The 60,883-nt window shown below is 35.5% G+C and overlaps 1 protein-coding gene across 2 annotated transcripts; it reads left to right on the forward strand.

The window, feature by feature from the left end:
* The first annotated feature begins 335 nt into the window (after positions 1-335).
* Positions 336-38,467, forward strand: bdwf (bedwarfed). Of its 2 annotated transcripts, none has more exons than XM_068769897.1 (3): positions 336-656; positions 34,644-34,804; positions 37,687-38,467. In XM_068769897.1, exons 1-3 carry the CDS (start codon positions 443-445, stop codon positions 38,269-38,271), a joined length of 960 nt encoding a protein of 319 aa, XP_068625998.1. In that variant the 5' UTR covers positions 336-442; the 3' UTR covers positions 38,272-38,467. The 2 variants fall into 2 exon arrangements, with proteins under 2 accessions (XP_068625998.1, XP_068625997.1); XM_068769896.1 differs by lacking the exon at positions 336-656 and adding an exon at positions 4,678-5,105.
* Positions 38,468-60,883: the final 22,416 nt, after the last annotated feature.

A 60,883-nucleotide genomic window follows, 5' to 3' on the forward strand; every position in this document is an offset into this window, starting at 1 on the left:
TATTACTTTTACATATAAATGTATTATTTCATCATGTCGTTTATGTCAATGTAGCGTTTTATATAATATTGCTTTAAACAGTGCATTGATAATTAAATTTTAAATTAAACATGGAAAATCGAGAAAATTTAGGAGTATATTTTTATTTTATACCTTTATTATTACTAATTACTATGTAGGTTAATGTCATAGAATTTATAACGCTATAGAAATTTGAAAATTATTATTAAATTATAACATTAATACACTCAAAAGACTCGTATCCACAGCCGTAAAACGCTTACAGTGACTGCTATAATTAAGCTACATATCGTTCTTTCAGTGTTAAAGCTAACTCGCTTTGAGAGGTTATATCGCGCTATTTCCGCGAAATATAGCTTATTGTTGTCATTATTTGGCCGACGGGGATTTGGCGCTTAAATCCAAATAATTACCGGTGTCGATGTCTAGGTCTTCGAGTGCGAGGATATGGAGTTATTTCGAGAAATGCAACGATGGCAGCAAGGCGGCCATTTGTCATTATTGCAACAAATCGCTGTCTTATAAGACTACAATCACAAACCTGAAGGTTCACCTGAAGCAGAAGCACCCGCTGGTGTACAACGACCTGCTGAAAGCACCGGAGTCTCCGACGGAGCTGGCAGAGCTTCTTAACAGTAAGTCCATATAATACTTTTCATAATGAGCTCTGTTCTTTAAATATATTTGTATAGTTAAAGTACATTTGGCGGGAAATTTCGAGTATATTGTAAATATCATAAATATATTACGACTGACATTTTACCGATGGACAATTGGTCGACCAAGACAATACCTAAAAGACATTCCAATGACACTATTTAAATAATGTATTACTTTTTATAATATTACTGACATCTGAATTAAAATATTTGACTGAATAATGTTAAATTTAGTTCAGTAAAATGAAATTTAACCTTACATTCGTTGACTTTATCATAATGTTATTTCAATGATTAATCTGACCGTTTAATGGCTTCGTATTACGTTCTGACACGTTCAGGAACACTTCGTAATTATTCTAACGGATTTAATTTCTTTTGCAGACATCCGAAATATTAAAAATTATATTAAACTCACGTTTTTATATTCTGTTATGTATATAATTAAATGTACGCTTTTACAATAGTATCGATTTGAAATTAAATAAATTTGAAATTGCCATAGAACATTCGAGTGTTCGAAAAACAAAATATTCTTTATTTAAATACGTAGTTACAAGCGCTTTCAAAAATCGTTATCATAAAATGTTGGCATTGTTGTCCCTGCAGCAAGCTGCCACGGGCTCGGAAGGCAGTTCTGCTGCAGCCGGCTGCAACTCAACAGTTGCTCTTAACAAATATAATTTTATAAAGAGCGCGCGACAATAATTAGCTTTCTGAATGAGCATCAACATTTAATTCCACGCATTAACATCAGTATAGTATTCTTAGATACTATATAATATTGATTTAAACCTCTTCAGTGGCAGATCTGAATTTTTTTTTAGATTTTTTTTTTATATACGTATACTAATAAATAATTTATTTAATTTTGGAACGCGATAACTAGGAGTACACAGCTTATTTGTATCACTTGTAACACATTGTTTTTTTTTATTTGATGTTTTTTGTGAGCAAACAGAACATTTTTATTGGAATTTTAATGGGAATACCAGGTTTAAACTAGTAAAGAATCCTGAGCTCCCATGCAAACGCCGCACAGTTTTTTTAAAATTACAAATATTGAAACCATATCTGCGTTTTGTCCACTAGCGACATCAACGTGGTATGTTGAACATTTGATTGATTCGCTATTAGCCATGAGAAGATGAATTCGCTGCTAGCCATTTTGGCTTTGTTCAGCTTCATCGGTATCGAGCCCCTGGAAACAGAACATACGCTAGCTAAAAACTTTATTCTGGCATATTGTATTCCAGATACAACTAAGAAGTTCTCACGAAGAGGTAGTATACCCGTGTTGGTGTATAGTGTTGTATCTGTGGTGTAGTGTTTGCGGGAGCGAGGATTACTCTGCGGTCAGGAGATGCAGACCGACCGTGACCCTCACTTGCAGGTGCCGGTCTTGTGGTTACGTGTGTGCGGTGAGTTGCACACGACGAAGCTCGATGTGCGGTATGAGTCCTAGCGTTGAGATGACAAGAGGAATTTATTTAAATTCCGCTTTAAGAGCAGCGAGGGGCGCCGAACGTCAATGCGTCAATGTCTAGAGCAGAAAGTTCTCCGATGGACTGGAGTCTGCGTCTAATATCGATACCTTTCGGAGGTCTATAATGGCGACGTATTGCGCGAGGGCTTTGAGCTCCTCAACGTCAAAAGGATACTCTGGAACCGTCGAAGATATGAGGAAGTGGTAGATATGCTTAGCCCTATCTAAGTAAGAAAAGACAAACTCTGTATTTGGCACTAATCGTACACCGATTATATTACATTACTCCTGAGGATGTCCCGTAGCGGGGTGAAACACGTGTTGAGTGATTTAACGGTGGTAGTTGTGTAATTCGCATTGTTTGCCACATGCGAATTTATCAGCGGGCTGGCGGGCGGTGTACTTTATTGCACTACTACTGCTGCATGGAAGCTGCGGAAGTAGCTATATATTGGTCCTTTTCTTACTTAGTGACTTCCGCAAAATAATGCCTGAACCCATTAGATATTAGCCCAAGCTGATGTAGCGGGAGACGGGGGATGGAGGAGAGATTTCGAAGCGGGCTTTGAATCTTTCGTAACAGAAGTGGAAGGGGCTGGTATGGCACCATCTTTGTTGGCATAAGGGCAGAGGGCTATGCGTATAGCGACTTTTGAGCACCTTAAAGCAATCCCTGTAGTTAGCAGGATGTCTGAACTAGTTGAAGTAGGTGCAGCCTTGGAACCGCTGCCACGGGTGATGGTGACTCTACCGCTCGGAGAGTTCCTTTGCCCCGAGACCAGGACCTTTATACTGATTCTTAAAACTATGTAAACAATATTCAACCAATAAGAGCCGTCGGCCAATCACAAGCCGAGAAATATACGTGCTCTCATTCGTCCGTCGTAAATATAGAACGCTGTAACGTGGGATTCCCCTGTTTGATGCGCCGCTGATGATGACGTTTTGTAGATCCTTTAAATTAAAAAAGTTTCGTGAGTTAACAATAAAGTACCGCATAATTTACGCCACTGTTAATGATTTCAAAGAAGATAACACACCTTGGGAATTATGTTTTGGGACAACATTACCTTAGGAGTGAAATATACCCCATTATTGATCCATATGAAACTCCATTATGGAATGCTAGTTTTTTAAGAAATTTACTTGGCTATTTATATACCTGTATGAATAATATGTTTAGCGTCGGTTACTTTCGTGTTTGCAGGCTGTCAATATATGATGGTTCAAGTGGCAGGTGCAATCTGTTCGCCAGCAGGTTCATCTGGTCTTCGCCGGTATAGTGCTCCACCTACTTTCCGTGATCTTACTGTGTCGTTGGTCATGCTCATCCACTGCATGAATGATGTTCAACGTCCGCTGTCATTTCAGGCCTTGGGTCTTGTGCAGATCCTCATAGCCCTCTCCATTGGTCTCTGGGTGGCTTCAAGCCTTCTTACAAAGCTCACCATACTAATCACGTGTCGGACAGTTCACCACCTATAGTAAACACTGGTCAAATATTTCAGGCATTGTGGTATTTTGGACGAGAAGATGTTTGGGAACTTTCCGAATGTTGTTTACCAGAGTTGGATTCGGAGAGTCGTCTCTCTGGAACATACCAAGCTTGAAGGTGGTCAAGTCTATAACTTCGAGCGTAACATCTCCGATAACTTGAGCAGGCAATACATACTACTACTACTACTCCGCTAGCTCAGTGACCCAAAGTGGGTCTTGGCCTCCGAAGCGAGAGACTTCCACTTTCCTCTATCTTGCGCCATCGTCTGCCATTGGTTGACATTCAATTCGCGCAAGTCTGCCTTAGCGCGATCGATCCAACGATACTTGGGTTTACCCACTGGTCTTCGACCCCTCGGTTTTTCCAGGTACGCTACCTTCACGCTCCGATCCGATCCCATTCGCTCCAAGTGACCAAGCCAGCGGATTCGTTGAGCTTTATATTCGCCAATGATATTTGGCTGTGCAATACATGAAAATTATAAATCAACTTTGTCTTGGCAGTTTATTTATATTTATTACTGAAAAAATAAAATCGTAATTTTGTATTTTTAACTGGACACTATCAGCAATAACGCGGAGTAAAAGTTGCGGTGCATTAATCACAGATGGCGCTTTTATATATTGTCATTGTGATTTTTAATTACATTATAAATGTGAAAACGTAAGTTCCTAGATATATTTTATTAATAAACGACGTGTAATATAAATATAAAAAAATCGATTTTAAATTTTTAGTGTCAGAAAAAATAACTTTTGAGTAAGAAATAGGATATCATTTCCGTTACATTTATTAAATAATTGTTAGCATGGTTGCAAAAATATAAACGTGATATATAAATAGAGACATATTAAACTATAAGATATTAGCTGTCGTTTTCCCGCGATAGCGGACGCTATATTGTGTTGTTTAAAACAATCGTGACGTCATAGACGCCCGCCATCTTGTTTATAGCCGAATGGCATCGAAGCTGTTAAATAACGCTAGTTAACGTTATCGCGCCGTTTTATAATGAATAGCTTTAAAGTGTGGGAACATTTCCGTAAATATATTACAAATGATGGCGGGAAAATGGCTCAGTGCATTCGATGTGACAAGATTCTTAATTATTCATCAACTGTTCATAACCTAAATTCGCACCTCGCACGCCGGCACGGCGCGGAAGTGAAGGTTCCGTCGCCTACGAACCAAAAAACTAGACGGAAGCCGCGGGACAACAACTCCATAGTTTGGGCGTTTTTCACTCGACTATTGGACCGAGATAAAGTTGCCATTTGCAACGTCTGCGAAAAACCATGCTCCTATAAGACAACAATAACAAACTTGAAAAGTCATTTTCGTCGTGTACATCCTAACGAATATAACAAAATAATATCTACCCACCAAAATCATGACCAGGAATCGGATGACGAGGAAATATATTTGGAATTGGAAAATGAAGGTAAGTGATATTGTATATTTTATATATATATAGTTTGAAGTGCATCAAAAAGTTCACGAGTGACGAGGTCCTGATATATCTATACGGGAATCGAAAGAGCTGTTATCGTTTCGTTCTTTACAGGAGGCCTATACCTATTCAAGTCATTTAGAAAACAAAAACATCTATCGGTTTTTTATATAATAACCACAGAATAAATATTCAAGTACAATTCGCTTGTTTTTTTTTTAAATAGTGTATAGGGTACTTCAATATGTTATTCCTAAGTACATTAAATATATTCAACTATATACATCTCACTCGCACATGTTTACCCTGAGATATTAACAATACAGAAGTGGGTTCCATATTTAAACATCGCCTCAAGTTTTAATTAAAAAGCATGTGAATATTTAATATAACAACTGCTAACGGATATATATAGTCAAAATAGCTGAAAATATTTTATCTATGGTATTGTAAATTGTCTTTATTTTTTTTAATTATTAAATAAATTAAGTAATAATAACATACGAGGATTTTTTAAAAGTCGAATATCGTTTTTAAATAACGAACGTTAAAAAATATTCAAAATTAGAAACGTTGATGTATGCTTATAATAATAATCAAAATAGCGCGTTACGTAACGGTAAAATAATTGATATAATAATAATAATTTTAACCGTTATGTAGCTATAGCGGGTTTATGCTATATTTTTATTATACAATTAATTATGCTATTATTTTTTTTCGTAACGTTTTTAATGATCTCTTAGGCCTGTTCTACACAAACGTTTTTATTGTCGTAAAAATCGATGGCTGAGTTCACTGTACGAACATAGATAACACTTTTTTTTTAAACATAGTATGCAAAGATAATGTTTTTGTGTATGGATTCATAGAACCTTTGTAAAAAAAAATTTCGACTGGCACTTGCCGTCGTCTCAATTTCAAAGTTGTATAAGTTTGACAACAGGTCTTATAGTTTTGAATATATGGAGTTAGTGTATAAGTCACGTCAAGAGATGGCGCTGTGCATCCAAACAACATGATATTTAAGAATATATTCGAGGTCCCGCAATGTTTACGCAAAGGAGGTCAAAACGACATTGAATTGATTAAAATAGCCTGTGTTTTTCCTTCTTGCATAAGATTGGCATGGTTTATACTTAAACATTTATACCTAATAAATGTTTATGAGATTTTTGTTTGATGTTATTTTATAAATTAAAATTCATTTATTTATATTTTTATACACGTACATATTTAGACATGTGAATAGGACATTTTTGAAACGGACTTGCAATAGATTGGTGGGATTTTTTAAAATTTGGTTAGGTTAGGTTAAAATCTCAACCATAACCCAGGTCCACTAGAACATTGTTATGCTATCCCCGTCATGTAAGAAGCGAGTAAAAGTACATCGGGTTCGCAATGCAAACTCCGGAAGACCAGCAACGTGGTGGTGCTGCAGTACAGCGAGGATGCTGGAGGAGGCGCAGCTTCCTCGGGTGTCTTGGCATAGTACTAAAGGGCAGCTACGAGTTCCGAGATCCAGATGTCGAGGAGAACAGAACATTCAAGAGTGTTATAATGAGTAGGAATCTCACGTAGTCCTGTCCAGAGGTCGGAGAGCGGACGCACGGAAATGTTGGTCAACGAAAGTGAAATTAATTAGCGCCTTTTATGGTCAAAGAGCGGATGTTTACCCAAATTTGAAGGGCTACCTTTATATGGAAACAGCTTTTGTGTTAATGAAATGTAAATTTGATGGGTTGGCTTAATACAGAAAGAGCTATTATGTTTATAAAAATGTGTATTTGAAGGGATGGCTTAATACGGAGAGAGCTATTATGTTTATAAAAATGGGTATTTGAAGGGTTGGCTTAACATGGAAAGAGTATGGTGTCGATAAAAATCTAAATTTGAAGGGTTAACTTAATACGGAAAGAGCTATTGAGATAAAAAATTCCGAGATGCGAAAGAGTGAGTGAGATAGATATCAGTTTCATCAGACTAAAAAAATTGTTTATAATGCTAAATTTATTCATTACAACTAATTGAAGCACACTCCGTAATACCAACATAATAAATAATTTTAGTTAAAAATTAATTCGAATTTTAAATTGAAAATAGTTCGTTTTTCTTTACATAGATGGCGTTGTAGTATTCATATTATACAGTGGCAGCATTGGTAAATTTTCTCATTAACATTTTTTTTTAAAACACTATTACATCAAAGAACGTGGTTTGGGTCAGTGTGTCATTTGGCGATTAATTGATTTTGAAATCGGAACGATATCGTTGTTCTACAGTTTTATATTATTATCAGATTTACTACCAGTGTCTTGAATATATATAAAGTAATAAAAAAAAACACGTTATACAGATACATTAACGTGTTAATTCGCGGGATGCCGGCGCCGTACTGGCTAATAAAAGTTGGTAGGTGTGCATTTCGCGCCGGCGCGAGATCGGCATCGAAGGATGTCACGTGTTTTTGGTTTTACATAAAAATGTTTTGATTAGTTACTGCATCGAGGATGTATTCCTTAGAGGATAAGGAACTTTGAGTTTTTTCTTCATACCCCCGTTATTGGTGACCTTTGCTTCCACTCCTATATGGTTTGGGTTGTGGTCTTTAATAATTTTTCAGTCTTTTGATCTTCACGCTCAGCTGCCATCCTTCATGTGGTCTATCATTCTATTCCTTCATACCATAACTCGATCTGACTTTCTCCGGAACTTTGAGGTTAGGGACAGAGTTTCTCAAACTTTTTTGTGACAAACAACTTTTTTGTAACAAAAACGGAGACTGTCTGTTACGTAGAAGTTTTCTTGAAGCATGACGGCACATAGCAGATATTTTGATCACGTCAAACGAAATTACACCTAATTTTTATTTAAGAGTGCTTTTTTTGTTAAATTATGCATCGAAATCATTTCAAATATTTAAATGGGCCGGAGCGAAAGGGTTAAACATGTTTCGAGTACGTTTCCTCCCTTTCCCCCATTTTAAATTGTCCACCTGTGGGACGTGGGCCTCACGTTGGGAAGCACTAGTTTATGCGGTAAAACCACCAAGGGTCTATTGGAGACTCGACGGAGATTTATGTTGGCGTGACAAAAATAATAGGGGAGTCACAATATCCAAGTGATCCACGAAAATTTATCAGCTTTCGAGAATAGTCATAATTTATTCCTATTTATCCAAGATAAGGCAAAGTGCGTCAACAGCACTTCGCCATCCCGAGCGGTCTTGACCCTCGCGCTTTACTTCGCTCCACGTCATTCCAACTGCCTTCACTTCTGCAGTGATCATCCGACAGGTTTGCTTTGGGCATCCACGTCTTCACTTTCCTTGAAGATTCCATTCCAGGGCTTGCTTCGGTATGTGATCAGGGTCCCTTCGGAGCATATGGCCTGTCCAGTTCCACTTGCGGCGTTTCCAGAGATTTACTTTGGAGACTTTCTCAGGCCAGTATATACCGAGAATACGTCGAAGACAGTTGTTAACGAAGACTTGGAGCCGACGCGAGATATCTTTGGTGAAGTTCCACGTCTCGCATCCATATAGCAACTCTCCTAGTCAGTGTCCATGAGCCGTGCGAAGGCTGCCATTCCCTTGAAGTTTCTTGAAGCGAGGCCCTCTTCGGTCCTTCCTGATTCCGACTAATGCTCAACTGTAGATAATAAAGAACTAAATGGTTGGCTTGATTTGACCTGCAGGCAGATATTTTATGAAGTTAGGCGTTTGTTACTTATAAAAACAATATTCCATATTCACATCAACCACAGCATTATATCGCACGTTGCTTTAAACCGGTTTGAAATATTGTAAAATATAATATTTTTATTTCAATTAAGCTAGGAAAGAAGTAATATACACTATTAATAATTTATTTAAATCTTTATCTTACCAAAATGTATTAAAAAAGCAGATGAAATAGGATGATGGTACAAAAGATGGTACAATGGGTGGTCTTATTGGAAACAGCTGTTTATTCAAAACTAACATTAGAGGGATTTGGTCAATAAGGTAGAATAAAACATGACGGTCATCTAGTGGTGTTACAGATTATTTAAAAGACGAAAAATACAGTATATAAAAAAAAACATTGAAATTATTAAACTACACAATCTCATAAATGTCCTGTACTACAAAGTTTCGTAAACATTTCTAAGGTTCCTAGAAATTTTGCTTAGTCATGTTTGTACAGTAAAATGACGAAAACACAGTTAAATATAATCCAATAGATAATATATCTAATTCGTTACGATATATTTATATACATGTTAGAAATTAACACAAAAAAACATATATACTGGCATCGTAACAGCACAATGTATTTCTATAATTGTTATTTCTCTAAAAACAACTCTTAAACCGTAACTATAAGGTTATATATAAAATAAATTTAAAATATTTTATAACGTATTACCAAAGCATAAGGTGTATGTTTGAATAACATGTTTGTGGATTTATAATCTTATATTGTGAAACACGAAATCGTACGTGATTCCCTTCACGGGATCCAGCGCGCCTTTCATAATAAATAAATCGCACGACTTTTGCCTCTATTTTCATAGACATAACGGTCAATATCGCGTGATAATAAATCTTGTTTACATTTTGTTTGCATGTCTAAACGACGTAAGAGCTATGTCAGTGTTTATAATTTTCACCTTTATATGTATTAATCTAAAGTGTATATTTGCTTGAAGCAGTCAGTCTTGTTAGTAGCTCCATGTAAGTTAATAATAAGCTCTCGAATGTTTTGAAGCGCAAGAGCGGCAACGTCGCACCGACGCCATATTGATCAACTCTATAAATGGACGTAAGGGGTATCACGGCTTGTTTATTTCTTTTTTCATATTCGCGTGTGATTTGATGTAATATTATTTTTTTATTTGAAATATCTCGTAATTAGCATTTTAAAGTTTAATGTATTTTATTGTTTGAAGTTTTTAGAACGTGAGTATATTTATATAGAATCGTTCGAAAATCAAATAACCCTGTTTGATTTACATAGAGGAAACTTAATGAATTAAATAAAGTTTATTATCGTATTCATGTTCTTTATTTCTACAGGATGTTTGGTTATACGTGTGAAAGTTTTAAAGGGGTGAATAAATAGCACACTTTCTTTAATAATCAGTGGTTTCATATATAACAAATAAATGTATTTCTACATATTAAAATTATTTTTTGTTTATTTTAAATCCCTGCAAATCTTCTTCTGCCAGAATTCAATTGGCCTGTCGCATTGTGATAGCCTAAATAAATTGATGTACCATTTTTCGGAGTGATTACATTATACAGGTCGATTAGAAAGATATAAATTTTAAAGCTTTTTGTCGACAATTTATACTTTCCCAAATTTACTTCTACTCTCTGCTCACTGCTTTTTTAAATCTATTTTTTCTTAAGTCATACAAATATCGTAGGCAGAAAAGTGTTTGTCTTTCAAAAAATTCGAAATCTCACCGTCACAGAACTCTGAGTTGGGAAGAGCCAGCCAAAAACTTAATAGTTGCTCTTTTAAGTAAATTTTAACAATTTTTTGTCATGTTTACATTCTTATATCAACAATGTAAATAAGTAAAACCAAGTTCCGCTCATTTCGATCATCTCAATATTCTTAAATCCTATAATTAAATTTATAGAAGAAATTTAAGAAGCTTATTGAATAAAAGCTCGCAGTATCCACCGTAATATAGGAAATTGCTTCAAGGGCTTTCATTAAATATTATTACAACCCCAATGCGTTATTACCAAAACTTATTACAGTGTTCAAGATTATATAAGTGATAAAAATACTTGGAATTCAATTCCTGCAGGGATATATTTTCGTGAACGTATTTTAAGCGCATCAGTAGTTAAACCTTTTTGCAGGGCTTTAAAAAAATTGAAATAATGTCCAAAGAGTTTCTCGTTGGGTTCTTCTCTGATATGTTAGAGTTGGAACTTATGGTCAACTTACATTTCTGTTGATGTAGGATTAAAACCCTACCGGATTTCCAGGGATGTTAGTTAATTAAGTATAGTTTTTGGTAAGTCAATTTGGACGATTTGAAATTACAGATAGTTCGATCTACTCGAATAAAGCCTATACCTATTAAAATCCTACCTACCTGGTAAAAATCCAATAACCAAAAATCCTAAAATTGATAATAAAACTTGGGAATGAATTGCAATACTACTGTAATAAGTATATCGAGAAGGTGATCACAAAACGTGTGGTGCTAGCCCAGAGTTAGAGGACTAACACTTGCATTCGCTGCGGGTTCGATTCCTAAAATACAGTTCTATGCAGTACATTATTAGGGGGACAGGAAAGTAATGTTGCTTCTGTCGACATATATAGAAAAACCGATTGATTTGTTACCGCTCCGACGTTGGTGTTGTATACTAGACGGCAAAACGTTGATGACAAAAGTGAATATATTGTTGATAAGAAATAAAACTTGTTAAAAATGTAGTCGTGTGAATTTTACTTAAAGAGACATTACTATTGCCACTGCTTACAAATAAGTTTCTAAAAGATAGACAGCAGCGTCCTCTGTGATCTGCACATGGCGATTATGGTATATATACCCCATATATCCTTGCAGTGGGCATATATGGGCTGAAGTGACGATCACAAAAAGTCACATATAGTTTGCTGTTGGCTCTTAGATTTAGGCGTTTAGAATCCTCTTAGTTTTATTTCTGAATGTCTCTTGTTAATATAAGTAGAACCACTCCTCTTTACTTATATTGCACTTATTCTTCTCTTCGTTACATAAGTAATCGACAAAGGATTTACTACACATAGATACGACGGGGTAAGCTAGCTTTCTACCTTCGTACGATTGTCATTATGAAATTTGAACAGCGATATTTAAATTTGGAATAACTCGCGGATCCTTTGTTTCGTCAATTCATATCCGAAGAAGCTATAGACTTAGGTCAACAATAGAAAAGTTTTGAACAAATTAAAGAAATATATATTTCTAATTTTTAGATTTGAACAAAATGCAATATAAATATTTCTATAAATTGAATGTTGGCTTTAAGAAACAAGTTAGGTAATGATATACCCTTGGGAAACGATTGGTCGTTCCGAAAATAGATCCAGGAGGCGAGGGGCGCAATCCCGGTTTTATTGATTTACAGACTCAGCTGGAGGCCCCTGCGGCCCGCCGCGCCCCGGCCCTGGGGGTAGTCCGTGTGGGTGTATCTACTGTGTCTTTGTTTGGCGTCCATTAAAGCACATTTGTGAATTAATAATATAATGTCATAATTGGAGACAGCAGTAAGATGTCTGCTAATCGTATTTTGTGTTGTTCGATACAAAAGAAATTTACTAGCACTTAAATAAATATTCAATATGCTGAATAATGTCGATAACGAGCTTTGGAAATGGTAATGCTGGCTATTTTCCTACGAGATCAATTTAAGTCTGGAGATTTGTGTGAACAAAAGTGACCGTCAACCCGGCGTTAGTTAGCAGGCCTTCATAACGCACGGAACAGAAGACCGTTGGGACTTTACCCAAAAGGTGCACATTGTTAAAGTCATCACAAGAAGGACGTTCACCATCCACGAGGCGCAGGGACTAAAGAGAGAGGCGGTCATCGATGTGCGGACGCAATAGTCCAACAATAGACACCCTCGGGCTGTGCAAGTGTCCATCACGCGGTGGTAGCAATATCACGTTTCATGGAAGAGGCTCATGATGCGATCGCAAGATTCATCGACGTGAATACGGCCAATACGGAGTAGGTTTGAGGAAGTGGTCGCACGAAAGGTAATCTTAAAAACTGGACATTGTAAGAGCGTCGTTAAGGTAGATTAAAAAGCGTACTTTTTAGCTTTGACGCTGATGTCTGTGGAACAAAGATCCTGAAACAAAAGTCATTGGAAGACGCTGAATGAAGACCACTTCCAATCGCTCCTATTGGAAGGACATGGAGGAGGTTTATGTCCAGCAGATGGATGTCCTGTGGGGTGATGACGATGATAACAATGCACGATACTGATAATTAATCATATGGAAACAAGCAGTGATGTTTGATCATAAAAACGAATTCCTGGTCAAATTATATGTGTACAATGAGTTGTAAAAGGATTGTCCGTGATAGTGTGTGTGTGTGTGCGTGCACGTGTGTGTGTGAAGCTTAAAACACAAATACAATACCAATATAACTATTGGAAACTATAAAAGGCAGAAAGTTTAAACCAAGTTTTAAAGAAGCACCGGTACATGAAGTTACAACGCCACACGACGTCTCATTCGTTGTTATATTCAAACAAAGGCTTTCATATTTTTGCCAACAATACATCCTCTACTTTACTATTAGGTCAAATAACTCGCTCCCGAGTGAAAGTGGCTGGGGTGTGGAATGACCCTTTGAATATTATATATAACATTTATCAAATGACAATAAACTCTATTGCCATAGATATAGAGTTCACAATTGGGTCGTTAGTGAAAAATAAAATTTAAAAATAATAAAATGAATTCGTATTTCGTTGTTAAAATTGCTCACACGGACGCATCGATGTTTATGTTAAAGCGGTGGTCATAGACGATCTCTTGATAATAAAAAATACCTTTTTATTATCAAGAGTTTTATAATACGGAGATATAGTATAAGATATATATATGTGTATATATATATATATATATATATATATATATATATATATATATATATATATATATATATATATATATATAATTCTGTGGGCAAAAAGTAAGGTTTTTTGGTAATAAAATATTATTCTTATTTATTCTTATTTTCAGTCTGGAAGAACGCATTTTTGCCAACGCTTTCTCTAGTCCTTGAAACAGTCGGAATAGTCTTTTTCCGGTACAGCCTTCGAGACCTTCGATTCGGTTTTAATTTCCTGAATCGTGTGGGCCTTTGGGTGCGCTGGATATTTGACGCGTTTGTGATAAAAAAACACCCTGCAAAATAGTTTGGCCTAAGCCAAATGATATTCAAACTTTTGAACAAACACACGTTTGGCTAATGTTATTGTATAAACTACATTACCTGCCTTCGTTATGTCTGGGAGTTGTACACAGACACACACACATATATACATATATATATATATATATATATATATATACATTTATAAGTGACATTTTCATGAGGCAATGTAAATTGTACTTTATTAATGTACAATTCTTTATATTGTTATAGTACTGTTGTATCTTCGTAAACAAAGATAATTGTAATCTTCCATAATTGATAGCATTTGTTTTTAATTATAACGAATTTGATATAAATAAAATTAATGACTGATAAAAAAATGTCGCGTGCATGTTTTCGAACGGATACCTCAGTTTTACGTTCAAAAACCGACCAACCGTCTGAAGCGGATTTCCGAAAATAGATTCCTTATTTAAAATATCTATTAAAAAAATCTTAACCGTCTATCTTATATTGAAAAAACCTTAAATCCTTGATCAATTATAAAACCGTGTTCACATTGACCAGTTTTTTTTGTCCCTCGTTCTCGTTCCTCCTGCCGTATGTGGGACAGTGACGATAATTTTTTCAGTTAAAACTTTCATTCGTTATTTCCTTTCGGCCTTCAAATGTTTATTTATCCAAGCAGGTTGAACATTGACCTAAATACACAACCTTGAGAAAGTATGGGTTTTCTATTTTTATAATATTACTGTAAAAACGATGAAAAAACCTAAGTGAACGATTTGAAATAAAAAAAATTAATTATTATTATTTTAGCAGTAAATTCACTGCTGGATATATGTCTCCGCAATACACTATCAAAATACTACGTCTTCCGGCGATATATACATATATATATGTATTTGAGGAAATATCCGTTCGAAATATACGTGAAGGCTGTTACTATTAGTTCCTGTATACAGAGGAATGTATGTCATACATTGTAACATAGATTTGAGGAAATATGGTTTTACTTAAAAAACATTACAAGCATGGATTGTGTTCCGTATACCCTTACCGTATTCTACTATGCCTTCCATACACTGTTCCTTAATTCTGAGAGTACTGACCCCTCCACACCCTTAATAATTCTGGTTCTTCTGGATATATCCTGGAAAAAGTTTAGTAAAATTCCAAAAGCAATTTCCAATTTACCCGGAAAAAAATAACAGCCTATGTTAAAGCAAAATTGATAAATAAGGCTTTTATTTCTTTATTTTTATCTGATGGATGCCCACTGAAAGGTCACATAGGCCTTAAAGACAACCACGATAAACAGTCTTGCGATTTTTTTATGTAGTTGTAATGGAATAGGCGTTTGTCTTTCATCTCACCTGATGGAAAGTGTTGATGAAGACGAAGGTGGTACATGTCCATCTACAAGAAACCTGTTCACTCTACTCTTAAAGGCTCCAGAGTTCAAGTCAGGAAAAATAGACCCAGGCAGGTAGTTCCAAATCTTGGCGACTTACTGCTGCATCCACTGACTTCCCGATCTTAACTACCTCATAGGACCAGCTAGTGGAGGGTTTACTCAAGCCGCGTCTACCGCCAGTAATGCTTTTAATATACTAATGTGACAAAAAGAAGATTTATAACAGAAGGAAGTGGTTAAATTGACGTAAAAGAGTAATTATTGAGTTTCTTGCTTGGTTCTTCTTGATGGAATTAAAAATTCGCATCTGGCAGATAGAGTATGTTTAAAAACGTATACAAATTTACGTTATATAAATGTCTTATCTAAACATTATCTTTGTACAGAACAAATAGTTTCTGAAACAGGGTTTATTCTTAGATATACTGATGTGTGTGTTAATTAAAGTGAACTAAAGGTATATTGATATAACTACACAAGGATTTAGTTACGAGTAAGTAAACAAGGTTGATATGTTTACAACTAAAAATACTGTATGAATGTGTAAATAACGTATTAAAATGTAAACATCGTAAACCCTATCCCGGCGTCCTATTTGACCAGCCGTCAACTCGGTTGCGTCACTTGTTTTGCACGGAGCGGCAGCGTCGCCTTTCTCCTCGGCCGGGTGAACGCGGGGAGTGGGGTGCAGGGAGCGGGGTAACCTGTTATGCCTACGCCGCCGCTAGCCGCGTCCATCGCGATCGGAACCAAATAATCACCTTTCTGGCTGAAATATTAAAATAAAAACTATTTTTTGTATCTAATTTTTCGTAGAGTTAGTAGACAATTAAATACGCAATAACATTCTAGAACACGTAACGACTTCTATTCCATATTTAAAAAAAATTCAAAAACGTTCGTGTACTGAGGTTATTTTTTAATTGACTTCACAGAAAATATAACACTTTTAGAAGTATGTATTCGAATCCATGCTATTTAAGTATATATGAAATTGTGTAATTGTATATTATTTAAATAAATACATACATGTTTAATTCCACTGTTCTTCTCAGGTCTGCGGTATTTATACGAACAGATGTTAGACATTTATATCAAAAATATATATCTAATATATGTGGAATAAAAACACTTTGAATTTCGATACGACAATAATGTGGTTTATTTTTGAAAATATATTATATTGTAAATAGTTTAAATTTCCTGTTCTTGTCATGTCTTGTTTATGCGGGTTTCCGCAAACAAGCGGAACAGTGCACATTTTGCGTCAAGGTTAGTCTTATTCAAACCAACCAAACTCCTCGAGATATCCCAGCGGACTCTTGATATCGATGGCGATTTCAGTAAGGCACCTCTTTGAACCTGGGTAGCCCTGTAGAGTGCTACCCTCATACACTGAAGTAATACGAAGGTAGTCTGGTCCTCTTTCAGGCACGCCCTGCACAGAGCAATGTTTGTTACACCAAACAGATGTTTGTTAAAATGATCATGACGGGTATAAGATCCCAGATGCAGTCGAGGTCGCGACAGAAGAAGCAGAGTTTTGGAGAACCAGAATATGGTTGGCAATGCCTCTTTTGATTTCTTGTGGTTTATGCAGTATTAATTTATTTATTTTAAACATACACGTGTCAACAGTAATACGTAAGTTTATAATTTTTTCGTACACAAAAATTAAATATGTCGCCTTTTCTGGTCGTACACAGCCCTGGCCATATTTATGCAGGCTTATATCTAAAAGTTAGTATGAATAAAACAGATAAACAGTATTAAACAGCTCTCTATATAATATAATCTATAATCTATATAAAAAAGTAAATGTAGGTATTCTATACCTATATGCAACTACACTAGAAAAAATTTCGAACTCTTATATATCCGTACATTCTGGCAATTATACGAAGAACTGACCTAAGGAATCTGTCTCCCAAAGTAAGAACATGGAGGTCGCTAATATGAGTCACCGTACGGACTAGACAAGCTTAAACCCAAGAAAGAAGAACAGGAACTGGACGTGGAACATGTAGCCCCATCAGGAGAGACGAAGGAACAATTCCAGAGCCCCATAGACGCAATACATCACATCCAAGTGGCCTTGGAGAAAAGGGAAGAACTAGTAGTGGGAGAAATTTCAATTTTAGGTCCAGCACTAACCGCAGCTGTAAGCGTTAAGACTAGCAGCGTCATCATCTAACAGAAACTAGAGGAAAGATCTGGCAATCGGATGGCGCAGTCCGAGGTTATATAGTTGTAATGGATTAGGCGTTTGTCTTCCATCTCATCTGATGGAAAGTGTAGATGAAGACGAAGGTGGTACATGTCCACCCAAAAGAAACCTGTTCGCTCTACTCTAGAAGGCTCCAGAGTTCAACTCATCAGGAAAAACAGACCCGTGCAGGTCGTTCAAAATATTGGCGACTCTCACCAAACACGAGCTGTCAAACCGTTTACTTCGACTTTAGGTTGACAACAACGTATGATGAAACTTTTAATAATTATCATTTAATTATTCCTCTTTTTTAGGAGAATACTACAGTTTATATTAATCAATCTGCCATTGACATACTGCGATTAAATATACTGTAATTTAAAATTGAAAATAAATTTAAAGCGAAAAAGAAAGAGAATTCTCGAAAAAGAATTTTCGAGAATTCTCAGAAAAGAATTCAACTGTTTTTAAAAATCGATTCAAATTTTTTATGCACTTATTTAATAATTGATTTACACTTTACACACTACAGTGGTAGGTAATGGCAGATTTAGTGCATTATACAGAATTATTGGTAAAAGCTTGAAGACTTTTGTTGCCAAACCAATCATCCTGTATGTATTGTATATTATCCAGAGTGATATAAAGATAACCTATAGGCAGTTGTGTAAATGTCGAGACAGATAAAGGGGAGATAGGAAAATACTATGTTATATATTGTACAGATAATAAATACTATATCTTTAAATATACGTAAAGCGGAAAATAGCATATATAATTACACATTTAGCAATAGAAGGCAATTAATAGGGCACTATATATTTTTATATACGATATATATATATATATATATATATATATATATATATGTATATATAATGTTTTTGGTTTTGATAGATGTCAAATGTTTGACAGTTAATGATAGATGTTTTAATTTGTTTTCTATAAAGTGTTGTTCTAGCTTGTAATATAATAAAAAAAGCATAAAAAAAGAATCTGCCGAGCCGAAGTGTTCCAGTCGTTCAGTTCCCACCGGATACATTAGGCAATTTATTTTTTTTTATAAAAAAGATTATTATTAACATGGCTTTAAAATATTAACTGTGTCAAATTTAAAAAAAAGAAAAAACAAAGTCATCTATAGCGCCCGTTGGCGTGATTAGGGTCTACAGTCGCTTGCGGGCCCGAAGCGCGGAGCGGCAACGTCGCCTTTCTCTTGCAAAATGGCGCCTGACACGAAAACATTCAAGTTTTCTTTTCGACCAGTTACCAAGCGCACGTTTTGTTTTAACTTAACGCCTTTATACCAAAATAGGGTAGGCAGACTTTTATAATGACTTGAAATTATCATCCTAAGATTTTTTCATTAATTATTTATAGGTAGTTTAATGAAGTTCCCATGTCATTTATAAATCAAAGGTAAACATTATTATGTTTTTTTTTTTTTTTTTTAATTAAAACCATAGGACAACTATACCTGAACAGCCGTCGAATAGATTTGCAATAGAGCAGTTGAGCAATGTGAATAGTCTTATAAATTACTAGCTGATCCCGCAAACGTTGTTTTCCAAAAAATATTAAAGTTAATATTAAAGTTTTTAATTAACAAATGTAAGATAAGGGTTGATCGTAGATGGGTGAAAATTTAGGTTTGTATGTATTTTTGTATGCTGTATCATAATAAAATAAAAACCAAAAAAATTGTCTTAAAAATTAAAAATAAAATTTAGGGGTGGACCACCCGTATCACTTAGGGGTATGGAAAATAGATAGTAGCCGATTCTTAGACATACTGAATACGCATGTAAAATTTGGTAAAAATCGGTCAAGCCGTTTCGGAGGAGTTCAAGTTCGAACACCGTGACACGAGAATTTTATATATTAGATTATTCTCGATTAAAAAGAATGTCAGGAACGGGGAATATTGTCGAAAGCATCACATCACATCTAATTTGCAAGTTGGCATGACTGACAGTGCCAGGGTACAGATGACGGTTGGAGTCTTAAAGTCCTGGTTTGGAGACCACGGTTCGACAAGCTAATCGTGGGACGTCCACCCACATAGTGGACAGATGACTTTATTATTGCCGTCAGACCGGTTTTTTTTAGAAATCTATGAGCAACTCTGTGCTGTTTGTATAAAAAAGTAAGTATGTAAACGCATCTTTATATTTTTAAATAAATACGCCCACTGCAGTCTCACAAGTTGACAGAGAGAGCAGAGTAATGTTTCGGTTCTTATTTGACTAAAGAAATTTAAATATACATTATATAGGTGAATTGTGAATTACAATTGGGAAATGAAATTGACACTAGTTTAGAGAAATATTGCCTAATTTAATGATTAATGATACCAGCACCTTACTAAATTAAAATAACAAATTGATATGAATATATTTATTAAAATGATTTGGAATTTGAATTTAATTTTTTCATTATATATACACCAATACCTCGATTTGCGTTTTTTTCGAAGTTGCGTCGCTGCTAAATTAGTACTAATTTTTCACTGTGCGTTGTTAGATTTTCGAGGTTGCGTTGTTATGGGTTCGAGTCTTTAATTTTGTTTTGAAAAATTTTTTTTTTCTTAAAGATGGAAACACTTTTGTTTCTAATTGCGCCATGCCATCAAAACTCGGGGATTCCCTTTCTAACTAAAAATCAATGCAATTTGAATACAGTTTAATTTTCACTTTGTGGTGCTAATTTTAGAGTTCAGTTTCAATTACGTAGTGTGTTGTAATGTATGGTACGGTGTACATTTTATACAAGCGTAATTTTCTATTTATATAGGAAAGTAATGTCGCTTTATTAAGTTAAATTCACACGACTACATTTTTAATAAGTTTTTATTTCTAATCAACAATGTATTCACCTTCGTCGTCAACCTTTTTTTCATCTAGTATACAAAATCAATTCCGGAGCAGTAACAAATCAATCGGTTTTTCTGTGAAATATGTCGACAGAAATACAATTTTTATAAATACGAAAAGGACCAATATTTAGCTACTTCTGCACATGCAGTGGTAGTAGTGCAACAAAGTGCACCGCCCCCAGCCCGCTGATAAATGCGGCAAACAATGCGAAACACACAACTACCACCGTTAAATCACTCAACACGTGATTCACCCCTCCACGGGGCATCCTTAGGAGTTATGTTACACCGATTAGTGCCAAACATAGAGTGTAGTGTGTTCTTTTTTTTGTGATTATATATACCCGACCCTTACTGCTTTGTTTTATTTCGCTATATTACAACTTGTAAGACCTCTTTGCTGAATTTTAGAAATGAATGGCGACAATTTTCGTTCGTAGACAATATAATAATTAGGAAACCTTAAAAATATTTCTAAACACGACTCTACTCATTTTTGTGTTCAATCAAAAACCTGCCGCTTGGCTTTGTCAATTATTGAAATATATTCATATCTCCTTCGCACTCGGCTAATGCAGTCATCCGTCTTCTTCTTTCATTTAGCACAGATTATATTTTTAGAATAAATAAAATGTTTTTAACTTTTTATTTTAATACGCTAATGTGATATTACAGAAAAGACGCAAATATTATTGAAGCAGGAATCTTGGTTTTATGGTTAGTTCTTTATGGCCTTCAGTATTGGAGCCTTTCTCTCTAGTATTTATGGGACACGGTATTATAATCTTATTTATAATATATAATATCCTCGATTAAAATACTCATTTCATTTCATATTACATCATAATTAAACAATTTTTGCTTATTTACATAACTTTCTTTTATTCCTATTGTTACAAAGCATGAGTTACAGAACCCTCTAAACAATAAACACGGAACCCTTGGATCAAGAAGTGCTGTAAACACGCGTGACCTTGAATTTTTTCTAGATTTTTTTGTGTACGGTTCTCGGAAATTCAAACCGAGTACTATCTCGAACTTACTAGAATCTTCTTCGTAGTATAAATAGGTGTACTCCCCATGTCGACAGTTCAGTGTTGTTTTTCGAGTTATAAGATTAAGGTCTACGATCAATGGTACAAAGTGACTATTTGGTAAATTATTTGGACAGTGATTTCTTGAGCGATACGGAAGCGTAGTTTGGACTAAGCGAAAGTATACTTTGTGTTAAAGTAGGGTGACCATCTGATTTGTAAATAAAGGACTCCTTGTGAACCAGTGCTGTTTCATTTCGAATCAGAACCCACAGTACGTAACACTATTAATTACGTCTTAAATCACAAAATTACTAGTAATACGATCACAGATACGTATCGTACGTATCTATCATACCAGATATCTATCTATCTCTCTCTATCACGTGATTACCAGAAATACCATGATGTCAACAGATATACTTCCACTGAAAGGTATAGGTTCCCCTGAAGATCTGGTCTGGACTGGAATGGAGGACTCCATTTCTCTGTACAGTAAATACTTTTATTCCACTTTTAATACTCTTATCGGCCAACTAGCATAGTTTCCACTAGACAACATATCACCTCGATGGTTATCCAACGACTGACCGAGCTCCCGACTCAATAATCAAAACGCTGTTCCAACTTCACCACTCTTCAATCCTTTCACCGGATGTTGTCACAAAAGAGTGACAGGGTCGAGTAGTGTTGCCGTTTAAGAAAAATAAAACTACCCTTTATAAAATCATTACACCCGAAACCTTGATTATGTTATCGGTATCTTTCGTCTCCAATGGCTGCCGATGTGCCACACTTACTGCCATTTCGAACAATTAATTCTTCAAGCTTCAGATCTTGGTTCTTTTACAAATCGTCTTATTTCTAATCTCATTTCGCGATGAAAAACATCTTACTGTTCATATTCAAATATAATTAATACTGCTATTATGTAATTACTCGTAATGCTTCTACGCAGTTACTAGTAATATGATTGGTAGTACTCGAAAACTAGTATTAGCACAGATAACTCTTCGGCTATTACAAGTAATACCCATGTTCATACGTAATTAACAGCAAGACCACAGATCGTATTAAATTACCGGTAATGCCAATGGTAAAGTATCAAATTTAGTGTTTTTAATATCATTGCATATATGTAATTACAAGTAACAGGAAATGATTTTTGTAGGCTATTTCGCAATTAGTGTAATATTGGGTAGACAAAATATTTTAGCAATAATCCACCGCTGGACTTGGGTTTCTCCGATATTTCTATATATATATATATAGTCACAAATATACGAGATTTCTACCTACCTATCAATAGAACCAGGTTAAAGCTGCTTCCAGAGGCAACTATGCTGCAGATAATCAGGCCAAGAGAAGCTCCAGCACAGTCGTTTACGACCCAAAGCCGGTCATCCCACTACCAATGGGTAAGACCAGATCTCTAGTAGAGATACTAGGAGTCAACACAGAGAGCAATGGACGAGCCATGAGGAGTGACAACATGAGGCAATGCCTACCATTAGCTGCCGGTTCTCTTACCCCCTGCTCCGGCTGCCGTGACCCTGACTGCGTTTGGTGGCAGGGAACTTAACTTATCATGATCTTTTTAACAAACATCTATTTACAACAGACTTTACAAACAGTCCTTTATTATTTGCTCACGTACTTTGGTGTACGGGAGGTTTTTTTTTTTTACTCGTGACCTCTATCTTGTGTGGGACAGGGACTATTCACGGTGTACGGGAGTAGCACCCTATAGGATTGCCCAGGTGCTTCTCCTAGATCGCCGGCAACACCAAGGATCTGATGGTATTTCTCGAGGAGCTGGGTTGGTTCGATTTAGATCAACAGTGACGCAAACAAGCGCATTGCCAACAGTAAAAGACATAGTGTGCTATATACAACAATACACTTATACGAAGGTTAGAGTGTATTTCAAAAATTGAATTTGTAAGAATAAATAAATAATTTTTATTTCAATTGTCACCTTAAGTTTTGATGACAGTATTACGTAAAATGCTGGTATAGATGTAAAAAGCTTATGGTATTCGACGCAAAACGACCGCATTGCCGACAATAGAAGACATGGCACAATACAACAATACACTAATACAAAGGTCATAGTGTATTTAAAAAATTGAATTTGTAAGAATAAATAAATAATTTACATCAATTGATCATAAGTTTTGATGACAGTATTATGTAACACGCTGGTATAGAAGTAAAAAGCTTATGGTGTTCCCCTACCATAAACGGGGCCTTCGGAGTCGCGGGAGTTAAGGGTGGGGGCCCTAAACTCCCACTAGCTTCGGCCACTCTGGGTCGGACGATGGTTCGACGCAGTCTCGAACCATCTTGATAGCACCACGAGGGTTTCGGGGGGTGGTGGGAACCATAAACGCATACCCCGGGACAGGCTAAGTAAAAGACTGCGTAATGATTTCTGACCGGGAAACACCGCGGTCCCCCGTATAGCGTAGAGGGTGAACACCGGGGGGTGGGGTTAGTGGGGGTAGGAATCCCACATACCCCTGTCCTCCTCCCAGATGCAGGACACTTTGAACGTCCGGAAGATCCCCCTTCCGAAACCGAAAAAAAAAGATGTAAAAAGCTTTAAACACGCTTATAATGGAACAGCCAGGATTTACAATAATTTCAAAGAATAAACACAACAATGTCATATTTAAACAGTCGTAAAGGACGAAGACAATGCATCGGGAAGTCGCTGCGCTTCCGCCTTGGTCGCGTTTAATGTCATCAAGTTGAATGCGCAACCACACCTACAGGTTTTATTTCCTGAACGGTAAATATAAAATATTGAACTATTATATATATTTAGATTTTATAATCGTAAATATCAAGTAACCATTGCACACCCACTGCTGGGCAATCTTCGTGGATTTCTGATTGAAATCAACATGCTGTGCAATGTTTTTTTGCTAATTTTGGGCTCATCTGTGGGTGTATGTTCTTCATTTGTCAGTTCGATGTCTTCAGAAGACATAGAACTGTTTTTTTTTCTACCTTCCAATCTTGTAGGACAGGATTTGATGTTAGAATTTCTGCACAATCTTTTCCTTTTATTTCTGTACTCTTCTATCGTTCTTCGTATCTTTCCTCTTCTTTCATTCAACAATTCTCTATCATTCCTTTTTCATACTTATTTCCGTTCATTCATCGCGTCAATTCATTCGCATCGTTCCTCAAATATCTCAGATCCGGATATTACTTCTTTACCTTAATTTATATTTATTTCGTGCTATTTTTCATTTCTATTAAATACGCTAATTTGTGTTTCTATTATTTCTTCTTAGTTCTATTAACTCTACTTTTATTTCTCTTTTCTCTACCTTCTGTTTATTTGTTTGCTCAACCGATCTGTACCAGTTTTATTTTTTATTGCGTCCTCCGCTATCTTCCTGCAGCATTTGAGGAACGAGGAAGGTATCCTGTCATAGAGCCGTTTAGGAAGTTCAATATAGAACCTGCTTTGTTCCACTTGTACTTACGAATCTGTTTTTTTTTATCTTATCCCTCCTATTTTGTGACAGGGTATGTTACAATACGGGTGTATATAATTTTTTATTTTTATAATATATATTCTAGAAAGGCTAACGTAAATATAATAATAAAATAAATAAAATTAGAAATGAGAAATAAAGTATAGTAGTAAATAGTAATGAATAAATGAATGTAAAAAAACGAACCGGAAATGTATGATTAATTTAATTTTGATTATTATTTGATTAATCTAGTCTAGTTAGAAATAATAAATGTAACGCCTGATTCCATTAAATAAAAATATGAATGTAAGGATAAATAATCAATGATTTAGTATACATTCCTTAGTCATTTACTTAAAAATAGTTTACTGTTTGTCCTAATGCAGATGGAGAGCCTATAAAAGTGGATAGGACTTAGCGGCAGCGTAAGACGGTTCATTCACATGGTGGAAGAACTTTAAGGCTTTTATGGGGAAGGGCTACATCCTATAACTAATATTCAATTTTTAAAAATAAAAATAGCATTTATTTTCCGCCCGTTATTTGGTCAATTTGACCAAAATATACCAAGCGATCTGTATATAGAATCTGACGAAGCGAATCGCCACAAAAATGTACGATAACATATTATTTGCAAGCGATGTGGGAGCGGATTTTAATTCTTCGCACATGTGGACGCAGGCCAAACGTGACGTCTGCCTGACAGTTCGATTGTAAAGGTGTTTACACACTTGAGCTTCATATCAGACTTTTTTTTAACAGAGTTGAAGTTATCGATACGATATTTCTTTATTAAACATATTGAAAGGGAATACCATATATTATATTGACAAAAAATTTGTTATACTTTTAACCCTTGAAAGCTTTTGCACTTGCAATCAATCTCCGAAAAGAAGCATTCCTGGAGTCTTGTAACTTTTTCTAGCACCGCTAGTTCTGTTAGTCAGGTAATAATTAGCAATCAAGCTAAGGTTTGGCTCTCTCGGGTGACTAGACGAAATGATAAGCAGATGTTATTGGAGTCAGCCTAATCCGTGGTCCCAGTATGAGGGATCTTGAACCTACTAACAAACTTAGGGACCAACTTATCTGGTGAAAATTCAGCATGAAGACTCTCCTGGGACTCTGGTTTTAGGTTACACGCCTTCAACTTTACCACATCCGTGGAATTTGAACATTCCACTTTGATGACACCAGTAGAAGTCTAAAAAAATTCGCTTCGTATGAGATTCTTTTTGTTGCTAGAGCTGATAATATCATCACGTTATATATTATTACTAAAAAAAGGTTTACATTACATCAATTGTTCGCAACTTTTTCTCGTTTACGGTACTAACAACATTCATAGAATATTGCCGTACACCCAAACCTAAATTCGTGAGACGAGTGAACGTGACGCGCTGCCGTGTCTCAAATACATAATATGTATAATGAAAAATTGTTAATAAGAAAAGGACCAATATTTAGCCACTTCCGCACATGCAGTGGTAGTCGTGCAACAAAGTGCACCGCCCGCCAGCCTGCTGATAAATGCGTATGCGGCAAACAATGCGAATCACACAACCGCCACCGCCAAATTACTTAGTGCCAAACACCGATTAGTGCCAAACAGCACTCTGTGGCGGCTATCTATCAGCGGGCTGGCGGGTGGTGCACTTTATTGCACGACTACCACTGCACGTGCGGAAGTGGCTAAATATTGGTCCTTTTCTTACTTAGGATGGACTTCCGCAAAATAACGCCTGATTCCATTAAATATCTTCGAGCTACGTCTGTGATCTCCGAGCAAAGCCCTCTTGAACTCTGGGCGACCTTGTACCAGAAATATCTGATGCAGTAATTTACAACTTGGTTAAGGTGTTTACACACCTGTGCGAATTTAATGCAGCCATCTACAATGTAATCACACCAGGTAAATTAAAAAGCCGAACCGTTTGGCTCCGGGCAACGTGACGATAGGAAGAAAATGGACAATATATTTATGACAAGTTAATACATGTAATACGAAATGTAAACCTTAAAAACGATTTATATGAACTGGCAAAATAAATACGGAGTAGGCTTCCTAAAGTATTTAATGGAGTCAGGCGTTATTTTGCAAAAGTCAATTATAAGTAAGAAAAGGACCAATATTTAGCCACTTCCGCACATGCTCATATATATTAGCGCATTTATCAGCGGGCTGGCGGGCGGTGCACTTTGTTGCACGACTACCAATGCATGTGCGGAAGTGGCTAAATATTGGTCCTTTTCTTACTTAGGCTTCCTAAAGCTCTATAAAGCCTCTCAATTACTCTTAGATCAATGCGTACTATTCTATAACATACTTTCGTACAACAACAATAAATTGATAATCATCTATATTAAAATGTTTTTTTTATAATTTTCTGGCTAAAAATGAAGACAGGCAAAATTTTTTTTTCTCTATATAAACAAGATAAAGTATAAATAAAAATTATATAAAGTGTTCTTTTATACATAAATATTAAAAGATTGTTCCGTATAAAATTAGTTTTCAAATTATACAAAGATTATAATTATAAGCGTATCAATTTCTCTCCTGTACTGTTGCATTTGCATATCAGTTTATTCGGTAGGAATTGTGACTGCCCAGTGTTTCGGTAAATTGTTCTGTTAGTAAATTCAAAAAATTTGTTGAGGCTTTAAAAATAATCATTGCTCAAGTGTGATCGTACCTTTATGCTATTTATTACTTGATCTAAATGTACAATCTAGAAACAATTCAGATATAAACAAGTAACGCTGGGAACAAATTCCAATGCTAATATTGGAATTCTTATCATTTATTTAGTGATCGCCTAAATCAGAGTTTCACAAACTTTTTGTGTCGTAGACCCCCTGCCATGTTTTTCCGTGTTCGGTAGACCCCCTACTTATCTGATATTGATTTCCTGTAAATTTCTAACTGTAGTGAAGTTTAGTGTTAAAAACTTAAAGTAAAAAACACATGTTAATTTATTCATTGAATTTAAATTAAAACTACTTTTATGTAAAATATACGCAACATTAAATAAACCTATAATAAACTATAGATAAAATAACGTAAGTCAATATTTTTAGTGAGAAGGATGAACCTGATGCTTTAATAATAAATTATCAACCTTTGGCGTCAATTTTGTAAGGGTTAATTTTAAATCTCCTCTGCTAATGATGTCCAGTCTGTTTCTTTTTTTCGTTAGGAGATTGGTAACAGCGCTGAACCCCCTTTAGGTACTTTAATAAATAATGTAAATGTTTTGATATTATAAGATAGTATGATGTAAGTAAATAGGTACTATCAGTGTATGTGTTGAGATCCACTATCGTGGACCCCAATTTTCATTTCATGGACCCCCAAATTTTTTTTCGCTGACGTAGACCCCTTGCAGGTTGTCATAGACCCCTTGGGGTCGATATAGACCACTTTGGGAATCACTAGCCTAAACTGTGTGCGATATTACATCGTATTCGGCTATGGAAGGACATATATGAGATCGGAAAGTAAAGTCGTTTCTGTTCTGCCAGATCTGACCTGACTCCCCTGGACTTTTATTTGGGGGTAGATTGGAAGCGTTGGTCTATGATAAAGAACCTATCAATAGTAGAAACTAATTGATAAATAAAATAAATGAAACATTCCAGATTAAAAAAAAAGTGAAATGATTTGGTATTACTACAAAGGAGGTTGTACACGTGTTGTAGCTTGTGTTCGTAATGGTGGCGTTCATTTTAAACATCAGTGAGAATAAAGATAAAATAAATATAATAATAAAAAATATTTATTTTATAAGAATATTAGAGAAACCGGAAATTAAAGTCGTTTCTGTCGACATATTTTACAGAAAAAAATTATTGGTTTTTACCACTCCAACATTGATTTGTATACTAGACGGCAGAAGGTTGATGACGAAGGTGAATATATTGTTGATTAGAAATAAAAACTTGTTAAAAATGTTGTCGTGTGAATTTAACTTAAGTAAGCGACATTACTTTCCAGTCCTTCTAAATCAAAATTTTGTTAAAAAAGGTTTATAAACGCATCTTTAGTTTTCATTGCAATTTTAACACACTACACGATCTCTCCCTTTCACTTACTTACAGTTGTAATAGAAGCCATAAAGAAAGCTATGTTAGGCAATGAATAATATTTTAAATCGGGATTGGAAGTTAAATATACAGTATTATGTCCAACAGTGGGCGTCCTATGGCTGTAATAATAGCGACGATGTATTTATAAAACCATAAATTTATATTTAATGGAATCAGGCGTTACCTCGCGGAAGTCCATCCTAAGTAAGAAAAGGACCAATATCTAGCCACTTCCGAGCATGGCATGTGTAGAAGTGACTAGATATTGGTCCTTTTCTTACTGAAATTTATAATTCTATCAGTATTAGTGAAGTCATATAAAGTTGTGATATAATTTCACAATATTGGATCATTAAGTATACTGAGCCTATAACGATATTTGAAATAAAAAATCACATAGGAATCTTTTAGCGTGTATATCTCTTGCTAAATTTCCTCAAAACTAGTATCCGAACTAATAAGAGTGTTTTATTTTAACCCTTTCGATACTGCAGTACAATAGTGTGTCAGGACTAAAATTGAAATTATATTTAATTCTTACTTCAGGCGTGTGAATGTACTCATTTGTGCAAATTGGCAATAAACATATAATTTTCACTAAGATTTAACCCTTAAATGCATAATGATGAAAATCTGCAACATATCACTTAAACGGTATTAGTATCAGTAAATGCATAGTGTTGTATATCTGCAACATAAAGTTTTGAAAAAATAAAATAAATATAAGAATATTATACATACATAAATATACTTTCCTCTGTATTGTAGTGTACCTACCTATCTGAAAGATATATATTTTTTAAAAGTATAAATGCAAGTCATGCATTTAAGGGTTAAGGAGTGTAAAGACTAAATTGGAACCATTCAAACCAAACTGCTTATAAATTTGACTGAATTGTGACGAGACTTCTAAGTCTTTCATCACAATTCAGTCAAATCAATTCAGTGGGACGTTATGTCCCAACAGTCCATATGTTTGATGGAACATATATATACCTACAGTATTGTAAGGGTTAATATAATCTGTAATGACAGAGATAAGGCAAGTACATACGTAATGTTTACAATGCTTGCGTTTCCATTCGCTCCGTCATTCGTTCACTCCCAATCGAAATCTCTAGACGTTGAGACGCGTTCTATTTTTAAATTTGATTATTTTTATCTACAGTTTTGTATGTCATAGTTTCATCTGTATAAATTTAATTCTACCGCCAATTGCGTTGGTGTGAGCGAAATTCGAATTGTTCGAATATTTTTTTATACGTACGGATTTTTCTTTAGCTGTAACATAACTCCTGAGGATGCCCCGTGGAGGGGTGAAACACGCGTTGAGTGATTTAACGGTGGCAGTTGTGAAATTCGCATTGTTTGCCGCATACGCATTTATCAGCGGGCTGGCGAGTGGTGCACTTCATTGCACGACTACTGCTGCATAGCGGAAGTAGCTATATATTAGTCCTTTTCTTGCTTAGGATGGATTACCGCAAAATAACGCCTGAATCCATTAGATATAAAAAAATGAATAAATTATGTGACTTTGAAATATACTTTATGTATTTTAATTATATTACTATGTTAAGCGTATATGTTTTGACTGTAAGAAGTACAGTATAAGCTCTTTACTGGGAGGGGTATATGTTCCATAAACATGCCGTGAACGCAGAAACCGTGATTACGGAATGGCTATTTATATTAGATTATAGGGGATACGTTGATAAGTAACTAAATATAAAAATATCAATTAAATTGAACATTCTCATTATTTATCTTGAGGATTCGATTTAAAAGCTTCATCGATTCAGATACGAGCAGCAGTCGTATTAGCGATTTACCTCTTAAAGACAACGGTTACATGGATAGATCTATGTTCATAAAAAAAACAGCAGAGCTCATTTGCCATTCTTAAACCTTCACTAAGAGTTTTCAAATTGTATGTCAAATTTCCAGTGCTTGTTAAATCAATCTTCAATGTGCTGTGAATTTAACATTTCCTCCAAGTTGGTTTCGATCAAATCATGTTGCGATTTAAGCAATTCCTGAATGATTCTATCTGTTTGAACCCATCTCATTCTTTTCCATTTTCGATTATGGCTATGTTTGCAAAGTTTGAACATGCACAGGTTCTTCGTAATTTTCCGCGGTCGGTACAGGTTACAGTTCTTCCAGCATGACTTCAATGTATGGCTTAATTTCTTCCAATAATTCTTTTATGTTTGCTATGTATTTTGCTTTCAAATTTCTTTCAACATTCCATAACATTTAAACCAGGATTATATTCATTACAAATCAACATGACTACAGTCCATTTTCCTGCATTTACAAAGGACATTGGATACCTGTTGGAATCCTTATTATTGTGTATGTACTTATCAGATCCACAAAAAGAAAAAACGCGAATGAAGGAAGCGCAAATAAAGAGCTTTTACTGTACTACTGTGGTCAAAAAGCAAGGTTAATTTGTTTATAAAAACGTATATTCTTTATTTATTACTCTAAATCGCATCCCCGTCTGATAAAACACACTTTTGTCAACGCTTATTCCAGTCCTCAAGGCAGTCGGAGAAGTGTTTCCCTGTATAGTCTTCAAGACCTACTTTTTTCTCCTCAATTGTGTGAAAACGGAGTCCCCAAATTGATTTTTTGATTTTACTTAATAACCAGAAGTCGTAAAGAGCTAAATAAGGCAAATACACTGGTAGCAGAACGATATCAATCAAGTTTTTGACCAAAGATTCGCGAAGTACCTGCAGCATGACATCGACTAGAGATTTGACGCGCTTGAGACAGAAAACATCCTTCAAAATGGTTTGGTCTGAGACAAATGATATAACAACTTTTGACAAATAAACTCTTGTCATTTGTTGTGAATGATGTTGTGCTAGCCGGATTTAGGCTTTATACAGCTTCATGGAAGTTGAGCCCGTGGAAACAGAGGTCCACGGACTAAAAATTTTTACGCTGGATCGTACCTCAGTTGCGGCGAAGACGTCTAAACGCGGGAAGCTACAACCGTGTAGGTGTATAGTGTAATGAGTGGGGGAATTGAGTATAGACGAGAGTAGAGACACGGGCCTCTCTGGAAAATAAACTCTTGGTAAATTAGAGTTCTACCGACCTAGAAATACTTGCCTTCTTTAAACTCAGGAGTTTTAAATTCCAATTTCAAATTACTTTTTGATCACATTATTATATATATATATATATATATATATATATATATATATATATAAACACTCTGTGTTTGGCACTAATCGATGTAACATAGCTCCTGAAAATGCCCCGTGAAGGGGTGAAACACGTGTTGAGTGATTTGGCGGTGGCGGTTGTGTGATTCGCATTGTTTGTCGCATGCGCATTTATCAGCGGGCTGGCGGGCGGTGTATTTCATTGCACGACTACCACTGCAAGTGGCTAAATATTGGTCCTTTTCTTACTTATTATATAAGTGAAGCCATATTTGAATATTAAAACAATTAGAAATGGAATTTCATAATGTCGAAGACGTAACCGGCCATATTGTATTTAAAGTATTACATGTTGCAATATCGTTTCCCTAGCGCGTCACTGTTACGTACGGACTTCCCTGTCTCGTCACGAATTGACGCGCTGAGTCACATTCGCTAAATATTTATTTTAAAACTCGTTCTTATCCACGTACTTATTCTCGAATGTTCATAATGAGACCAGTTCAGCGGTGTCAAATTCGCAGGCCGCGGGTCGCATGCGGTATATAAAATTTATTGGGATAATATAGTTCAATTTTCAAAGAATTGTGTTGTTTATAGTACCCGGCGATACATATTACATATCGACCTTTGGAAAGAGACAATCGGCTAATTTCGGCTTCGTAAAGCCATCTCTGTCGCACGAAATACATAGGTATTGTGGGATTGTCTCTGTCCAAAGGTATATGTGCAATATTTATTGCCGGGTACTATAATAGGTTTACTAGGCAATTTTTGAGAGAACACCTCACGAGTTGGAGCACAAAAATTAAAACGCTTGAATTAAAGATAGATGCAGTTTATTTTAAAGTCATCCGCTTATAACTTCAGATACACCAACGCCGTAATAAATGATTAGTCATGCGAATGGAATAATTTCTACATAAAACTATTACCACTCAAATGTTCGCAATAAACATTGATTCAGAATTGATATAAGATGTTATTTAATTCCATATTTAATCACAGCTCTAAAGATTTAAAACAAATTTACAAACAACACATATGTCAGTTGGTGCTGTCCCCCATTATACAATTAAATACTAAGAGGCATGTGTCGTTTTGACAATAGACTGGATATCGTCCGCTCCCGCTTACGTGCAGACCAATCACAGCGCGTCCTGAAATTTTGCGCATGCGCAGACCGTTGGACTGACCGATAAGCGAAAGCGTTTTGACAACTGCGATTATTTCTCTACAATACCTTTCGTCAGTAGTACCAGAGAAAAGATGTCAATTATCAACATAAATTAGTGCTTTATATATGTGTATTACAATGTAATAGTAATAAAAATATTGGTTTCTATAAACACTGATTTTATTGCGGCCCGCCAAAACTAAGCATTGCAAGTTTGACACCCCTGGACTGGATAATAGATAAAATTATGTTTTTTACTATATTTGTACGGTGTAAAATATTTTTGTATAGTACAATTTGGAACTGTTAATACTGTGTTACAACAACAGATGGCCGTTGTAACCTTGTGGTTTTGGGTCAAAAGTTGTAATATCATTTGGCTCAGTCCAAAGCATTTTGAAACATGATTTGTGTTCCAAACCTGTCAAGTCTCGTTTGGTCGATGTATAGCATTGGTTTTTCGAAACTTTTTTTTGCCAAAAACTCTTCTGATGTCGTTCCGCAACCACCGTATTCACTTGATTTGGCTACGTACGACTGGGGGTATTCAGCAAACTTAAAAGACCAATGAGGGGACGCCATTTTGACACGATTAAGGATATTAAATCCGAATTCAAGGTCTTGAAGGCTGTACTGGAAAAAAAGCGATAGAAAAATTACATTTTATCGGACAAGGATTACTTAAAAATAAATAATTTTCATTTTATAAACAATTTCTCACGTAAAATTCAGTATAATACGGGTTATAACAATTATCACAATGAATTTTGAATTTATTCGAAATTTATTTGGATCAAAATTAGAAATTGAAATTTAAGCACCTTCCCGTTGTCAGATTGATCTGAAATTCGGTACACGCATTTAATTTAGATGACAATACAATATAATTAAATCAATAACATTATGAATCTAAGATGGCCGCCGATATAAAATGGCGTATTACGTATTTTTCCTTAACCCCCTCAATATGGGTATCAAATGAAAGGGCTACACTAGTAAAACGCGATGATTATGTCAAAATTTAAAATTCAAGATGGACGCCGTTCCAATATGGCGGAGTAGTTACATATTTTTCCACAACCACCACAATATGGGTATCAAAAAACCGTTAAACTTAAAAGTTTTTTAAATGTATTTATTGATTGGCACAGACGACGACTCCAACCAGTCTACCACCGCGGCGGACGTGTGGAGTTTCTTCGAGCAGGAGACGGGCGGGCGGGCGCGCTGTGTGGTCTGCCGGGCCACGCTGCCGCACCGCGCAAGAGACCTCAGAATGCATCTCAAAGACAACCATCCTAAATTAGCACAGGTTAGATCTGGAAGTAAAAGTAAAAAGTCCACGTTTGGGAAACATTATATTAACAAAATCAATATATTATCCTATAGACCAGGGCTTCTTAAACTATGGGTCGTGACCTCAAATGGCGTCGCGTGGCAAAATTCTGGGGTCGAGAGATTTTAATGTCAAATATATAAATATTTGACATTAAAATCTCTCCACCCCATATACCATTATATTATATATACCATTTAATAACATCACTAGAGTTGGCGGAATACAGAGGACTTGCGGCGTCTAGACACACGCATTTGATGAAGGTTTTAAACTAATATAGATACAATTTTATAATTTTTTGTACAATTTTAAATTTTAGATTTTTGTATGTTTCAAAACGAATTCTAAAACTATATATTTTCATATGTATTTTGTTACCTAATAAATAAATCATCAAAAATATTAATTTATTTTTGTTTTATATTTGTATGGGGTCGTCGAGAAACTCGCAATCATAAATGGGGTCGTGAATGACTAAAGTTTAAGAAGCCCTGCTATAGACAATCAGAGGCCTAAGCCGTACCCGAAAATCGTCACAACCAGTCTTGCACTGCCCGTATCCAGAAATTTCCCGCGACCTGGACTACGTCCACGGATCACCCAGGGTGGAACTACCCACGCCGCGTCTACCTAGAAATGATTTACTTAAAATATAGTCTACGCCCCCTGCATATGCAAACGTGTAGTTTATTACCTGTTTGGTGTAGTGTCAGTATTTAGATTAATGATGTTAGGAAACATTGGGCTCGCGCCCCATAGAGAGGTTATTTTAAAATGGACTCAACGTCTTTTTAATACTTTTGCTTTGATAAAAACAGTTTGTAGGTTAAACAGGGGGCGTAAGAATTTTAAATAAGCTTAACGTAAAAAAACTATGGAAAACATAGATTTAGAATAAAAATGTTTTTTTTTGTGGCCATCGTTTTTGAGGACGTATTGGTCACCCCTATTGTAAGAGGATCAGGGTCTATTTTATTCACTTTGTTATGTACATTGCCTCCTTTTTATCATCACAATTTGAAAACATTCATTCGAATGAAAATGTTAGTAAAAACTTTTTGACTTCAGAATGACGTTGGCATAAAACAGCAAGACGTGATTAATGCATTCCTTAAGTTTAATTTGGAGTATTTTGGACTAACCATATCGAATTAAACTCAGATGGCAGCATCCAGGAAGCTCCGAAACTCCTTCTCGTCCAAAATACCGTCAATGTTTGAAAGCGAAGATCTTTGTCCTTTGATCTTTCGATGATGAGATACGAATCCGAGACGTGATCACTCACGACGGGCCTATTAAGCTCAAGGTCACCCAGAGAGCTATGGAGAGCCAAACATGAGATTCGCAGAAGAAACAAGATCACCGACGTAGCTGGAAGAGTTGCTCGTCAAATGTGGTGGCGGAGTAGTGATCACGAGCAGGTAGACGCAGCGTGGGTAGGCCGACCACTAGGTGGATCAAGGTCGCTGGAGGTCGCTGGATCCGGGCAGCGCAGGACCTAGGCCTAGCAGTGGGCGTCTATCGGCGGCAAAGAAGAAGAACTAACTAGATAGTACAAAACCGTTATTGCTTATAATGCAATAATCAGGCGTTACCTTGGTCTTATTGGAAAACTATGATGGAGGCTCAAGTCCAACTGTGGACGTTATATGGATGGAATGATGATGATGAAATATATAAAGACAATATCTAATGTATTCAGGCGTTATTTTACGGAAGTCCATCCTAAGTAAGAAAGGCATCAATATTTAGCCACTTCCGCTCAAGCAGTGGTAGTCGTCCAAAAAAGTGCTCCCCCCGCTGGCCCGCTGATAAATGCGTATGCGGCAAACAATGCTAATTACACAACTGCCACCGTCAAATCACTCAACAAGTGTTTCACCTCCACGGGGCATCTTCAGGAGTTATGTTACACCGATTAGTGCCAAACACAAAGCCAAAACACGTGTTGAGTGACTACCACTGCATGTGCGGAAGTGGCTAAATATTGGTACTTTTCTAACTCAAATTTACTCTTACCAACTGTTATTAATGCCGTCCGCACGTTTCGTAAAAATTTATTCGCTTGACGCCGGCAGCGCTAATTCGGATCCCTTGGCTTGTCGCCGGCCGTTTTTGACATTATCAGGAAATTATGAATTGTAAAGTTTTAATCAACTCATCGCTAGTTCTCATGCGTTCTCAACCCTGTTCCCTTTCTTTCGGAAATTTCGAAGATATACATACGTGAATAAATACAAAATTTGTTAGTTTTATATATTTGTTTATTTCCATTCTCTTTGGTATTCAGTATTTTTCTTTCGTATGGTATGAAACAAAACAGTCTCCAAGATGCAACGTCGAATTCGCCCTGTAAATATTTCACTAGCTTCCGACGATTCTGCTCCGCTTTCACTTATTTCATCTCCAATGTCTTCTTCCGAATCGACCAAGTCGTCCGGAACGTCAGATAAGTCGTCCGCGCATTCATCATAAATGATCGTGTCGTCTATTTCGTCTGCCAGATGAAAGAGCACAAGCATTTATTGAAATAAAAAACTATTTGACGTGTGTAACTTATTGTTACTTAAACAAAACACCAATAGAACTCAACAGCGACAGAACTCAGCGATACTATTTATACCGTTTTGCGCACGACACCACTGTGGTGTCGCCGGACGGCATAGAGTAAATACATTGCTAATGACAGAACAGTTATTACGATTAATCTTTATTTTTCATACCACCATACTATTATACAGGAACTCTCAGAACGAGCTGGACGTCTTCCTATTATTTTTGTCTGTTTACGCCTCCTTTAATACAGCTGTTTCTTCTAGATCATTCGTTTATCTTCTATATTTATTCTTTTCCAGGACTTCGAGGAAACGTCGGAAAACGAGGACGATCAAAACGATACGTACACAGAGGTCGTGTACCTCGAGGATGAATCCCGAAAGTCGCTAAAGAGGGAACAGCACACGAGGAAACGGTCCTCCTACCAGACTCCTCATTCAAAGAAACCCAAGAAACGAAAGTCAAGTTTCTCCTCCGACGAGTGTATTCGCGACAGATCAGACGACAGCGACGATCAGCTGGAGAAATTTGGCACATACATCACTTGTTTACTAAAGAGGATGCCAAAAGACGTCTGCACTAAACTACAAATGGACATCATCAATTTGATAATGACGACAAAATTAAAACTACCCTCGGAAACAGAAAGCAAAATGATAATTGACGGTGTACCTGTTGCGATACAAACAGTCAGCGCCGTGCCGAGCGGAGGGTTTATTGTCACTGTACCCGGGGACTGCAAGTCTTCCACCACCACAAACCAAACACCACATCCCACCACACACACGGAACTCAAGAGTGATCCTCTGGTACACGAAGCCAGGGACCTACCAAAGCTGGTCGCCAATGCCGTGGCGCAAGACATCACCGTCCATAACTGCTGAGAAGAACATTGTAGTGAAGTGTTAAATCTGTGATAGAAAATGATATATTTAGTGACCCAGTGAAAAAGTGAAGGTTTATGGTAGAACCATGGTATTGATTGTTAGTGAAGAAGGTTGTTTTATTTGCCTTGAATACCACTTATCCCAATCATAGCATCCCATTAAAAAATTAAAGACGCAGAAGGATCGAGGTCAACGATACAGTTTGAAGAATTTGTTGTCTGAAATGGCAGTGTGTGGGGTAAATCGCCGGTTAGGTTCCCCATTAGATGGTCCGACGACATAGTTGAAGTCAGAGGAAATAGTTGAATGCGGGTAGCGCAAGATTGATCGTCGTGACGATTTTTGAGAGGGGTGGAAGGATATGCTTTGCAATGGGTTTCTTATAGCTGACTTGGTAATGTCTTTTAGAGTTAAATAAAAATGTAAATTGAAAACGTAAAAAGAAAAAGGGAAAGAATGATAGATGAACAGAGCAAACGAGAAAGAGAAAGTAAAGTATGAAAGAAGAGAGAGAAAATAAAAAATTATGTGAAAAAATTAAATTGCTAATAAAGTCCCTGTCCCACCAAATATAGGGGTACGAGAGGCCCCCAATAGCGGGGCCCATGTCTTTTAGATTTTTACATCATAAATTTTGATACAGCGTAAAATAAAAATAAATAGACATATAAATCTAACTTCTAAGAGGTAAATTGCCGAATCCAATACGGCTGGTCAGCTTTTTGGAAACTACGTAACAACTTCTCGTCTAATATCCCTATGGGATATTGTCTTCTGCTTTTGGTGTGATGAAACTAGATTAGTTGATATTAACTTGTTTAGTACAACATAGATCAATAATAAAATCCAACAGCTTGATATCTCCAATGCGGGTAGTCTATCTTTTACACGTATGAAGGTGTGGCGTCAGATATCAAACATTCAATATTAAATATGTGAGAAAGTCGCCACATCTCTCAATGACTTGGTCGAGTTTATGATCAGTGTTATAGCAGCAATATTACGTCATCGTCGGCAGCGCATCAAAAGGGGAATCCCACAGAAATATAATTGTTTGTATACATCGTGCGAAAGAGAGCGCAATACAATACTCCTCGACGCATGATTGGCTGACGATTTCTATTGGTCGAACATTGTTCTCATAGTTTTTAATCGGACTTCGTGTTGTTATTATCTGTAAGAACTAGTGGCCTTAGAAACAATCGCACATTGTCTTACCAGCACAGCAACGTGGTCTCTGACCAGGGCCTCATTGGTAAATCCACAGTTTTAACCAAATCCGTGATAATCAAAACCAAAATCTAAGCACTATATCAAAAACTAGAAAAAAAAAAACAATATATATAGAGGTACAAGAGGCGGTCTTATCGCTCGACGCGATCTCTACGAATGATGATGGTGAAATATATAAAGACAATATCTAATGGATTCAGGCGTTATTTAGCAGAAGTCCATCCTAAGTAAGAAAAGGACCAATATATAGTTACTTCCGTCAATGCAGTAGTAGTCGTGCAATACAGTGTCGCTGATAAATGCGCATGCGGCAAACAATGCGAATTACACAAATACCACCGTTAAATCACTCAACACGTGTTTCATCCCTCTACGGGGTATCTTCAGGAGTTATGTTACACCGATTAGTGCCAAAAACAGTGTCAATAGGACTCTGGGCTGGCGGGCGGTGCACTTTATTGCACGACTACTACTGCATTGGCGGAAGTAGCTATATATTGGTCCTTTTCTTACTTATATATAAAGACAAATCAAATACATGGGTTAATTTTTTGACAAAACACTAAGTTACGTGAAGGCAGTAAGATGTTTTTAGATATTCCCATTCGCGTATTCTTATCAGAGTGGTCGCAATCATGCCCTGGTGCACCTGCTGCTCTTCATGCGTTACCATGTAGCACTGCGTTTGACGGAATAAGAGCCGTCATTTACTGACTTATCAGTGACAGTTTTGATGATGTCTGTCCATCTTGCGGAAGAGCAGCTACGATATCGCTTGTCTTACACTTTACGTTGCACCATCAAACGTTCCATTGAGTCCTCATATCAAGTTCCAGGTCCAAATAAACTATAGGATTTTTATTTGAACAATCGAAGATAACATCTCAATAATTAGTTCTTTGGGCAACAAAACGATAGTTCGGTGCGCTGTCCATGGGATTCTGTGCATCTGTCTCCTACACCACATCATCAGGGGTAAATTTTCAAGGATCCAGAATCCTCAGCTTCCAGGTCTTATGTATGTAATACCAAATGTTTCGATATACTTAATGAGAGAAGTTGTTAGTCTGTATTTCCAAAGAAAAAATAACATTAAAAATTCAATCTATTAATACAATACAAGCAATTAATTTTACAACTCTGCTTCGCTAATTTATAGCAAACATATATATATGTATATATGTGATATGATGTCTTTTCGCATCGTTTTAAAAACGTCATATTCCATATATTACGAAAGGATGGTTGAATTGTCGCGACCGATGGCCCAGACCTCGTTTTTTATCGCAATCCATCGTCGGAAACAACTTGTTTTTTTCGTTCATCGCTTCGTCCAGTTTCCTCTTTTAAATATATAATTATTCAACTAAAACCGTTTTTTTTTTTAAATCAAAATACAAATTAACACGAAAATCAAATCAGTTAGTCGTAGGAGTCTTGTTCTTTACCCTAACTGAAATATAAGAGTATTTTGAAATAAACCGCTTGGCTGTTCCAATGGGATGCTTTTGCTCGAATTCCATGCGTTCATCTAATTTAAATATTTAGAATATCAATAGACTTAGATATACTTCATTCAAAACTAATTCTCTATATATCAACATCATAAATGTCAAAGTGCAATGACATTTGGCGCCATTTTGTAAAAATTAAGGTGCGTTCACATTGTGATATTACTTTTGCGCCACCTTATATAAGAAAAGAAGAAGAATTTTTCCAAATGATATTCAACATTCAGTGTTCCACTGATCGTTGTAACATTACTCTTGAGGATGCCCCGTGGAGGAGTGAAACACGTGTTGATTGATTTAACGGTGGTAGTTGTGTAATTCCCGTTGTTTGCCGCATGCGCATTTATCAGCGGGCTGGCGGGCGGTGCACTTTATTGCACGACTACTGCTGCATAGCGGAAGTAGCTACATATTAGTCCTTTTCTACTTAGGATGGACTTCCGCAAAGTAACGCCTGAATCCATTAGACATTTAATTTATTTTATCAATTTTTTTCCATCAATATTGAGTTATAACATTAATGATCGACGGAACCTCCTGGCAAATATATTGTACCTGCTACTTGAACCTTCACATTTTATTGACTGTTTACAAACTTTATATTACTCTTACAGGTGCATAAATAGCCCTGTAACTGAAAAACAAGGATTCGTAATGACTTTCCATATGGAACAAACATGCAGTTTACTTCATTTAACCCTTAATTAGGCGCATTAAGAAAATCACACAATTAGGCGCATGGGGTCTTAAATGACCCCAAAAAAACATTGGGAAAGGAGTATCAAAAAGGAAAAAAATTTATTGGATTTCTATAGTAATTAATAAAGTTCTTTAATATACTTAACTTTAAGAAACAAATACTTACTATGACATTAAAAATATTTAAAAAAAAAACTAAAACAGTAAACCTCTCTTTAAACTAATTTTTTTGGCATAGCCGAGATCAACTTAAGAAATAAAGTTTATTCAGTCTCATCAGCGGAATCGTCTGTTCTGCATCCGACGCAGTAAATGCTTGAGTGTTGCTGACAAATAAATTTACAACACTTGAAACATTTTGTTGGCACTTTTTTGTCGTCCTTTCTAGGACATGATGAACAGCGCCCGCGCTTAGCTGTCGATTGATAAACCGCCTTGTTCACATTATAAACTTCATGGAACCGTTTTTTTGTTGTCGCTGGTACAGCACGTAGTTGTATGCGACGTTTTTGGTGATCTTCTACAAGTGCCGCAGCTATTTTCTTCAAGAAAATCCGTCTTGAATATGTCAAAGTCTTCTCAATATTCGATTTATGTATGACAAATGCCAGATATGTATATACTCCAGGTAAATGTAAAATAATATTTTGTGTTCGGGTCCTTACTGCGTTCGATGGTGGTACTTTACACCATTTCACTTTCGGGCCATTTCTCTGAGTATGTCGAGATAAAAAATAATTATCTTCCGTCTTCCGATGTCTTGGATATGTTCAGACTCCTCAATTTCGCTTTCTGAATTATGACCACTATCAATGACAGCATCGTTTAAAGTTTCGTCTTCCGAATCCGAACCAGCGACATCTTGCTCTTCATCAAGCACTTCATTCAGCCATTGCAATACTTGTTGGTCGTTAGGCATTTCAATTAAAAAAAAAGAAAAAGCATAGAAAAAACTCAAAAATACATAAAGAAATCATACCGTATCAAAATACACACATACAAAGATAAATAGTAAACAATATACTAATATAAACACAAAAAAACAACAAAAGTAAAAACTTGCCTTCGCCAAAAAATGTAACGTAACTGGGCGCATGGGGTCAGCTCTCTAAAGGACAGCGATGCATGCACATGCGTTAATGTTCTGGATGTGACTAATTTGCGTACCCCGGGGGGATTGAGGAAGCTAGAAAGAGCGTTAGTACGCTCTGAAGACTGTAAGCCATAATTTTTTGAATTTCAAGTGGCCCTGACCCCATGCGCCTAATTAAGGGTTAATAGACTTTCTCTTTATCTGCTGAAAAGAAGGACATACATACAAAAGCGCTGTCTATATTAAGCTAACACAAAACTTTAGACATGAAACTGAATAATAAAAAAATAAATAAATTATATTTCTCAACCTTGTACGTTGAAGTATTTATTTTCTAGAACATTCTTAATGCAACAGTATAAACAACAAAACAAATACATTATGATACGTAATTAAATTTTAAACGAATATATAAAAATAAATTGTATTACTGACCCATATAAAGCAAGTGTTGCATCATGTACACACTCGATAATAAATAGTTTTACATGAAGCAATTGTATTGCAATTGAATTATTAAATATATTTATTTATTACTGTAATTAAAAAGGGAAATTGTCAAAAAAATTTTAAGGGTGTGTGTATAAAAATATTAATAAATATAAAAAAGGCGACAACCATACACGGTTGAATTTCCTTCCACCTTCACAAAGCGTTTTGCTAATACACCAATACCTCACTTTGCGTCGTGGCGTGGTCACGTTCTAAAAAAACACGACGCAAAGTGAATTAAAATTTTCTATAGCAAACTGTCAATAAATAAATTGGAAAAATATTTAACTTTTCTGTAATCAGAATTAACACGTAAAAATTTATATAAATTTATAATTCTCTTAAAAGCACAACACACTACACACTACGTAATTGAAACTGAACTCTAAAATTAGCAAAACAAATTGAAAATAAAACTGTATTCAAATTGCGTTGATTTTTAGTGAGAAAGGGAATCCCCGAGTTTTGATGGCATGGCGCAATTAGAAACAAAGGTGTTGCCATCTTTTAAAAAAAATTAAAGATTCGAACCCAAAACAACGCAACTTCGAAAATCTAACGACGCGCAGTGAAAATTAGTACTAATTAAGCAGCGGCGCAACTTCGAAAAAAACGCAAACGGAGGTATTGGTGTATTTTTATATGAACAGCCAAGAAGAAACAACCTGACAATTATAACTGGGAGTCTTCAAGCCAAGTCTAGGCAAGTATGTACCACAGACCTCGTCATAGTTTAAAATCAGGCGAAATAAAGTTGAAATCCTTTGCCTGTAAACGATTTAAAAAGTTTTACTGTAAATAAAGATATAGATCTTTACTAGTAACTCTTTTAAAAGCCACTATGTATGGTATTACAATACACTACAATGTAATGTCTCTCAATTATTTCGTAATTAATTTAAGTAGTGCATTAAATAAAAACAAATCAAATCAGGTTACGTTTGAAAGCCACGTAGCTTTCACTAGAAAAATGCCGCTATAGGGAGTCCGATGTCATTCAATTTTTTATAAAATTGTTCTCTTGTCGTTCTTTTAACTTACATATGTGGTCAATAAGTGATAATTTACGGAAAATAATTTCAATAAATTATAGTATATTCCTATGTACCATAACTTGCAATTATTTATACTGATCATTTAGTAATTATTAATATTTTACACAAAAAACAATAATAGATTCTTTTTAACATTCAAAATCGTTGAGATATCTAATAAAAACTTATATCTTAACATTTAGATATCAAATAAGTGTATATAATTTTAAAATAACCTAAATATCATATTTATGTGTTTTTTTTAATATTCAAAAACGTTGAAAAATAATAAAAACCTATATCTTAACATTTAGCCAAGAAAAAAAGTAAATAATATTTTAAACTAACTTAAATCTCATATATGTATATATATAATCGTGTATTTCTTAAACATTTATTTTTATTAAAATTTAAATAACTTTTAACCTTTATAAGTCTAAATAAAATTATAATATCGATTTTTAAAATGAACGCTGCTTAGTTCTTATCGTGGTCTGTATACTTTTTCCGTGTCTTATCTGTGGAGACATTAAAAACGTGCTCACTATAACCTAAAAATGGCGCCAAAAGATTTTTATAAAAACTAACCTCAAATTTCGTTGACATGTATAAACTTTAATAAGATATTTATATACATTAATAATATTACATATATTAATATCGTTATTTCTGTCTGTAATGCTTTAAACTAAACTTTATACTGTCACTTTATTCGTGTGACTTTTTTCCCGCTGTGTACAGATAGTTTGACGTTATAGACCAGTGATTCCCAAAGTGGTCTATATCGACCCCTAGGGGTCTATGACAACCTGCAAGGGGTCTACGTCAGCGAAAAAAAATATGGAGGTCCATGAAATGAAAATGGGGGTCCACGATAGTGATTCTCAACACATACACTGATTGTACCTATTTACTTATATCATACTATCTTATAATATTAAAATATTTACATTATTTATAAAAGTACCTATGAAGTAAAAAAATTATTACATATGTTTATAAAATTGTGTAAGTTGTAGGATGTTGTTATTAGCTTTGTGGTCGCAATACATTTTAAACATACACTGAACTTCACTACAGTTAGAAATTTACAGGAAATCAATAACAGGTAAGTAGGGGGTTTACCCAACACGGAAAAACATGGCAAGGGGTCTACGACAAAAAAAAGTTTGGGTCACTTTATTCGTGTGACATTTTTTCCCCGCTGTGTACGGATAGTGTTCGACGTTATATACCATCTATTCGTGCAGACAAAATTTTTTCTACTGTATTGTTATATATACCTCAATAAATATAAAACATGTAATAAAAATTTATTCTGTAAACAAAGAATTGTCATTCTTTAGTTTCCAAATTTGAATTCAAAAATTATTCTGTATGAAATGGATGACATAGGTTATTGACATGAGTCTATCATCTGTTCGGATTATTAATGAAAAACAGGCAAAACAAACTCTGCGAGACTATATGCTTTCTTTTTTTAATAAAATATTTAATCAACTGCGGCTCGCAGGCCACATGCGACTTTAAACGATTATTCAGCTACTTGATTGTCGAATTATTTCAATATTTAAATTTATATAACCCATGTCAGCTGTTGGGAAATCGAAACAAATTACTGGCGTGAACATTATTATTATTTCACCACAACATTAGTGAAATACAAACAGCGATCGTAATTAACTAACCGACGTCTTAAATATCATTAGGAGTGCTGTCATACACACGTGCCATTATAACTAACTGTAATGCACGTTTTGTACTTTTGTCATATAATAAATATAATTATAATTTTCAGTGCGGCTCGAAAAATTTTAAATTTCAAACAATGGCTCGCATTATCAAGATGCTTGGTCACCCCTGGTCTAATAGTCATATAAAATGTAGTAATCTTTTTCAAATGTTGGAAAATATTTTTCTGAACAATAAGGGATCCTATTATAAAAGCGTGTGTGTGTATATATATATATATATATATATATATATATATATATATATATATATATAGCTCATTAAGAAATTTGCTAACTCAATAAAGCAGTCATAGCAGAAAATACCAGAAGCAAAAAAAAAACTAATTGCGTTTACTTCTGGTGTTTGTGTTACGAATATCAACACTTCCTAGGAAGATAATGTTGCTTTCATAATAATTATTAAACAGCACAATAATGGAGACTTCATAAAATACAGTGTACTTTTTTTTCTAACCTAAAATCAAAGTCTTCAACCATAATCACCTTGGTTTAAACAAAAATTCAATTCTTTTACACATATTATCCCTTAAATCTATGGCAAGTCGAAATGAAACCTATAAACCAACGGTTTGTACTTAAAGACAATAATTACAAAAGTACATTACTTATATAACCTTACCTGAAGACCAAAAAGAGACAAGAATATGAGAGGAGCTCCGTTTCATTCAACAAGAGTCGTCAGGAAGGAGACGCTCGGCAAATGGAATAGGAGATACATGGAAAGTGAGATGGTTGTAATCAGGATATATTTTTTCTGGACTTCGAGTCGGCCACAGTTCTTAACCAAACATTCACTGTCAGAGGAGACACCTTCGTGCATCTGTGACCATGTGGTGGATCATACGTACACGAAATAAATGGCTGTTCCGTATTCACAAAAGAAATTTTGGATTGCAAAGTAAAGTTGGATGGAAGGGTTTATTTATTATTATTTACTTTATTGGAGATAGACAGTAACAAAAAGCAGTATGAAGGTACAAACTTAGAAGCTTAGAAATATACGAGAGTGAATCAAAAAATTCTTGGAATCAATATTAAAAAATGCAAAGATTTAAATAATAATGTTTTATTTTTCTACATAATCTCCCTCCAATGCAATGCATTTAGAATAACGCGTTTCTAACTTCCTTATTCCTTGTGAAAAAAAAATATTTTCTTGACTCTCGAAAAAGTCCTCTACGACAGCTATAACCGCGTCATTATCGTGAAATTTGGTTCCACGAATTTCCTCTTTTAATTTTGGAAATAAGTGAAAATCACTTGGGGCTAAGTCCGGAGAATATGGTGGGTGGTAAAGGAGATTGAAGCCAGCACAGCGGATTGCGTTGAGCGCAACTTCCGATCGATGAGCAGGAGCGTTATCTTGAAGGAACAACACGCCCAACGACAGTTTTTCTTTAATCGTTTCACGCACTTTTGGGATTAAATTTGCATAATAGGGTCCAGTAATCGTCTGGCCTTTTGGCATGTAATCAATAAAAAGGATTCCTTCACTATCCCAGAACACAGAGGCCATAACTTTGCCAGCGGTAGGAGCAACTCGAAATTTCTTAATGGATGGAGAGGATGGTCGTTTCCAAGACATGCTTTATCTTTTAGTTTCAGGATCGAAATGGTGAACCCACGTTTCATCCATGGTGACAAGACGACGGCAAAAATTATCCGAATCACGCTGGAACATTTCGAGATTACGCTTGGAAATTTCCAAACGTCGCTTTTTGTTTTCGTCGGTTAACATTCGTGGCACCCATCTTGCAGACACTTTTTTGAACCCCAGTGAATCAATTAAAATGGATTGAACGCTACCAAAAGATATCTTTAGGATCTCAGCTATATGTTTTATAGTCATTCTTCTGTCTTCCAAAACCAGATTCTCAACCTTTTTGACATTTTCTTCTGTAACGGAGGTTGAAGGCCGCCCAGAACGCGGGTCATCTTTACAGCTTGATCTACCTCTTTTAAAATCAGCCACCCAGTACGCAACCGTAGAATAGGGTACAGCATCACCCCCTAATGTCTGCTGAATGTCCAAAAAAATTTCCTTCGTAGACATTTTTTTCAAACTGAGATATTTTATCACCGCACGTAACTCACTTTTATCCATAATTTTGACTTTTTAGCAACTCGTTGCACAAAAAGATTTATTACATGCGAACGAACTGACAAAAACAAGTGACAGTCTGCATAGTGTGATAGACACTCTTTAATTTGAATATCGAACTTGATCCAAAAAGGTTTCATATATATGCACTTCTAAGAACTTTTTGATTAACACTCGTAAAATTAATTACAATTGTTACCTTAAAAGTAAGGCTGAGGTAGACAAAATGGCAGTCCTAATGTCATAGAGAATGGCGCAGTTTTTTGAAATATTGTCATCAAAATTATGAAAGTTATTCATAAAAACTAAACTTAAAATGTAAGGCGGGTACACTAAAATGCAATGAATATAATTAAAATAGAAATACATCATAGGAAATTGTGTGTGTAGTGATTTCAAATATTACGGCGAAATAAGAAAAGTCTATATGTTTCAAAAGATTGTGAACAAACTAAAAGAGAATATATAATAATGTGAAGGACGAAATATAGAGAAATAGAAACTGTTAAGAATGTTAATAAAATATATGTGATAAGTAACAACGATATAAAAATCCCTGTATACAGGGCGACGTCTAATTCACCCCTAACTATAGTTAGGGGTGAATTAGACGTCGCCAAAAACGGAGGCCAAATAAAAAAACACCTGTCACGTAATAAGATTTCAACTTGAGATTGAATCTATTGTGTGCATCCAACTGTTGCAGGGTGTTTATAAACTAAAAATTATGACAATACATAATCTGTATACCACGCATATGTATTTAGACATTTCAAATATGGAACTGTCTGTAACATATTTCGTCTAGGGCTTACAATACCGAACTAAAATCTTAATATCGGTATAATTAATAAAAAATTTACTTGTTATATATTTACTTACTTCAGTTATGTTGACTTGTTAACAAATAATATATAAAATCAAATAAATGTTGTTCTGAAATGAGCAGATATTATTTATTTTATTACATAGAGAGTATGAGTAGATAGATACAAAAAACGTGCGGCACGAAAAATATTTAAAATTTCAAACAATAGCACGAACTATCAAGGAGCTTGGCCACCCCTGACATATAGAATTGACTGGCATTGCCAATTATTCTCAGCGATAATAAATGAATAATTCAAATTTGGGAATTAATTTTGAATTTATGCACTTTTTCTATGATCTTTGTTCAGACTTGATCTAGATTAGAAAACAAGCAAATGTAGCTTTCATATTCACAGGACAACTTTCTCCGGCGATTAAAATGGCACACCGCTGTAATTTTGCACTGTATATATTTTTTTATGTAATTCTATTTCTAACAAAGGAACTTGACAATTTTTTACATATTTCTATCAGTCATTTATGACGTTCCAAAAAACAAAAAAACTAAAAATTTGAGGCTTTTTTCTAGCCATCCATTACAAAGAATGATATAATTAAAAAGATTTGTTAAATTACCTTTTAAATAAAATTTTATAAATAATAACACATTTTATTGTTAAAAACGTGTTTAAAATTTTACAACAGCTAACTATATTTAACTTTATGTACACCATGAGTACACATAAGTTAAAAATAAATTAAAATCACTTATAAATAATGGTTCTATGATATCTTCCTTTATAGGTGACAACCTTATAAATTCACTATATGTACATTGTAGAAAGATAAGATAAATTATAAAAATATTCAAAATAAAAATGATCGCACATAAGAGATATATAATTATTATTTGTTTTAAAAACTTTAATGTAAATTTATAAATCATTACTGAAACAGCTACAAAACTTTACATATATACATGTAGTATATATATTCATATAAACATAAAAACAAAGAACACTATATAAATGAATATATAATTTTAATTGAATGACTAGATTCAAGGTATGCATTTAAATAAACATATGTTGTGTTAAAACAAATGGAATCTTCCTTGAAAAGTTATGTCAAATTAAAAAGGATGTTATCTACCTATACCTAATGTGCAGACATTAGATGCCCAGAAGTGGACTTAGTATTTTGGATAAAATTTAAATATAGCTTTGCATCAGCAAGCTTCCAATAATGTATATCAGTACAACTGTTAACCCTTAACATATAAAACAATTTCTCTTTTATTTTTTCACATTCCTTTCTAGAACCTTCTAGAACATTTCCATATGGATGCTTCTAGAAGCACTAAACCTTACTTTACTATTAAGACTTCCAAGTAGAGCACCAAGCATACTACCACCATATTCCTGATGCTGCCATAGTATTTAGCAATTACAAATATCTTAGTAGCATCTGTTCTGAAACAATGTCCGCTGAATAGCATGACAATCTTCAGTGGAACTATTGAGGTGAACCTTCAAGTTACTCCGAGAAGGTATATCTTCACTCTTTCATCACCATTTCACATGAACATACACTTTACAAACTATAAGAGCTAAAAAAGGTGACTTAGCCAAATAATGTTTAAATGTTGACCTATTTTTGGTTATTTTTCATTAAAGCACCAATGAGAGTATTTCGGTTCTTTATTGTTAAATAACTATTTAGTTTACAATATATATACATTGGTTTATTAACCTAATTAGTCTGATTTCATATCATTCTCTAATTACTTATTCTCTTGTTCAGATCTAACAAAATGTCATACTTACAGTTTAATCTCGAAAAAATAAGGCTTCAAACCTGTGTTGTTTTTAATTACTTTGTAAAACAATGCACATGACCATAAACAATTTTCGTCACTTTCGTTGCATCTAGTAATGGCGTTTCATTATTCACAGATATATCACTGTTATAATTGTAACCTAACCTAAAAAAAAATGTTATGTCAACATTATACTAACAATCTTTAACAAAATATTGTTACATGTCTATATTTATTATCATATATTGATTAGCAACTTGGTTTTGCATCGTGGTATACTTTTAATTACGTCTATTCTATACAGACACGAATTTAGAGTTGTATGAACTGCATTCACAAGTTTCTCTTTGCTATATAGTCAAATATGACCACACAAGGCCTTCAGAATTGACAACCAGTATATTAAAGTTTAATTTGAGGATTATAATATTACAATAATATTCATAGAATTATGATGATAAATAAAAAGTTGTCAAAAAAAAACAAAAAAGTTAGGTTAGGTTAGGTTACAATTACACCTAAGGAATATATCTGTGAATAAACATCTTTAAATATATACAACATAGAATATTACTGGAATAACTTGACATTTTTGTATATTTTATCTGTGATATAGACTAAATCCATATATATAGTGCTTTGTGATGAACTGTGCATGCACTCCGAGAGGCATCTGATCACCAACCGTATTTTATACCATTCGCTAACCAGTTCTTGGGAACTAAGTCTTTTGAGACTTGTCAGACTACAAGTAGCAAGCTTAATGTATAAATAAGAAAAGAACCAATATTTAGCCACTTCCACACATGCAAAGTTGTACATTAAATGTATGTGCGGCAAACAATCCAAATTACACAACTACCATCGCTAAATTACTCAACACGTGTTCCCACACATCCCTCCACAGGGCATCTTCAGGAGTTATGCTACACCGATTAGTGCCAAACACAGAGTAACACTTAATGTGTAAAGTTTTGGTATGCAGATTTTGATCATTCATTTGATTTGTGAAAGCTTCCATAGCATTATTTATCATATATGACCATAGTGTCTAAATATTATCAACATTTCAGCTGTAATATGTCCACAGCTGACATTCTAGGATTGCTTTAAAGTAGCCTTGATAAAATTATTGCAATTCATGTATCATGTGTATATATATATACCAAATCCAATTTGTTGTAGTTGCGAAGTCACTGATCTTAGGCCTTTCAAAGTAACTATGTACAAAGAATATAATGAAACACTATTTAATTCTAGATGTTACATTAAACTAGATTTGGTTAAGATGTTTTAGATGTATTCCGAGGCACATATGAGGGTTGAAAATTTGTTAAAGACAGCCAGCACATTTGCATGATTGCCTGTCAATATATGCAATAGATACTGTGTTTTTATATAATATTGTGCTGCTATTGATGACATGGATTGGAGACATGGCCCTTATGTCAAGAAGGTTCAAAACCACTTATGAGATCAATAGACGGGTATACTTAGTTTCTCTACAATATCAAATACGCGAAGAATTGCTCATCTAAATGATGGGGAGAGACACATTCCTAGTGCAACAAATAGTCAGGGTGGTAGAAAGTCACCGAGTGCGAACAGTACAGACCAGTTATTGTAGCAATCATTGGAGGTGGACATTGTCTTATAGTGGATATGATGATGATAAATAAATAAAATAATAAAAATTCATGTACACAACTCACCAACTGCAGTCAGACGTGTGCTTCTTCTTTCTTGAGCTGAAAATAATGTCCGGCCTCGTGAAGAGGACCCGGAAGTGGTTCAGACGTTCTCTCAGAAACCCAGATACATTTGGCGGGCTCCGAGGAGCCCTGGGACAGGACAGGAGAGAGGGATGGGATGGGGGTCGGGGGTGGGAAGCGGGAGGCTGCGAGCAGTCGCAACGCGCGCACTCATCTTCACTTAAAGTATACATTTACAAACTAATTATAAAAAACTTGTAAAATCCGAAATATACTCGATTCTTTTTCTCTTTTTGTACATCACAGAAAGCTCCACGCCCGGGTCGACGGCCCGCAGCAATGAGATCAACTTTCGCTGGCACGAGCGCGCATGGCTCCCGATCGACAACTTGCGACACGTATCGTCCAATTTAACGACTATAACTAGAATAGTACGCGCGGGCGCCCGGAGTTCGTTAAAGCTGCGGGGCGGAGCCCCCGGCCGGGGCCCGCGCGCTTACAAATAAACATATACATTGGTCTCGAGATAAATAAACGAATCGGCCCGGCGCCGCGAGCCTCGCCGCGTGTAAACGATATCACCTCATTTATAAAAAAGAAAGGCGGAGGACGCCGCGGGCCGCGAGCTCGTCTCCGAACAGAGTGTGCGGGCGCAGTCCCGGGGCGGGCGCCCTCTGCCGGCCCTCCTCCATGAACTCAAGCGGAAACGGTCAGAATGTAGGTCAACTAACTCAATCTAGATTTCGGAGGGAGGCAGACGGCGTACGCCCGCAGGCTCACAACATTAGTATAAGAGCGCTACCGCGGGAGATGGCTCGCGGACTCGCGGCGTGGCGACGAGGGGCGAAGCGCCGGGCTGCGCTGGCGCCGCGCGCGCCGCTCCCGCTGTGTCGTCTCCACATTTTTTTGTGTTTTTCTCGTGTTTTGTAGTGCGGGAGAGCGAACGTGGCGGGGGCGACGCGCGCGACCGCGACTGAGCTTATCTACTAAAATTTTCACAAAATAATACCTAGCGCCGGAATTTAGTGGGCGCGCGACGCGGCGCTCTTCCAAACCAACGAGCGGGCGGACGGGCGCGGCACTACGACGCGCTGACGTTGAGCAGCAGCTTGAGCGGCAGCGCGCGGTCGGGCTCGGGACGGCAGCGGCCGTCGCGCCGCCAGTGCGTGGGCGGCGGCGGTAGCGCCGCGGCGGCTGGCGCTGCACCCCACTTGCTGGCCGCGTAGCGCTCCTCGCGGCGCTCGCAGCGCTCGCGGTCGCGGCGCACGCACAGCGCGGCGCGCCGCCGGCCGCGCGCCTGGCCCTGCGCCTGGCAGTTCATGGCGACTTGCGCCGGCTCGCGGCACTGCGTCGGTTCACTTATCACTGTAGCGCCGAGCTACGTCAGGAGCCGCTTATTCGCCGAACTTCGGCCTCGAATCACTGTCGATCTGCGCGGATGACACGTCGAAACTCCGACGTACGGGCGGCCGGTGGCTCTGCTAGCTGCGGTGGGGTTGGCTCGCGGACGCACGACACGGATGCCACCTTTCCATATTCGCACCTTCACCTCTCGATTACAACTACGTGACGGAGGGGGCGCTCGCGGCTTTTATTCGGCAATGGCGGCTGCGCAGTGGAGCTGCGCGGTGGGGATATAAAGCCGGCCATTCATCAAATTTAAGTTATTTATAATATTTACATTTCTGTTAATATATTTTACTTCATTTCTATAACCTGCAAGTTCTTATTAGATATTTTACATTTAATTTCATCTCAATTTGTGTAAATAAAATTAAAAACTAGTGTTTTATAAATTTAAAATGAACATGGAGTTGTGTAAAATAAATAACACACATAATAACTCGTACAAAACAATAACAAAAAAAAAGTTAAAACCAGAGACTTAAATACACTGGAATACTGCATAGCACTGAAAGATTATAATGAAAGGATATTTTTATTATTATTAAATATTTTTGTTATTCCTGCTTTAGTTCTGTGAATGCGAAAAATTAACTAATTTTAATAATTCTTTAAATCCTTGAATTTGTCCTTGACCCATGTTTTTATCTTAATTACTTTTTACATTTATAATTGCTAAACTTTAACATAATAGGTTTACTATTCTGCAAGTAACAATATAATTTGTTGCACATTACTTTATACTCATTTAATAATGTGATTTAGTACTATTACCATTAGTAAAGTATTACTCTCTCTAGTTATTTATTTAATTGAGCAAGTATTTTTAAACACATTTCAGTTTAACAGTTGAAAATTGGTTTATTAGTGCGGAAAATTAACTACAAAAGAAATAAACAACAGAATAAAAAGAAGCATTTTCTATGTATTAAAAATTGGGCCAAACCTAAGTGGCTTGGGCACCGGAAACAGACGTTTACTAAGATTTTTGAGTAAAAGACCACGGACTCGAATACAATGTGGAGAGAAAACCACATCCTACCGGTCCTATTTGAAATCTTTGGGGCCTATGTCCAGTTGTGGACATCTTACGGCTGAAAGTGTGATAAAAATGATGATTACAATATGCATATTTGGACTGTATCTTCTATCAACCACATACAGACATTATCTATACAAAATTAACGCACATGTAAAGCCGCACGCTAATATTAGTTGAACTATATGTGGTAGAAAGGAATTTTGTCTGGAAACTGATTCTTCCATGAATTATACTCTGATCTTATTATCTCAAAAAGTCCTAAGCATAAAAACTTTGTTCACAGTAATAGAAAAAAATCTTAATGGCTCTATTCTCGGTGGTCGTTCTGTTTATGAAAATAGTGAGTAATTTTTCGTCACTATTTATAAATAGATTTTATTAAAATCTTAAAACCATGTACATTATTTTATTATACGCAACACATATTTAATATGCCACGGCAAACATTTCCTAATACTTCTTTTCATCATTACTCACAATAAAAAGGTGACTGTTAAATTTTTAATTTCTACTTAAATATTTAAATACAGAAAAAATTGACAAAATCGTTTTAAAACGGTAAAGATATAAATGCCGTGAATAGCCGGCTTTAAAGCTATAACCGCGTTGTGCGTAGCGATAGGCAGAAAAAAGAAGCAACGAAAACAAGGCTGGGAACATAACCCGACCGATTGCGAGAGGTCGTTCAAACAAAGGCGATGCGCACGACGCTGTAGTATTGAAAATTGTCTGGTTATTAATGGCCGCTCTTGTTCTAGTACGTACCGATAAGTGATCCTTGTTTTTGTTATTGCAGCACCAATTGCTGTTGGTCGTGTGAGATCGACACATAACCACGACACGGCCATCGATTTATATAATTCCAGACATCGGATCATGGATCACAGCGCATTCAATATGGTAGGAGCAGTTCATATTTAGCTGACGTATGTTCATTACGAAACATCATATGTAAATATTATCCGATGACAGAGACGATAATTTATTTGTTTTCATTCATTAAAACAATAAAATCTAAACATTAAATGGAACCTGTAATATTTAAAACATTTCTGATGCATATTACATATCCCAATAATCATATAACAGACTATATACGATTTTTTTTTCTTAACCTAGTATACTGTATGCCACAGATAGAGTTAAAAAAAATACATAACCTATCTTATTAGTAATGATTCGTTTACACAGACTCAAAATGTTAGTCTACATCTCTCCTTTGCATTGTAAGGACTTGTTTTCTTGTTGTTGCGTTGATTGTTTTTACGATTTAAGATTTTTGTTGAAAGATGTGAAGGTGAAGAATGAATTATCTTTGTCGATAACGTAGATACTGTCATTGTAAATTTTATTATGAATGTAATTAAGAAAAGATATGTCCACAAAAACATTACAGATTTTTTTAGGAATGGCGTAATATAAATGCAGAAGATAAAACAAATTATTTGTACCTAAGAGTCGATTTTATCAAGAATAGCGAATCTTCCCCTGGGCAATATAATCTGTGGTAACAAAAAGTGATGTTGTCAATTAAAACTCCCGGGCATTAGGAAAGCGGGTACATTTACTGTGAAAAAAGTAATTTAAAAAAGGTTCTTTCGATGATAAATAAAATATACGATTTAACTATAAAAGAAGAGAAGTCAGCAGAATCTGTCTTTTTTTCTTGACATATACTAGGTCAATATAAATGTACCATACATATATAATCTGTATTTATTCCCGAAGGCGGAAGTACCTTCGGTATCGAAGTAGCAAGTTTTCTGGATCCAGGCCGCTTCCAACTGTTCCTTTTGCAAGGGTTATGTCCAACTGTGAACTTCCTGCGTCTGAAATGATGTAGATAAAATAGTCATGTGAAACTGGAACGCAGTTATTTTTTTTCCTAGGACGGTAGAACTATCTATGCATTTGCCAAGCGTCTGTTTGTGAAAAGTTTGAATATCATTTGGTTCAGACCAAAGAATTTTGAAGGATGTTTTGTGGCTCAAACGCGTCAAGTCTCTAGTCCAGTGATTCCCAAAGTGGTCTATATCGACCCCTAGGGGTCTATGACAAGGGGTCTACGTCAGCGAAAAAAAATTTGGGGGTCCATGAAACGAAAATGGGGTCCACGATAATGGATCTCAACACATACACTGATAGTACCTCTTTACTTACATCATAATATCTTATAATATCAAAAAATTTATAATATTTATAAAAGTACCTATGAAGTAAAAAATTTATTATATATGTTTATAAAATTGTGTAAGTTGTAGGATGTTGGTATTCGATTTGTGGTCGCAATACATTTTGAACATACACTAAATTTCACTACAGTTAGAAATTTACAGGAAATCAATATCAGGTAAGTAGGGGGTCTACCCAACACGGAAAAACATGGCAAGGGGCCTACGACACAAAAGTTTGGGGAACTCTGCTCTAGTCGATGTCATACTGCAATGGTTCTTCGTGAATTTTTTTACTACGAATGAGGAGATAAAAATAGGATTGAAGGTCTTGGAGAAAAAGCGTTGACAAAAATATCTTTTTTCGGACGGATGTAACTTTGATGGGGATGAAATTGATTTGTTAGAATAAATAAGTAATTAACATTTTATAAACACATCTATCTTACTTTTTGATTACAGTATTATACTTTTTTTACAATAGTATTACAGATAATATACAGTAAGCTTTTATGACAGAAATAAAAGAAATGTTAAAGAATGTTTGTGTGAATGACTTCATATAAGAAAACACATATAGAGAATGAGGCGTTCGCCACCAGGCCATTTATATGTTTATTAAATATCTAATTTTATATTTTTTTAAAAACTCCATAGACCTTAATTTCTCAGGCCTAAAGCCTTTCATTCGCACAGGTGGTAGACTCAACATACTTCAATAAGAGATGTAATGATATGTTGAATAATTTTTCAACTTTAATTAATCAAAAAATAAGGTCACTTGTTCATTTAAAATAATAGTCAAATGTAAACACATCTTTATATTACGTCACATATATTCACCCTTACTACAATAACGTCTATTTTACTTGCTTAAAGTGCAGTTGAAATAGACCAGTGTTTTCCAATATCGGGCCCACGTCCCACAAGGGGGCAATACAATAGTAGACTCGACACATACTCGTATATATATGTTACATAATAATTTTGACAGGCCAAGGCAGGGCATGACATATATATGGTTGAGAAATACTGGCATATACAAAACGGTACAATTAAAATATCAGTTTTAATAGATGCTTTATAGTTTTTTTTAATACGAGAACTTGAACAACATACATGTATACAGTAAATTTTAAACTTTTAATGTAACCGATAAAAAGTTGTTTTGTTTACGTAATGTTTTATAAGCAAAATGTTTTTTTTTTTTATTTTAAATGTTCATTAGGTTATATTTGTATTACCTATTTGTTATGTGAGTCGTGAATAATGTAAATCAAGTAACATCACCTCGTTGATGAACTGGGAAGAAAGAAGCTAGATCTTTCTAGATTACTGTCGAAGAGTTATAGAGAAATATAGGAAGAAGGAGAGAAATTGTAAATCATGACTAAGAAATTATGTGATTGAAATGTGATATGAGATATAAATAATAAAAGAAAAATAAGAAATGTAAAATGTTCCACAAAGGATCCGATATATGAAAAGCAAAGGAGAATGAGTTGAAAGAGTTAAAGATGGATATAAAACGAGTGAGAAAATAAAAGAACTGTATATAAAAATATATTGCTAATGTTCCTTTGCACACGAGACGGTATATTAGAAAAAGGCCCCAAAAACTGGATGCGACATAAATATATCAGTCTTCGTTAGCATAATTCTTTAGAATTTTTTTTATATATAGACATATTTTAGTTAATAATAATGATTGAAACAAAAATTAGTTTTTTATTTCACACACCTTACATGTTTTTTGTTTTGGTTTGACGTCACTTTGACAGCAGTTTTAATACGCTCTGTGGTACAGCAAAATAAAAATATATTTTTTATATATTCTTTTGTGTACTTTTTTGTACTTTAAAATTAATTAACCTAAAACTGTCTGGCAGCTTTGGATTTATTTCAGTAATTTTTATACTCCACTAGCTGTGCCCGCGGCTTCATCCGCTTGATATTTAACAAAAATTAATATATATATTTTTAATTTAACATGTTTAAGAAAAACCAGTAGCTCAAGTTATTTCTTATTACATCAGGTACAGTACCCGACGATAAATATTGCACAATATTATATATTGGAAAGAGACAATCGATTAATTTCGGCTTCGTAGAGCGTTATCTCTATCGCACGAAATACAACTAACAAAACGTCACATAGGTAGTGTGGGACAGAGATAGTGCTATGCGAAATTAGCCGATTGTCTCTTTCCAAAGGTCGATGTGCAATATTAATCGTCGGTAACTGTACCTGCCAATACAAGTCGTGTCAATTTCGGTCCAGCCGTTTCAGAGATTAGCCGGAACAAACAGATAGACAAAAATTAAAATTATTTTGATATATATACTGTATATCCATTCATACTCATATAGTATAAGCGGTTATTTTAATAATACATGCAGACACTGCAATTTTTTTGTGTATATTTAACATTAGTTCAAAAACAAACGTTTTTTTTTTACATTTTATTGTTTTTTATTCGCCCATAGATTGTATTTTACGTCGAAAGATTCTTTGTTAGTTAACGGAGGAATTTTAAATGTGTACCTTTGTCATAATATTAAAGAATATATTGTAAAGTTGAACAGAATATGCGTAAAACGAACTATTTAAAAATATATATTAGATATATTTAATATAACATAATATGTTCCGGAAGATGAAGGTGTACAACACTCTAATGTTTTATCGTTGAGGACGGTATTTTTGTTTAATGGTTCCCGCTATTATTTGTATATATATATTATCTGTATATCTGTATATATATCCGATATTATCTATATATCTGTATATATATCCGCTATTATCTATATATCCCGAGGCTTGTCTTACCCTATCTTTGGGAAGTACAGGGTAGTTGTTTGTCTTATTATTTTTTTTCGGTATTATTTGTTTTCATTCTTCACATAATCAATCGTTCCATTCTTTATTTCGACGCTTCATTCATTCTTTCTCTTTTGTTCTAATTCTCGTTCATAAATCGCGTTCTTATTTCTCTATTCTACAATTTTGTTTACTATTTAATCGAATCAGGCGTTATTTTGCGAAAGTCCATCCTAAGTAAGAAAAGGACCAATATTTAGCCACTTCTGCATATGCAGTTGGTTACATCTCTGTGTTTGGCACTAATCGGTATAACATAACTCTTGAGGATGCCCCGTGGAGGGGTAAAACACGTGTTGAGTGATTTAATTTAAGTTAGTTGTGTAATTTGCATTGTTTGCCGCATGCGCATTTATCAGCGGGCTGGCGGGCGGTGCATTTTGTGGTACGACTACCTCGGCATGTGCGGAAGTGGCTAAATATTGGTCCTTTTCTTAATTTTGTTTACATTATTTCATATTTTAATTTACAGTTTTATGCTTACTCTATTACACTGTTTCACTTGTCTTTTTTATCACACGTTTAACTATTACTTTACAAAAATCGAGAAACGATTTCTTACTTCTGGTATCTTCTAGCATAGAGGCGATGTTGTCCTCATTTGTTTTTACGCCCAGCCGGCATTCAGTGCCGGCGACCAGATGAACCACGGTCTGGTCCACGCCCGGTTCACAGAAACACGAGGGGTCCTCCTTGAGTTTGAACTGGTGAAGGTACTCACAAAACCCCCCGTGCCTCGTGAAGAGCTGGACCAAGACCGCGACAACCTCGACGAAGACTGTATAGAATATCATAAATGTCTGTATACCGTCATCCAAGAATATGACCAATAGCCTGTGTGCAGATAGATGGT

Source organism: Battus philenor, unplaced genomic scaffold (assembly GCF_028537555.1).
Source record: "Battus philenor isolate CCGP_79_NKW_IND1 unplaced genomic scaffold, ilBatPhil1.0.hap1 SCAF_29, whole genome shotgun sequence".
In the NCBI taxonomy this organism is placed as follows: Eukaryota; Metazoa; Arthropoda; class Insecta; order Lepidoptera; family Papilionidae; genus Battus; species Battus philenor.

Coding starts and splice junctions, on each gene's coding strand:
- bdwf (XM_068769896.1), top strand. CDS start 4,736: ATGGCTCAGTGCATTCGATGTGACAAGATTCTTAATTATTCATCAACT. Junction 5,106..34,643: donor TTTGGAATTGGAAAATGAAG/GTAAGTGATATT, acceptor TGATTGGCACAG/ACGACGACTCCAACCAGTCT. Junction 34,805..37,686: donor ACCATCCTAAATTAGCACAG/GTTAGATCTGGA, acceptor ATTCTTTTCCAG/GACTTCGAGGAAACGTCGGA.